At 43.9% G+C, this 72,089-nt stretch overlaps 1 long non-coding RNA gene across 2 annotated transcripts; it reads right to left on the minus strand.

Moving 5' to 3' along the window:
• Positions 1-15,396: 15,396 nt before the first annotated feature.
• On the minus strand, positions 15,397-50,195 carry LOC128327945 (uncharacterized). 2 transcript variants are annotated; one of them, XR_008308915.1, is made up of 4 exons: positions 50,023-50,195; positions 31,170-31,223; positions 19,972-20,854; positions 15,397-15,916 (listed from the first exon to the last, which is right to left on the minus strand). It is a non-coding gene; the product is annotated as an uncharacterized LOC128327945 (long non-coding RNA). The 2 variants fall into 2 exon arrangements; XR_008308914.1 differs by lacking the exon at positions 31,170-31,223.
• Positions 50,196-72,089: the final 21,894 nt, after the last annotated feature.

The raw sequence follows: 72,089 nt of genomic DNA on the forward strand, positions 1-72,089 counted from the left end.
AACAGACTCTTGTACCAGTAGAAGTGCCCATAGATAATAATGGTCTGTGGTACTAAAAGATGAAAAAAATGGACTGCTGACTTTAGGTAGAAAGTCATCATTATATCGTTTGTAATAATCAGCATGATTTCATCTGCCTACACTGTATGCAGAAAATACCTTTGAGGTGGTTCCTACTGTGCATTGTAAAAGGCAAGGAGGCTAGATTTTTCAGTGCTCATAGAGTGGGCAAGCGGGGGTCTACATCTGAGTTGTGCTTGCTACATTTACAGAGACATGGAACTGGTGGGTACCTTCCCTGTTTGAAAAATCTTAGTGCTATATTTTGCATATAGAATGGAACAGCTAAAATGTAAAATAAGTTAGTGGATTCCAACAGGGTTGTCATCACCACCAAAAGGTATACAAGTAATTGTTTGTTTGTTTATTTGTTTGTTTGTTTGTTTGTTTGTTTGTTTTAAAGCAATCTAACATAAAGCAGGACAGGTTCTTTAATCTTCAATGTTGTCTGATGGTCAATTATTGTAATAAGGTACAGGAGCTAGCTTAATAATTCACACTATGTAGCTAACACAGCTAACTGTTGCAAATCACGGCTTTTAAAAAAAGCGGTGTCCTTTAGGGAATTAAGAACACTGGCCATGTGTAATTTGGCTATTGCCAAGTTTCCCTCCAGAATGATGATCTTGGCATTTAGTTTGCAGCCCACCTCTAAGCATTTACAAGGAAAAATAGTACATTCTCCATAATGTATAAATTGTTCTTGAATGAAGCACAGGATCCTGGAGTCCAGTGAATAACTCAAGTAGCTGTGCTGCAAGCACTGATGAGCTCTTCCAGGTGCCTAAGGTGATTTATCATCTGCATGGGTTCTGAACAATTTCTCTGGTGCTGGCAGACTTAATGCTGCACTCGGCCACATAGCACATGCGCTGCTCCATACAGAGGACTAGGAATAAATATAGATTTGTAACTGTTGGAATCCTCCTTCTAAAAGAGTGCAATGACTGCTGCAAACCAATATGCATATGTCAAAGTAGTTGGACTGGGCACTCAGGTGAGTCCAACAGAGTGGACTTGGTCAGATATTGTTGGAGGAAGTCCCACAAAGACAGTAGGAGCCTCTGATAGTTGGAACTTTGAATGACATCCCTGTTGTCATTATGGAGTGCTAGAGTTCCAACTTCTCAGTTGGACCCCTCTGCATCCCGCTCTACTCTGCCCTTTCTTCCACCTTTACTTGGTGGGGTTAGGGAACAGGCTGCCTCCATTTTTCCTCATTCCAGAGGAAGCACTGAACTAGCTGCTTGCTTTTCTTCTAGGATCCCCTGAGTGATCATGAGGGTCCTGCTCACGGCCACTTGGATTCCTAGAAGAATAGCTGTCTGATGTGGTACCTGAGGAGCCCTGATGCTTCTGGGATTACCTAGACCACTCAGGCATCTATTACGGCAGCTTAAAACAATCACTTATTGAACTTTAGCCTTTCCTAGCAATGCAAGCAGCTAATTCAGTACTCCCTCTGGGATGAAGAGAGAGTGAGGCTGGTTCCAGGTAAAGGAAGGCAGAAGGGGAAAGAAAAGGAAGGATGGGGGAAGGCAAGGGCAGGCAGGGTAACCACAAACATGTCAGAATTCCAACAAGCTCAAATCCAATAGAAATGACACAACAGTTGCTATGAGCCAACATGTTTTTTTTCCTAAGAGTCTCACTGTCAGATTGGGTCAGATTGCAACCTGACATGTTGGTTTGTAAACAGGCCTACAAAGCAGTGTCTTTTGCCTTTATGGCACTCAATTTCTTTGTGATTTGGAACTATACTAATTCATCATTATTTGTAATTCCTTGCACTCTGGAAGGGGAAAATTTGATCTACAGAGTTTTTGCAATTGATCAAGGCTCCATAAAGATTAATGTCTAGAATTGTTTATGAAAATGTGCCTAAAGCACAATTCGAATCAACTTCAGGACTAGCATTTTGATAAGGCTAACAAAATCCCTCGGGGTAAGTCTGTGGATTCCAAGGCTGTCATTGGATTTCACTCCTAAAGGCCAAATTCAAAATTAATTTGAAAACTTTTCCTCAGGCAAAACTTCTAAGGGATTTCAAGTGAAGAACTGTGGTTTGAATACTGTGGTGGTGTCTGCACAGCCCTATTGTTTAAACAAATGCTAACATATATGCTTCCCTTCCCAGTGGAAGAAAAGACGACTAGTTTCTCATACAGGGTGGTCAATTTTATTATTGTTTTGTCATGAATTCTCCATAGAACTGCATTTCCCAAACTAGTAGCGCTTACAGAAAACTTCATGGCCACCAGTCTGACAAACCTCCAAGTTCTGGTTTCCAGAAGAACATTAAATTTCTTTTAAGCTCTGTTCAGTCATGAAATTCACTGAGTGATTCAGTGCTAGTCACTTATCTCTCATCCTAACCCACCTCACAGAGTTGTTGTGAGGATAAATATAACCATGCACACTTCTCTGGGCCCCTTAGAGGAAGAGTGGAATATAAATGTTAAAAATGCTAAATAAATAAATATGTTGGGTGAAAGGGCCACAGATTTATTAAGACATTAATGTTAAGACAAGTTAAAACATAGATTAAGAAGAAGAAAAATCTACCCTTATGCAGTGCAAGCCTAACTTAGGCTGGAGATCGGGCGCCTATTCTCTCCTCCACCTTCACATGTATCCCCAGAAAGGATGGAGAGAGAGCTGGTTTTCTTCTGTCCCCTTTGCACCAGGAATCTCTAGGGAGGAGTTGGGGGGGGGGTACAGCTTGCCAGCCTGGTCTACTGGATTCTTTGCTGTGGTGAAAAGCTAAATGGGAATGGGAGTGGGAATGAGAGAAAAGATCCCAGTGGTACCAGAGAACACTTTGCCTTTGCGCACACTGGAAACTTCAAACTTAACTGGTGGGAGGGAAAAGAAGAGGAAAAGTAGTAGAGAGAATGCCAGAAAGGGGTAGGCAGCCTGGAGAGCTGCTGCTGCTGGAATCCCAGCTATGAGAGAGCTGAGAGAGAGAAAAGGACCCCACCCAGGCAGGCAGCGTCCTGCGCCTGACATGATTTGAGGCAAGTAGGGCCACTAGGAGTTCTCACTGCTGCCGCCGCCGCCGCCGCCACCACACAGCGGCAGTTCAGAGTTCACAGCAATTAAGGTCATACACTGTTCTACTTATATGAATGGAGAGAGACTCCTAATGCATTGCAATGAAGGGGGGAATCTTTTTTTAATTTAAAAAACAAACAAACAAATCCTACAAACTTGGGGCTGCCTGCGGGGAGTTGAGGCCAGACCTGCTGTGCCCCAAGACCCACTTTGGGGTGCCCTGACACTGCCAAAGGGGAAAATGGGGCTTCCTCAAATCCTCATTATTCCCTATGGGAGGAATACAAAAATTGGGAAAATCTCCAGAAATTCATCAATAATCACAGGTGTCCAATTGCTTTGGGGTTTGGTAGGTGGTTGGCAACCCTAGTGGAACCAAACCAGGTGGGGGAGCAAAACCAAAACCAAACCTACCCACCTTGGTTTGAAGCTGGTTCAAATTCAAACCAAACAGGCCAAGCCGGTTTTGTGCACATCGCTACCAAGCATGCAGCTACAGCAAGAGGTTGATCAAGTCTCTGATTGTAACCATGAATGGCTGGTGGCCTGTGTTCAGGTGGGTGGGCCATAAGTTTTGCAGGTTCTTTTAGATGGTATGACAGAAGTGGGGAATTACAAGTGTAATTTATTTGTACTTCTGGAAACCCTGTATGTATGTATGTATGCAAATTTTGTATCACCTAGCCCAGATGGCTCTAGGCAGTTCATATAAATAAAAACAAAATAATTCATTAAAACAATTAAAAATCAAAACAGTTTAAAAATCAATTTCAATCTCAGTCTGTAACTTGTTAAGAAATAGTCCAGATATCCATTATATGCCTCACTAGTATATTGGTATATTGTAGGCTTGACCACAATGTGCTTTATGTGGGGCTGCCTTTGTATGTTGTTTGGAAACTTCAGTTACTAGAAAATCCAGCAGCCAGACTGGTCTCCAGGATTTCTTAGATGGACCATATTATGCCTGTTTAAGACCAGGCATAAAATGATGTGGTTTTACAGCTATTTTAAAGACTAGTACAGATTTTAAATCATAAATAAATAGATAGATAAAGAAATAAATACACACACACACACACACACACTGCACTCAATGGCCCAGGAGTAGGGATGTGCATGGTTCTGCGGGCTGCCGAGCCAGCAGTGGGGAGTACCTTAAAGGTTTAGGCAGGGTGCCCTCCCCCCACCCCAGCTTTGTTCCCCCCACTGGTCCTGTGCTCAAAATGGTCCCACGGGGTGGCAGCATACCTCCTTACTGTCCCAGTGAACGTCAGAGTGGCCAGTGCACAGCACACACACACACACACACATGCACATCACACACAGTGACACATCACACACGTGCACCAGCCACTTCCAGTCTGATGCGCACCAGGGTGGCAAGGAAGTACGCTGCCACCCCATGGGACCGATTTTAAGCACAGCGCCAGTGGGGGGAATGTGGCTGGGGGAGAGAGCACCTTCCCCGGACGTAAAGATAAATCCATCTCACTGCCAGTTTGATCAAACCGCTGAATTGGTTTGTGCACATCCCTACCCAGGAGCAGCTACAGAGAGCTGACAGCATCCAGAGCTGGACCTCTCTTGATGACCTTAATGTGTGGTGGGGATCATGCTGAAGAATCTGGTCCTAACCCATTTAGGGCTTTAAAGGCAATTACCAGCACTTTGTGTTTCGCCTGGAAACATATTGGCAGCCAGTGCACCTGTTTTAAATAGGCATAATATGGTCTCTCTAAGAAATCCAGGAGACCAGTCTGGCTGCTGGATTTTCTAGTAACTGAAGTTTCCGAACTACATACAAAGTCAGCCCCACATAAAGCACATTGTAGTGGTCCAGCCTAGAAGTCTCCAGTGAGGCATATAATGAATATCTGAAATATCTCTAACAAGTTACAGACTGAGACTATTAATACATTATGTTCAGTGCATGTAGAATCTGTGTACAGTGTACACACATACAGATCTGTACATGGGTACAATTATTCACTGTATTTGCACATGCACACACACAAAACTTTCAAGAGCTTCCTTTGTCTCTAGATTCTTCCCCATATTCATTAAAATAACCCACCCTAAATCAGGAGGTAAAAGTAATTGCACACCTTCTTGATATCCCAACTGTGAGAACAGCAGAGAACTGAAGCCAGTTAAGAAGAATTCTGTTGAGTTGATTTTAGCAAAATCTCTCATTGCTGGCACTCCAAAATTCATAGAGCCATATCTGCTAATTTGGGTTCACTTTCATATTTATGCTTGACAGGAGTTTTCTACATCTTGAAATATGCCTCAAATATATGTGCTGCTATATGAAACTAGGATTTACCAATTGCACTTTTAAAACTTACAGATAGCACTGAAAGTCTACCTACATCCAGGCCGCTTGTTAGGTACTGAAATACATTGAGTTTAAATGGAGAGGGGTCCCCCCTCCTTTTCATTCAAGTTTTTCCTTAGTAGCTGCCACAAATGACAACATATATGTTATAACTTATGTATAGAGAGAGATGAATTGAATCCCTCCTTCTGGGCAAGATGTGATTTTATTTAAGCATATCCATTGTCCCCACACCCCAGACCCAAGGGGCACACAGACACAATAAGCTTGGGTAGAAGGGACCAAATTTTATTGTCATGGTGCAATCAGTGAACTGTGTGAAGCTAACCCCACCCCCTTGCAGTATGGGCCTAACCAGGACATTTGGACATTGCTGTCCTCGCCCATGCCCCAAAATGGACAACACACCCTGGCTCAGGATAGAAGTAGAATATGCCCGCTTCATCCCCCTCATTGTCAACCCATCTGGGTCAGGGCAACTCCTATTATTATTTATTTGATTTGTATACTGCCCTTCCAAAATGGATCAGTGCGGTTTAAAATTAAAACGAACCACTAAAACAGTAAAGAGCTAAAACGAATTAATTAAACAATTAATGTTAATTGTTATATTGTTTAACAATTTAAAAACATTTTAAAACAATTAAACAATTACAGTGATTAAAAACTCCAAAATCGGGTTTTGAATTTTAAAATAGACCAAATATTAAACCCCCCAAAATTTAGGAAGCTGAGAAAGCTTGAGTGAAAAGATGGGTTTTCAGGTGTTTTTTGAAAATTGCCAAAGATGGGGAGGATCGTATCTCAGCAGGGAGCGCATTCCACAATCTCGGGGAAGTGACCGAGAAGACCCGTCTCTGTGTAGCCACCAAACGGGTCAGTGGTAACTGGAGACGGACCTCCTCAGATGACCTCAATGGGCGGTGGGGCTCATAATGAAGAAGACGCTCTCTTAGATACCCAGGGCCTAAGCCAATTAGGGCTTTGTAAGTTATAACTAGCACTTTGTATTTTGTCCAAAAACCTACTGGCAGCCAGTGTAACTCCATCAGTAAAGGATTAACATGGTCTCTCCGAGATGATCCAGAGACGAACCTGGCTGCCGCGTTCTAAACCAAGTGAAGTTTCCAGACTATGTACAAAGGCAGCCCCATGAAGAGTGCATTACAAAAGTCAAGTCTGGATGTTACCAGCAGATGTACCACAGTTCTGAGGTCATTGATCTCAAGAAAGGGGCGCAGCTGGCGTATCAGCTGGAGCTGATAGAAAGCACCCATGGCCACCTCCTCAACCTGAGAAACCAGGGAGAGGTGTGAATCCAGAAGTACTCCCAGACTGCAAACCTGTTCCTTTGGGGGAAGTGTGACCCCATCTAGAACAGGAAGATCAAAATCGTCTCTAGAGTTCTGACCCCGCACAAGAAGTACCTCCGTCTTATCTGGATTCAGCTTCAATTTATTCTCCCTCATTTATTTTATTTATTCGATTTTTATACCACCCTTCCGAGCTGGCTCATCCAGCCCATTACTGCTTCCAGGCAGGCATTTAGGGAGGATATGTCAGCTCCTGAAAAAGTTGACATGGAGAAGTAGATCTGGGTGTCATCAGCATACTGGAAACACCCAGCTCCAAATCCCCTGATGATCTCTCCCAGCGGTTTCATGTAGATGTTAAAAAGCATTGGAGAAAGTATGGAGCCTTGAGGGACACTATACTTAAGCTCAGATTTTGAAGAGCAACAATCTCCAATGGACACCATCTGGAATCTGTCTGAGAGGTAGGAGCAGAACCACTGTAAAACAGTGCCTCCCACCCTCAGCCCCCTCAGATGTTCCAGAAGGATACTATGGTCGAAAGTATCGAAAGCTGCCGAAAGATCCAAAAGGACCAACAGAGTCACACTTCTTCTGTCAATTACCAATTCGAGATCATCCATCAGGCCAACCAAAGGAGTCTCCACCCCACAGCCCACCCGAAAACCAGTTTGAAATGGTTCTAGATAATCAGTTTCCTCCAAGACTGCCTGGAGCTGAGAGGCCATGACCCTTTCAATTACCTTGCCCAGCCATGGGAGGTTGGAAACAGGCCTATAATTGCTCAACTCTGATGGATCTAATGCAGGCTTCTTTAGAAGAGGTCTAATGATTGCCTCCTTAAGACAAGGAGCATCCTGCCCTCCCTCAGAGAAGCATTTATGATTTCCACCAAGTTGCTTACAACAACCTCCCTGATAGATCGAACAAGACATGTTGGACAAGGGTCAAGAGGACAAGTGGTAGGCCTCACCAATCCAAGCAGCTTGTCCACATCCTCAGGAGTCACAAACTGAAACCGATCCAGTCAAATCACATAAAAGGATCCGTTGGGCACCTCCAGCTCAGACATCAAATTAATTGTGGAGTCTCTATCTAGGTTGGCTTGAATCTGAGAGATTTTATCTGCAAAAAACTCTTTAAACACATCACAGCGGGTAACTGATGACTCCAAATTCTGGTTCAAGGGAGGGGGGGCAGATACTAATCCCCTCACAACCCTGATCAACTCCGCTGGACGTGAACTTGCAGAGGCAATACAGGCAGAAAAGAACCGCCTCTTTGCTGCATGTATTGCCTGTCAGATTCTAGTCACGTCTTCCTCCACTTGCGCTCCAGTCACCTACCTTGCCGCTTCAGCCCCCGTAGATCTTCCGTATACCAAGGGGCAAAATTTGAAGCGGGTCGGAGGGAACGCTTGGGAGCAATCGTGTCTACTGCCCTGGTAAGCAAGTTGTTCCAATTCTCCACCAGGGCATCAACAGGATCACCAGCAAAGCCAACATTAAATCCTTCCAAGGCTTCTTGGAATCCTACTGGATCCAATAACATCTTTGGGCGGACCATTCAAATGTGCCCCTCACCCCTGCAGAGATGGTAAGTGGTTGTAAGTCCAACCTTAACCAGATGGTGGTCCGTCCATGACAATGGGGAAGTCACAGGAGTCCCCACCCACGGAACACCACTCTGATCAGAGAAAAACACCAAATCAAGCATGTGACCTGCAATATCCGTCGGTCCAGAGACCACTTGGGATAGGCCCATAGTTGTCACAGCCACTATGAACTCCCAAGCTACCCCAGTCAGATTGGTCCCAAAGTGAACATTGAAGTCCCACAGCACCAAGAGTCTGGGAGACTCCAACACAAGTTCTGCAACCAAGTCAGTGAGCTCGGTTAGGGATTCCGCTGGGTAACGGGGTGATTGGTACACCAACAGAAGTCCCAATCTATCCCTGGTCCCCAAACTCAAGTATACACATTCAATATGGTCCGATACCCTGTCAGGGACCCTGGTAAAGGAGATGTTATCCCTATAGACCACAGCCACCCCACCTCCCCACCCACATCCCCTTACCTGCTCCTCTACAGAATATCCTGGAAGGAGAAGCTGGGACCAAACTGGACCACTAGCCTCTCCCAACCAAGTCTTGGCAATACATACCAGGTCAGCCTCTTCATCCATGATCAAATCATGGATGAGTTCAGATTTATTTTGGACTAACTTGGCATTACAGAGGAGCAGGGAAAAGCTATGTGGGTTTTTGGCAGTGCTCCCCGAGGTCAAAGAGCTGGCAGGACAGCCGGAAGAGGAGACAGCTATTAAATTTCTGACCACCCTTCCCCTGGAACGGCCTGATGACTTGCGAACACTACTTCTTCTGTTCCCCACCACCACCAGGATAGCTTTCCAATAGTCAACGAAGGTGCCCCCTGTTCCCCCATCTCCAGACGAACCCAAACACGTTACAACTTCAACCCAAGTCTAAAACAGCTTAAAACTAATTAAACAGAAATCCTCTAGCCCCACCCTTGTTCTCCCCCAAAGGGGCAACCCCCTTTGGTGTTGCCCCTTCGGTGGCGACCCTCACGCCACAAGAAGCCTTCCTATAAAGCCCAAAACTGATCAAGTGACCCAAGGAACAGCTGAGTCACTCAGGGGATGGTTCCAGTCCTCCCCACACTTCCCACAGATGTTGACCTGAGGCTGTAGTCCCACAGGGGAAGCAAAAGCAGGCAGGCAACAGCAGAAGGAACCCCAGCACCCACCTGGTCTCCCACTCCAGGCAGCACTGGGTGGGAGATAGATGGACTCTCCCTTTTACCCTCTGCTGGGCTTCTAACACCCTGAGTCACAAGGAGCCTTCCTATAAAGTCCAAAACTGAGCAGGTGACCCAAGGAACAGCTGCGTCACTCAGGGACTGGTCCCAGTCCTGCCCACACTTCCCACAGATGTTGACCTGAGGCTGCAGCCCCACAGGGGAAGCAAAAGCAGGCAGGCAACAGCAGAAGGAACCCCAGCACCCACCTCGTCTCTCACTCCAGGCAGCGGAGTGACCCCCAGGGCTTCACCCCCCCCCAGCCACGCAGCCTTTGAGGTGTATGAAGCCCCGAAGTAGATTTTCTGGTGAATTCCTGAACCGCCAAGCCTCTAGGGACCGATTGTCCAATCCACCATTTCCAAACTGCCCAAGGGTGCTAAGCATTCTCAAACCCATGTGCATCTCCACCTGGCCCGCACTGCACTTGCCACAAAGGGAGGTCAGCCTAGGTTGGCCTTCCTCCACACCCCCCTCCAAGATTGCAGCAAGCCCCCTCCACAGGTTAGCCAGGTACAAATCACAACCCGCCAAGGACAAATGAACCCTGTCAGGATAAAAATGTTGAGGCAACGAGTGTACGATACCAGGCTGTGGGATGTAAGTGCCCCCCTGAGCGATGGCAGACCTGCTCATGGCTGCATTCAACTTCCTTTGTGCCCTTTCAATGCATGCAGGGCTCAAGGCTGACCTCCAAACTCTACATTGAAGGCAGTCCGCCCATACAATGCATGTCTTGGGGGGCCACTGGTGAAAGGTGGTGAAGTCAGAAGTGGCCTGCTGAATCAACGAGAGTTGAGTTCGCTTCCCCAGGTCATTCTCCCCTAAATATACCACTAAACCTTCTGGAGGTGGCCCGCTAGCTAGCTCTTCCCACAGCCTCGGAAGCAGCTGGCCCCACAGCATTCCTCACCTCCCAAGCCAACGCATGGTGGCATGCTTCCCCAAACCAAGTTGGGTGCCAATCGGCGAGGTGCTAGCTCGCTTGTGGGCCCAGAAGACCAGAGAGTAGCCACAGATTAAGACACTAATGGGAGCTGCTGCTCCAGACCAGTGCAAGAACAGCTGTACCCCAGGTCCCTGAAAGGACAAATCTGAAAATTGCAAACATTGGTCCCTCAGGGCACAACTGCTATGTGGGAGGACCTCACTTGGCTGAAAGGCCCCAAAGAAGGTTGTAGTGACAGCAGTCTGATAGAGCATCACTTCCCAAGGGGAGCTACAAAGGGATTGGAAGCTCTCGAGAAGGGCTGCAATGAGCTCTATAGTTATAGGCTGCCTCTGGTCCAGAACCCTTAAGCCCTCCCAAGTCCAGCCCTCCAACATGCACCTCACTCTAACGTCACTTGTGGTGTCCTGCAGCCCCACCACTTGTGCCTCAAATGACAGCAAGGCCAGGTGACCTGCCAAGGTGGTTACTGCCCACCCCAAGGTTTGTAGATGTACCAGGTATTGCATGAGGTGATTGGATGGGATCAGCCAGTTTTCCAGCAAGCCCTCATACTGCTGGAATGCATGGAAGGTGGCTACCTTACAGGAGTAGCTAGACCTCATGCTGGAGGCCAGAGACACGTCAATGGCCCACCGGGCTTCTAGTCTCCAAGCCTCCAAAGAGCCTCCGGCATCACCTCCGGTTCCAAATTGGCTTCTGGAGCTAACTCTCTGAACCTGGCAACCTGGAAACGAGATAGGGCATCAGAAATGTCATTCATAAGCCCCGGCACATGCCGCGCCAGGAATAGGATGCTGTACTGTAGGCACCTTAGAACAAAGGCACGCAGAAGCTCCATCACCCTGGGTGAGTGGGAGGTCTGGGAGTTCACCACTTGGACCACTGCCTGATTGTCACACCAGAAACACATGGTGGAGTCACAAAACTCCTCCACCCATAGGTGGATAACCATGACAATAGGGAATAACTCCAAGAACAGGAGATCCCTTATGACCCCACCTGTAACCCACTGCAAAGGCCACTGGGCGGCGCACCATTTACCCCTGTAGTAGACCCCGAAGCCAAAACCACCCGTGGTGTCTGAATGTACTTGGAGTTCAGCTTCCAAGAGCTGCTCCGTGCACCAGAATGACACCCCATTGAACTCTCTCAAGAATACAGCCCACACTTCCAGGAAAGGATGCATACCTTCTGTGATGCGCACCCTATGATGTGGCTGCTTAACTCTGGCAATGGTATCGCACAGGCACCTCAAAAAGACGCTCCCAGGAGCAATGACCCTGCACGCCAAGTTAAGGTGGCCAATCACCACCTGCAGTTCCCTAAGGGTTGCCTTTCTTGCTGAAAGCAATGAAGTGAGCAAACCCCTCAGTGCCTCCAGTTTATCCTCCGGGAGGCAACTGAACTCAGCCACCATATCTAGCTTAATGCCTAGGAAAGACAGTCTTGTGGTTAGGCCGAGACCTGTGACAGTCTAGGTCTAACCCTTGGCCAGGGGCACACCTAAGTCCTTACACAGCCTGGTGAAAGTGTCCAGTAAATGGTGAAAAACTAAAGTAGTCCCCGACCCGGAAAAAAAGGAAATCATCTACATAATTCACTATGGACATAAAGCCTGCCCTCCACCTCAGTGCCCACTCCAAAAAGGTGCTGAAAGCCTCAAAAGCAATCACACAAGATAGAGCAGCCCATAGGGAGTGCCCTGTCAAAGTAAAAAAGTAAAAAGTAAAACTTACCTGCAAATGCAAAGCCCAGCAGTCTAAACGATGAACAGGCAGGAGGAGGAAGGCAGACTCAATGTCGCACTTTGCCAGCAAGGCCTCAGGGCCACAGCCCCTGACCATCCTGATCACCTCATCAAAAGAGGTTTACAGTACTGAACACAGGTGCTCTGGGATTCCATCATTAACTGATGACTCCTTAGTATAGGACAGGTGGTGAATCAAGTGAAACTCGCTGGGTGTCTTTTTGGGGACCACCTTCAAAGGAGAGACCCGCAAATTAGGAAAAGGAGGGCTGTCAAAAGGGCCCAATACCCTACCCGCTGCTACTTCCTTTCCAGTTTTATGTAGCACCACCTCCTCCATGCCCTTCACCAAATGTAAATTGTTGGTCACTGATGTCTCCTACCTAGAGGACAAGGAGATCCTCAAACCATCGTGAAACTCCCCACCAAGTAACCAGCTGCCTGGTGGCCCAGGTAACCCGTCAAAAGCTGAGTCAAGACTTCTAACCTAATTGGGCTGGGCCCATTTACCCTCAGCTGGTCTGGAGGGGTTGCCTCTCTTCTGACTGAAGAGCTCCAGCCCTAACCTCCAGCCCCTCGCCATATTACAGGAATTGCTGGGATGTTTGACTCCGCATAAACCGCAGGCGTGGCGGAATTTACATTGGGATCTAGAGCAGCGCACCCTGCTGTTGTACTCCCAACATACCAGGTGGGGTTGAACCTACTGCCGGCCAGTACCTGGGGTATGCGTTGAGGTGGATGCTTTGGACAGCAGGTGACTGCTGTCAGCCCTCTCCCCATCGACAGGGCACAAGGGGGACATAATGAGCAGCCACAATTTTTGGAGCAGAGAGTCCCACAGGAGGGTGTGGTCTAGGATGGCACACATCCTAAAATTCTCATCATACCGAGCCTATGCGGACACAGTGAAATCCATGATGGCCCAGCGGATAATATCCATGTATTTTACCAAGGCTGGGCCCCTAGCAGGCTGTGCCCTCAGTATGATGCCCATGTAGATGCTGAACCCAGACAGCCAGTTGTTCCAGGTACGCTCAACCGGCTTTCACTTAGGTACCTCCTGTCCCTTCCCTGCCTCCCCATCCTTCTGTTTCACCTCTGAATTTCACCCTGAGGATTTTCTCCCTTGTGGCTGGCAAAAGGTGATCCCCCAGAGGAAGACCCATGGCCCCATAGGGAGAGTGCTGAGGAGAGGGGATCAACCCCATGGGGTAGCAAGCCCCCCACCCCAGAAGCCCCCCCGGCATTCCCCAGTGGTGCTGCCCCCCCCCCGGGAGCTGCCTTTGGTCCCTCTGTAGCACCCAGCCCCAGCGCATTGGCCCACGGGTGTGTGTGCGTGGCCCAATATGTGTTGTAACCCCATCCATCAGGGGAGCAATGGCCAGGGGTACATGGGCCAGTGTCCATTGCCCTCCCTCACAATCTCTGAGTCATCTGCAATGGGTGCTGGCTGTCCCACCGGTGCAGATTCTGCTGGAACTGGTAGTACTGGTGATGGGCTGTGGACCTTGACAGGTGATGATCCAGCAGAAGCTGGACATCCAGGCCACTAGATGGCAAAGGGACCAGTGCCAACGCAGCCTCCCTCTTCTCCAGTGAAGCCAAACTGTCCAATAAAGATTTCAATAATTCTGCTTGCACAGCCCTCTGGTTCTCTTCCCATGTTTAGGGGGCAGAGCTGACGGGCTCATGCGTCTCTGTGGTGGGGCCTTCTTAGCGAGCTCCAGAGCTTCCATCCTTTGCAGCAGGGCCTGAATTTGCCCCGTATCACCCACACCTGCTGATGAGGAAGACTGTGGACCTACCAGACACCCCCCTTGCTTTTCTTGTGCCTTCCTGGAGGGCATGGTGATGCGAGGGCCCCTAGGCCTTGCAAAGAGTGTAAAATGTGTACTGGGGCAGACCCTGCTCAGCAAAGGAGACAACTCCCTTGTAAGAGAGCAAACGAGACCAGGGCAAACCTTGGTTACCCAATGACACAAATCCCCCAGGCCTTGCCAGGAAATGAACATAAACCAGGGCAGACCCATGAGACAATACCCTTAGAGCTTGTAACAAGAGTAAACGAGACCAGGGTGGACCCTGATCAATAAAAGAGACAAATCCCCGCGGCCTTGCCAGGAAATAAACAGAAACCAGGGCGCACCCTGTGTAGCAAAGGAGATAATCCACCAGGCCTTTCAAGGGGAGCAAATGAGACCAAGGTAGACTATGCTTAGCAAGGGAACAATCCCCCAGGCCTTACAAGGGGAGAGGGCCAGCCCAGCCCAGATGAGGGGGGGTGGCTCAATGGCAATATTGGAGGGGGGGACAAACACAGAGAAATACTGTCCCAAAGGGGATATGTCCACAAGAAAAAAGAGATGGGGTTATCCAAATAGTATAAGTTGTGGACTGCAGCCCTGCCCATAGTGCCAGTCAATTACCTTGGCCCCTAATAAAGAGACAGCCTAGCCCCAACCAAGCAACTGCCACCCCAACCATGCCTGAAAGGACCCCCAGCACTGTAAAAAATCCCCCCAGTGCCCCCAAACCATATCAGGCTCGATGGCTCCAGAAGCTGCCCCCCTCATGTTGCCTGCTTTGCTGGCTGCTTTCTGGCTCATGGTGCCATGGCTGCTCCTTCATCCACCCGCTCCTTCATCCACCCGGCCTTCCGGGGGCCTTAATAGGCTCCCCGGGCTGCTGCCCGCCACCACACCGGCTCCCGGAAGTACCGGCACAGCTTCCTAAAGTTCCTCTGGGGGCCTTAATAGGCTCCCTGGCTGTGGCCCGCCACCGTGTGGCCTCCTCACGTTCCTATGGGGGCCTCAATGGGCAGTTCCCGGAGGGACTGGCCTGCTCCCCTGTCATGGTTCAGCCATATGGCTTGGACGGAGCAAGTGACAGAGAGCTCCTTTCTCCAAGACAGCCAGGCAGAAAGAGGTGAACAGCACATGGTCCCTGCCTAGCACCAACCAATCGGGGCTCTCCTAGAGACTGCGCTGGGTGGTGGGACAAAATCCCTAAAAGTCACAATGTACTTCATCCACAATGGGATCCACAATGTGCTTCATCCACAACTCACTCTCTATATCTATATGCAAGCATTCGCTATAAACTTGTCTGTTGGCAAGATGACATTGCCTGTTGTTTATGTTCAGATTTTTCAACCCCCCGGTGGCTGATGAGCCAGAATGCTATGTGGAATAGGATCCAATGTCAATTTCCTCAGACGGCATTTCAGAAGCCTCTCTCCAGCAGTGTCAACTGTCCACTTGCCCTTCTCAATGCAAGTTATGGGCTGTCAACCTTCATTCAGGTGGCCACACGAATACATTCAAATGACTGATTCTGAAATTAGAGTCTTGGGTTGCCACTTGTGTTACTCTTAAACATATTGCAGCATTATAAATAGCAGAAGAATAATCCACCCTCATAGAAAGTTGGACACTCCCTGAAGGAAGTCAGCCACTGTCAGGGGCACAGTTTCAAAAACTCTGGAACTTCAGCACTATCTTGGGACCAAAGGCCTTGGAACCTCCACTGTATTTTTGGAGTTGATGGTTCTGTGGAAAGTAGATCAAGGCTTTGCTTCAGAATCTCTGTGCTCAGGGTTCTGTGTATTCTGTAACAAACAAATTAACACTGCAACATGTGCAGTTTCATTAGTTATACCATATGGTTTACTTTAAGGAATATGATTCAGACATTTATAGTCTACCTATTGACATTGGCTCAAGCTGGCTAAAAGAACTGCAACCCCCCCCCCAAAAAAAACCCCAGCACTAAAAATGTAGTAAAAGAAGCAAAACCAAACCAACTACAGAGAAGTCTTTTGAGACTTCATCTACATACATATGTATACTATAACATATATGTTGCCATTTGTGGCAACTACTAAAAAGACTTATCAGGATTTTGACTATCATATTTTATGCATGGTCTTAGATTAACTCATGCAAGTTCATACAAGCAATGGGAGGCATCAGAAATCATGTGCACAAGATCATAATCTGCTCTATGTTAAAATTTGCCCCATGCCTGATTCTGAAGTTAGAGTCTTGGGCTGGCTCAAGGATTCAAAAAGGGTTTAAAAAAAAATAAAAAATTAATAACTCACCGCCAGGCCTGGGGCAATTTTGCCACCTCTGGGTGGTGCTGCCGTGGCCATGGGGGAGTCTCTGAAGCTTCCCCCTGCCCCTGCTGAGAGAGCCCTGGTGGGGTGTGGGGCCCAGGGCAAATCAGCCAGTGTGGGGCCCCCTTCCAGTTAATTCTAATGGGGGTTAAAAGAGCGGGACCCAGGGTGGTCGCCCTGCTTGCCATGCCCTAAGGACAGCCCTGGCTGGCCTTCCCCCCCCCAGTCTTTTCCAGGCAGTTCGGCCCATTTCCAGGCCTTTCCAGTCCTCTCCAGGCTCACGACAGCCATTTTGAAGGCTGCTGTGCATGCACAAGGACTATTTGTGTATGGGCTATGTGAGATGATGGAATCCCTCAATTCACGCTCAAAGAACCTCTGGAACAATGGGTTCTGGCCGCATATCATTCTGCGCTTCTCTGTGGAGTGCTGCTTGTCTGGGCACGTGGGAGGCATGCCGAAGACCCAGGGCTTGGTTGTCTGGGGGGAAGGTGAGTTAAAAGCAGCCTTTCCCCACACCCTCCCTGCCCACTCTCTGCGATCATGAAAATCACCTCAATGTATCCCGTTCCCACCACGGCCAGGTAACCTGGAAAGCCAGCTAAGCACTCTGCATGCGCTCCAGCAAACTGAACACAAAGTTCTCTAAAGGTAAACTTCAGACAGAGAGTATGTTGACGCTTTGTTTCACAGAGAGGAAAGAAATTGAACTGTGACACAGACAGGGAAATATTTGTAAACTATTCTGCAAAATAACCTGCCTAAGCCTTAGGCAAGCTGCAAATTTACAGAAACCAGACCAGAAGAACTTCAGCCTCTTCAGGTCAGGTCAGGTTTCTAGTTGCAGCATTCAGCTAGAGAGACAAAGAGACTTTAAAGCAAATGGGCTGTGATGTTCTCTTGCATCCAAAATCCAGGTGTGGAAGTTGCTCCCTCTTGCCTTTCCCCATGGACTCCCATGATCCTCACCTCTTATTTCCTATTTTACTCACAGGTACAGTCTATCTCTTTTCTCCCTTTGATTTTCACACTTGGTTGGCTGACCTGTCAGCAGCAGAGTAAAACTATTCAAACTTCAGTTGGCAAAGAGGGAGTTACAGAGCACACAAACAAGGATGCTTGGAAGCCAATGGAGTGCCTGCTTGCAATTAAAAGGCAGCTCCTGAAGCATGAAAGCAAAGCAGTGATTGACTGAGATGTATTTTGGTTTCAGCAATACATTTTAAAAATACAAAATACCTGAGCGAATCTATTTTAGATACAAAATACAAAAAGTATTGAAACTATGTATTTTAAATACTTCTTTTTAGATACGGCCCATCAATGCTCATAGGTAAGCACAGGCTTCCCTTGGTGTAATCTGAGAAACAGCACTAAAACCGGGGGTGGGGGGACAAATACATCTTATTATAGAAATGGGAAGTAGGGGTGTGCAGGGAACCGTCTGGCCCTCCGTACAAGCGAGTAGCCGCCATTTGGGCGGCTGCTGTGCATGCATCAATGCCCTCAGCAAGGCTCACAGAGGGCATTGGCGCATGCACAGCAGCTGCCATTTTGGCGGCCGCTCACTCGTTCGGAGGTCCAAAAGGGCCAAAAACGCCTTACATAATGGCCGCAGCGGTGATGAGGATGGCCAGCGGGGGGAGAGGGAACCCGCATGGGACACACACACCCACTGCGGCTTCAGCAAGCCCCCAGAAGGGGCTAAAGGTGCTTCTCATTTACTTTAATTTTTTTAAAAGAAAAATTGCGGACCTGCCGGACTGGACCCGGCGGTCTGGTTCCGGTCCAATGGAACTGGGGGGTGGTTCGGTTCAACCACGAACCCCCATACCCCGGGACTGGACCGCCGGACTGGTCCACACATCCCTAATGGGAAGGGAAACATAAAGTTTGTTCATACAATCATATGGGGTGGGGACTGGAGGGAGGTATGCTCCAACCCCATGATTCCCAGGTGATTCAAGTCCCATGCTGAGTTTACTTACCCAGCCCCAACATGATCGGACTGCTGCACACTCTGGGAGTGGGGGGGAATGATGTGGGTCCTCAAGTATTCCACAATGCATTGTCGGAGCAGTGGAGAGGTAGTCCTCAGTACTGCAGCAGCTCCACTCTCCCTGGCCCAGCCATGCACAGGATTTTATGGTCTTGACAGCCACCGGCAGCTGGAGCTGCTTCTTAAACCAATTGTGCATTCATATGACCAAACACTGAGGTAGGAAAGGAGCTGTTTCCCTCCTGCATCAGTTTGGACTTGGGTAACAAAGTCCAAATACTCAATCCAAACAGGACGTGTGTGCAGGTGCCCTGTGGTCCTGAATGACCTTGAAAAGCTGGGTTTCCTCTCTACAACCCAGCTTTTCTGTTTGTGAGAACAGCCCAATACAAAGGTAATGCATCCTAAAGCTGTTCTTGTTTTAGATACCTCTTTCAACTAAAATCCATGGTTCATCCCCCAGAAAAGAGTCATGTTCATGTTTTCCCCATGAACAATTCTCAAGCTGAGTGTAAACTCAGTATCACTTTGTTTTACATCAATATTTAAAAATACAGAAATACTCTTCTCCCCAGATTTATTTATTCTTTGTTTTAGCAGCCTGCACTGCCAATTCTCTTTTCTCGTTTATATTTCTTTTTACTTCCCATATTGTATATAATGTTAGACATCTCTGAATGGAATCACATTAGGAATATTTTATCTTATATTAAGATAATTATTTTGGAGATCGAAATATGTAATATGAGGAGAATTTATATATCCTATTTTCTCTTTAAACAATAAAATTAGTTCCCAAGGCTGCAGAATAATCCTGTGTTCTAGGCTGCGCTAGTTTTATATAGGAAGCTTGAAAACTTTGTGCAATGGGAAAATGCAATTAAAGTCAAACGGGACTGAAAGAGGGAATAAGTCAAATTCCTATATTTCTATTTCAGTTTCAGGTTCATAAATAATTGCTTGACTGGTTTCAGACTCAGAGAAAACAAATGTATTTATATAATTGATACTACATTGGCAGGTTTCAAACTACTCTTTCATCCCAACTCTACCTGGGGAATGGTAATGAGCTCACAAGTGCTTCTAAGGAAGCCTGGGGGGCTTGTTTGCCATTCTTCACTCAGCTGAACAGCAGCTGTGCCTCCCAATGGCCTCTATCTTTTACTAAAATCTCTGCTATGTCCTGACGGATTTATATGCCCATGCATGGATCATTTGTGCTTTCATTTCTTCCTTGGAGTAAAGCATGTACTTTCTTCACTATGCAAGAACTAGCTATGAATTTTCAGTTCACTTCCTCAGTAAATATTTTATAATAACAAATAAATAACAAGCATGTTGCTGTTTTGTGCTTTGAACCCCCCTAATCTCTGTAAAATGGCCCTAAACACTTAGGGTCAATCCAGATGTTGATGGTGGGAGATTGAGCAAAGCCTCATGGATAGGCACCCTGCTACTACGCATATATTTATTTTATCACAAGAACAAGAGAGAGTGCATTGGAATGTTCCATCTCCACATTTTTTATCCTACTCAAAGAAAGAAAATAAAAGCAGAAATACCTACATGCTGGAGTCTCTCATGACTCACCATATGAAGTACCAGTCTGATGTGTACCAAAGACCCCACTGGATGTAGGTTGCTTCCCAAGTTACCATGATCCAAACCAGCCCTAAGAATTAGAAACACAATTCCAGCTCCACAGAACCCACTTAGATTTATGTATAAACTTCTTGCTTTGGATAAGCTTTTCCCCACAGCAGCAGATTCTTGTGCTACAATGATGAATTTTCATAAAACCGTCCCAAGTTTCAGCCATACCTTCTTCATCTTGTAAAGGAGGCTATTGCTATGAGGTCTCAGAAGTCACATTGGGAGCATAGAAAATGAAGATAGGTGTGTGGTCCTTTTGGATTCCAGTCATTCTATGACATAGGTTGATGGAGTTCCTAAACAGAAGTTCCTTTTCTTTCTCGTTCAGTTTGTGACAGAAACAGCAGGCAAGGCTTCCTGGAGAAATGTCCATTCTTTTTTTCTTTTTTTTTGCTCTTTATTGGATCAATATTGGGTGAATCTATCTTCTACTGTTTTTCTTTGATATGGATAATCTTGTTGTATAAGCAGTCTAATGTCTTGCATAATCAGTCTAACATTTTAGTCCAGAACGCCCAAGGCGAGATTCAGCTAAAACTAGGCATCCAGCTGATTTTAGTGGAAGATATACATTTACTTTTCCTATTGAAATCCACAGGACTTCAAAGCTTTGGCTGGATTGTGTCAATGAATTGCACCCACAGCAATAGTCCTGAACAATGAATCATTTTAGAGCTTCCATGATAGAACATTGCTGCTGCTGAAATCTGAGTTCCAGAATCATAGTTCTCACTGTGCAGTGCTTTGAGGACTAGACAATTCTCAGAAGATGGGAAATGGTGAAGGAAGCATCCACCTGATTGGAGAAAAGGGGGAAATTCACTTAGTTACTCATGTTACTTGCTTCTGCTTATGAAACTGTGCACAGAGACAAATATTCAGTTAGGAAGATGCTTATGAGATTTGGAGGAGGCCCATTTCATTTTATCACTTGAATGAATGTTGCACATGAAAATGCAGAGATGTAAGCCCTTGCTAAGGGTATGATTTCTCCTAAATGGCAGATCATGCAAATATTTTTGTGCAGAGACATTTAAATTTGAGATTTCTTTCCTATTTAAAAACCTTCTGAATCACTGAATCCAATAGAGATAGAAGAAAATCAATCTAAATCAGCCTTGCTCATTCAGTTCTGATCTAATTCCAAAATTTTGCACATTCTTACTAACTTCACTCACTTACTTTATTCAGATTTATTTATTTCAATTATTATACCTCACATTTCAATAATAAAATTTCAAGGAATTTATTTTTCTCAGACAACAATCTCATACACACTTTCCTCAGCCCCAGTGAATACAGTGGCTGATATGAAGAAAATTACTCCGAGTAGTCTCATAGACATTAAAAGGACAAGTTAGGTATTAGGGATGTGTACAAAACCAGCCAGACCAGTTCAGTTCGAATCAAGGCCAGATGCAAACTGACCCAGCTGAGCTCGGTTTTGGCACAGGTAGAACTTGACCCAGTCTGCTTCGACTGCTGAACTGATTCGAATCGACTTGGAGCTCTACTGGTAAAGGGGAATTCAGTGAAGATTCCCCATTAACAGTAAAGGGTCAGGGATGGGACTTCCTTAAACCTAGAGGGGGTTAGAGGGGAGGAATTAGTACTTACAAGTCCCAGCTGTGGTGGCCATGCGGGGGGGCGGGGTAGGTGGGGGGTGGCAAGGGTGGCAGCAGCTCCCCCACTAGCCTCCCCAGAGTAGCCCTTGGTGGCAGCAGCCCATTTGAGACCTTTGGCCTGGTTCAGACCCCTGGGCACCTATCAGGGGCCATTTTAGTGACCTCTGCACACGTGGTCATGAAAATGGCCTTTGCACATGTGTGGAGATCACCAAAATGCCCTGCACTTGCACAGAGGCTTGAACTGGGCCAAAGAAAGCTTGAACCAGACCACTACCAGTCCAGGCTACTCTGAGGGAGGCCGGTGGGGAGGCTGCCACCACCCCCGCTGCTCTTCCCCCGTGGCTGCTTCTGCCACTGGGACTCATAAGTACTAACTCACTCCCCTCCTGCCCCCTCTAGGTTTAGGGAAGGCCCCCCCCCGCCCTTTTATTGGTAAAGGGGAAACCTCACCAGATTCCCCTTTACCTGAAGAGCTCCGAGCCGGTTTGGTTCAAACCGGGCCCAGTTTGGTTCAAACTCAGACCAGCTGAGGCCTGTCCAGTTCCACCCTGAACCTGTTGTTCCAGGAAGGTTCAGCACTGAGCCCAAGCTGGGTCACACACCCCAATAGGTATTTTCTTAACATGTGAGCCAATAAGGTTTACTTTTGAGTTAATTTGCACTGGATTGTATGAACATCTCTTTCTACGTTCAATTTACTTATTCATTCATTTATTAGATTTTTATACTGTCTCGCCCAGATGGCTCTAGGCGGTTCACAAATAGAAAAACAGAAGATAAATAAATAAAAAATGCATTAAAACCAGTTTAAAATCATTTCAGCACCCACTAAAGGCCAGGCTAAAAAAAAAAGTTTTTTTTAAAAAGGCTGCTGGAACTCTTAAGCTTCTAATATCCATAGAGAGTGCATCCCAGAGCCCAGCAGCAGCTACAGAGAAGGCCCAATCTTGAGTCTCCGCTAGGCGACCTGTCAGCAGCTGGAAATGGGCACCACCTGAGGAACTTAAAGTGTGCGATGGGGATCATACTGAAGAAGATGCACTTTCAGGTAACCTGGTCACAAGCCGTTTAGGGCTTTAAAGGTAATTACCAGCACTTTGTATTTTGCCTGGAAACATATTGGCAGCCAGTGCAACTGTCTTAAAACAGACATAATATTGTCTCTTCAAGAAACCCCGGAGACCAATCTAGCTGCTGCATTTAGATGACAGCCAGCACAGCATAGTGGTTAGAGTGTTGGACTAGGACAAGGAAGACCCAAGTTCGAATCCCCATTCAACCATGAAACTCACTGGGTGACTCTGGGCCAGTCATATAGCTCTCAGCCTAACCTACCTCAAAGGGTTGTTGTGGGGATAAAAATTACCATGTACATTGCTCTGAGCTCCTTGGAGGAAGCGGGGGATATAAGTTTAAAATACATACATACATACACACATACATACAAACACAGCCCCATTTACAGCACATTGCAGTAGTCAAGCTGAGAAGTTTGCAGTGAGTACTCCACAGTTTTGTTGTATCAACCAAAGTTGATAGAAAGGGCTCCTGGACATTGCCTTCACCCAAGACACCAGGGTGAGACCTGGGACCTGAAGCACTCCCAAGCTATGTGCCTGTTCCTTTAGGGAGAGTACAACCACGTCCAGAACAGGAAGTTCTATCACATCCCCCAAATTATGACCCCTCACCATAATACCTCCATCTTGGTTGGATAAATTTAAGATTCAACTTATTATCCCTCATCCAATGGCACAGCTGGGAAGCAACCTGCCTAGAGAGCTGGAGGCTGTTGGTTCGAATCCCTGCTGGTGTGTTTCTCAGAACTGGGAAACTCCTATATCAGGCAACAGCAATACAGAAACAGAGATTCCTATACAGCAGCGATATCTTACACAGTGGTTTTGTGTAGATGTTAAAAAGCATCTAAAATAACTTACTTTGTTATTTCTCAGTCACTTCACGCATTAAAGCCTATTCACTCATTTTACTCAGTTTGCTTACTTATTCACCGAGGAACATTACTACTTACAAATTCATTCATTTACTTTATGTACAGTGTAATGTATACATATATGCTCAGAATTAAGTCCCATTGAGTGTAATGAGACTTACTGCCTAGGAAATTAGCATAAGACTGGTTAACATATTTGCTCTATCCCTTCTGGACATGTTATCAGGGTAGTTGTTGGTGGGGGTGTGGTGCTAAAGAGGATGCAGAAGGATGATGCAGGATTTAATGGGGTGGGAATAGAGAAGAAGAAGAAGAATATCTGCATAAGAAGGGGGAAAGAGACATTGAGAAAGGATAAGAGAGAAAATTTCACGTGTATATAATATTTTGGAATGTTCAGGCATTACACATACATTGAGGCTATTCACACATGCGTACAGAACCGGGTGAAGGGAGCCCAGCCCAGTTTTGCATGCCTGTGTGAACCACCAGGATTGGGCCGATCCTGGCGGCACCACAGCAGCAAACCTACCTATGAAGCCTCCCTTCAAAAGGAGGTTAAGAGAGCGAGCACTCTCTTAACCTTGTTTTGGGGATTGTCTGTCAGCTGCAGCTGCAAGCTGCCATGGCTACTAGACTCAGGGAGTGGGGAGGGGATTCCTATAATGCATAATACACTTGCACAGTGTATTATTGGAGCTCTGGGGGCAGGGCAACACATCTTGATACCCCAAACCTCGGAGCAACTGGCAGCATCTGATGAATGTCTAAGCAGGCGATCTGCCCACCCAGTGGCAAAGACCTGCTCATCTGCAGGAGAGGTAAGCTTTCCAGGGCTTCCTCCCCTTGCCCCATTGGAGACCTTTCTTTACTTTTGATGAAGGGCTCATTGTCTTACATCCAAAGTTCCCATTCCCATAGACTCTTCCTTTCCCAGAAGAGTAGTTTATAATCTAGTGGCAGACTGTTGAATGAGAGAAGTGACTGTTAATCCAGAGCAGTTCTGCTTGAGCATGCATTTGTGCAAAGCTTTGCATGTTTTCTTTTCAAGACCTTTTAGTGGCCAAGTTTATATGTTCTATCTATCTTATTCACCATATTTGTCATACTGCAATACATGGCATTGTGGCACAACCCTGTGGGAGTTTTTCGGTAGCACCTGCAAAAGTGTTCATGGACAACACTGATACATGTTCTCCTTCTACTCATGGCTGAAGCTATTATTCGGGCCGACTTGGAATCCACTATTTTTGCAGGGTCCTGTGAGGGCAATCCAGCAATCCCTCTTGCAGTGTTAGGTTGGATCAGTTTCAATCTATGATTCCTGATGACGTGGACAAGCTGCTTGGAGCGGTATGGCCTACCACTTGTTCTCTGGATCTTTGCCTCACCTGGCTGCTTTGATCTAGCAGAGAGACTGTTGGAGATGGCCTAGTTAATATAAATGCATCACTGAGGGAGGGTAGGGTGCCTCCTTGTTTGAAGGAGGCAATAGTTAGACCTCTTCTTAAGAAGCCTTCCCTGGATCCCTCAGTGATGGATAGTTATAGGCCAATACCCAATCTCCCCTGGCTGGGCAAGGTAATCGAGAGGGTAGTGTCAATTTTGGAGGAAACTGATTATCTAGACTCTTTTCAAACTGGCTTTAGAGTGGGCTATGGGGTTGAGACAGCCTTGGTTGGCCTGTTGGATGACCTTTACCGGGGAATCGACAGAGGGAGTGCGACTCTTTTGGTCCTCTTGGATCTCTCAGCTGCGTTCGATACCATCGACCATGGTATCCTTCTGGGTCATGTGTGGGAGTTGGGAATAGGAGGCACTGCTTTGCAGTGGTTCCGTTCCTATCTGTCAGGTAGATTACAGATGGTGGAGCTTGGTGACAGTTGCTCCTCAAAGCAGGAGCTGTTATATGGCGTCCCCCAGGGCTCCACTCTGTCACCAATGCTTTTTAATATCTACATGAAACCGCTGGGTGAGGTCATCAGGAGATTTTGTGCTGGGTGTTATCAGTATGCTGATGACACCCATGTCTACTTCTCCCTTTCTTCTTCAGGAAATGGCACTCATTATCTAAATCCTGCCTACAGGCAGTAATGGGCTGGATGAGGGAGAACAAATTGAAGCTGAATCCAAGCAAGACGGAGGTGCTCATTGTGGGGGCTCAGAATCTGAGGGGTGAGTTAGATCTTCCTGTGCTGAATGGGGGTTACACTCCAGCAGAAGAAGCAGAAGTGCAACTTGGGAGTACTCCTGGACCAAGACTTCACCCTGGTATCTCAGGTAGAGGCCATGGCCAGGAGTGTTTTATATCAGCTTCGGCTGATTTGGCAGCTGCACCCATTCCTTGAAGAGGATGACCTCAAAACAGTGGTGCACCAGCTGGTAACCTCCCGGATTGACTATTGCAATGCGGTCTACGTGGGGCTGCCTTTGTACGTAGTTCGGAAACTTCAATTAGTTCAGAATGCGGCAGCCAGATTGGTCTCTGGGGTAACCCGGAGAGACCATATGATGCCTGTTTTGAAACCATTGCACTGGCTGCCAATATGTTTCCAGGCAAAATACAAAGTGCTGGTTATTTCCTTTAAAGCCCTGAATGGCTTAGGCCCAAGTTACCTCAGAAAGTGCTTTCCTCTGCGTGATCCCCACTGCACATTAAGGTCATCTGAGGAGGTTCATCTCCAGCTGCCACCAGCTCGTCTGGTGGTGACTCAGAGGCAGGCCTTCTCTATAGCTCCTCTGGGGCTGTGGACTGCGCTCCCTGTGGAAATCCATAATTTGAAACGTATCTGTTTGCCCTGGCTTTCCAGGGTTTGTAAATCGGTTTTATAATTACTGCAATTGTTTATTTGTTGTTTTACAATGTTTTAAAATTGTTAATTGTTGTTATATTGTTTTTTAATTTTTGTTTTAGCTTTTTACTGTTTAATAGTTTGTTTTAATTGTAAACTGCCCTGAGCCATTTTGGAAGGGTGGTATAAAAATCAAATAAATAAATAAATAAAATAAAATAATCTCAATCTATTATCTCAGTAATCATACAATAGTCCTGTAGGGAAGGCCAATATTATGACTCACATATTGCTCAATATTGGGACTCTCATATTGCAGATGAGAACTGAAGCTGAAAGAAATAAGGCTTCCCTGATGCCATCTAGTGAGTCCATGGATAAAGTGAGATTTGGATTGGGAATTTACCAGCTCACATTGTTAGCCACTAGAGTATGCCAGCTATTTATGGGATAGAGCCAGGGTGAGAGGATGGAGAAACAAAAGGGGCATGGCAAGAAGAAAGGGCCTTTGTTTCCCACGATGTCCCAGTTAATAAAATAATATGTAGTTTTTGATAGCCTAGCTTTTTAAAAAAAAAAGTCTCCCCATGTAAGAATAGGAACAATTATTCAATGATGCTGAATTCTAGTCTTTAAATGAGAAGTTTAGATGAAATTGTAGTCAGTGCTCTTTGGGCTGCAAATTGGCTTTTCGTTATGAGTGAACAGCATCCAACACAAAAGATACAACAACATATGTATCCCATGTGAACATTTACTGCTTCAGAGAGACTGGACAAAATTACAAGGACTTTGCTACTATCTAAAATATGCGTTGAAATGCTAGCTAAACCATCTGCCTCCTTGGAAGAACCAGATACCAAGTGCTTTTAAATCAATAGTGGTTTTCTTTCCATTAACACTTATAGATTGTTCATCTGCAGGTCTGTGCATGTCATCTTGGCATTCCAAACTATTACAAGAAAATCAAAAATAGATAAATTAATTGGTATGCATATGTTTATCATCAAAATTTGTTCCTTTTACATATGAAGTTTAACCAAATTAATGACACACAACTTCTGTGTGTTCCAGTATTAGCAGGCCCCAAAGGCAACCATGTCATAATGTTTGTTCTAGTAAGAACTAATCAGCCTACTTTCCTTTCTCTGTGTCTACAACTGGACTAAAATTGGTTCAAATTGAGGTCCACAAGCTAGATCTATTGCACCTCAAATGTTCACGCACCTGCCATCTTGGATCGGCGAGGATAACATCTTTACAAACTACACCACTAAGGTGTCCCTGTGCGTCACTCACTACAACTCTACCCCATTTGGTCCAAATCAGTTATACAGTCCTCAAGTTAGTGCATTTGCACCTAAAATATTTACATGTCTGCCATCTTGGATCGGGGTGGTTGAGATAATCACAAACAATGCCATTGTTTCCCCATGTGCCCCTACAGCTGTAGCAAATTTGGTTCAAATCGGTTAAGCAGTTCATACGTCAGTCCACTTGTGCCTCAAACATTTACACATCAGCCATCTTGAATCAGGCCCATTATTTCCTATGTAGAGCACCTAGGGGTACAAAACTGGGGGTGGGTGGTTGGCACCCAGGGGTGCCAACCACCCACCGAACCCCAAAGCAACTGGATTTTTAATGATTTTTTTGAGGATTCTTCCAATGTTTGCATTTCTCCCATAGGGAATAATGGTGATTTGAGGCAGTCACATTCCCCCCTTTGGGACTGCCTGGGTACCCCAAGGTGGGTTTGGGAGAACAGCAGGTTACATGCTTACAAATCTACATTTTTACAAATATACACAGTGCCACACTGGCACAACTGCCTAGTATCTGTGTGTGCACCCATGGCCTTACCCCCCACAAGTCAGGTGGAACTAGGGGCTAGTTCAGCATCGGGTTATGCCAGTGGGTGGGTGTGTCCAGTTGTCATATCACAGAACTAGCGGGCACACTGCAACATGGAACGGCTGAAGAAGGAAGGGGGAGGAGAGGGGTGAGCAGAAGCTGTTGCCGGGCAGCTAACCAGCACCATGGGTCAACCATGGGCCAATCACTCACCCAGCTCAACCTCCAGCTCGGGGTAGCCCAGCACAGGGAGGTTGATCTTGAGGAAGACCAATTGCTTGAGCAAACCAGAGTCCAACTAGGATCGAGCGGGTGTTACCATGTTGCTAGCATGTAAAAACACCGGCTTGCACTGAACACTAATGTGTGGGCAGGAGAGGAGGCACACAGCAATGGGTTGCCCAGAACTGCACACAGTCCATCCTGGGGTCTTCCTCCACAGGCTCCTGCAAGTACTGGGCAATGCATTGCACATCACTAGTGGGCCTAGTAGGCTGAGCCTCCTGTAAACCAGGCAAGGCACATCCACTTAAACCACTGGGCTGATTTAGTGGGAGGAATTGCCTGTTGCATTGATGCTACTGCCTGGGATGCCACGCCAATGGACTGGGAAGAAGAAGGGGTGGAGTTGAAGGGCCGCCCACACTGCTGCTGCTGAGTGTGGGTCACAAACACTGGGGAAATGCGCTACCACCACCCTCCTGGTCTCTGCCAGTCCTAATGAACCCCTCCTCCCTAAGTCTAGCTACCACGAGGTCCCTCCACCTGGGCAAGTCATCTATGCAAATCACATTGCCCTTGATGGTCAGGTCACAGAGACAAGCCAGGACATACTCCTCCCTATCACCCAATTCATCGACCAGCCTGTCAACAAACTTGGTCCCCAGTCTTCCAGCCTGAGCACACCCTTCTGGCATGGTGAGCAAGGTCCACAGTTCACCCATCGGCTTCTCCAGGAGGAGAGACTTGGGCAGGGCCTGACTCAGAGGAGTGGTGTTGCCAGACAAGCTCTTCATGGCAAACAGGAAAAGCTTGAGTGCCAACACCATCTTGGACATCAGCTTCCACTCCGCATTGGATAGGTCACGCACACCCAATGATTCATTCCTCGCCAGGTCGTCAAGGACCACCTCCTGCTCCAGCAGGTGCTGGAACAAAAGGAAGGTGGAGTTCAACTGGGTATCTACATCCATAGAGAGGAGATGGTGAAGAAGCCCATTGACACACTGCTGCTCACAAAGGAGACACCTGGATTTCCCAGTGGAAGTGAGCTGCAATCTTGTGGGACTTCTCCACAAGCACAGCCATGGCAGCAACAGTACCTACCATGGGTTGGCCCTGTTCCCTGGATGCCTTTGCCTCCTTGAGGCCAAGGGTGTCCCTGATAGCCAGGTGGAGCATGTGTGCCATGCAGCAGTTGTTCACACACTGCAGCACTGACTCTACTGCTGCTGTGATGTTGGAGCCATTGTCTGTCACAATGAACCCCATTCTGAGGTGTGTCATCCCACCTATCCATTCCTCAATTTTTCAGCCACGTATGGCTGCTACCTCCTCCTTGGTGTGCTTGACATCCAAGTTCTCTATGTGCAAGACAGACTACCTCTGCTGAAATGCTCTGCGGGATGCACTGGAGGCAGAGCCAGCACCAGAGGTCCCCTCTCTATCCGGAACCCACCAGTGAGCTGTCCAGGCCAGGAAAACAGCATGCATCCCACTCACACTGTTACACAGATTAGTGGAATGCATGCAGGTGCCAGATGGTGCTGCATGCAGCATGACTGACACGAGCTCCCCGCATTGCCTGTACAGGGAAGGGACCCTGTTCTGGCTGAACATGATCCTTGAGGGGATAGTGTAGTCAGACGCTAGTATCTGGAAGAGCCAGCGGAAACTGGTGTTCCCAACCAACTGAAATGGTTGGTCATCAGTGGCCACCATCTCTCCTATAAGGAGGGTGAGGAGATACGGGTCCACATTACCGGGGTGCTTCTTGCCCCTAGACTGTGTCCACCACTTGACTGGCAGCGTGCCCTGCTTCATGGAAACCTTTACACGGCACAGGCATACTAGGTGCACTAGCCCTGCCAGCTGAGTCAAGGAGATCTGGGTGATGCTGTCGTATGTGTCACCACATGGAGGTTGTCCCCAGATGCTTAGCATCCTTGCCAGGACTGACTTGTGCCTTCAGTGAAAAAGCAAACAGCTGTTGGGGCATCTTGAGGCATATAAAAATGCTCTGGGTGGCCTCCAGTGTCCTGGATGCCATCTTGGGCCTTTGGGGTGACAGCGGACCTAGGGGGCTGCTGATGCTCGCCCACCACTGCCACCCACCCCCCGCCACCCTGTGTGAAAGAAGAAGGGTCTGGCTTCATTGGAGGAGGGTGTGCCTCCTCCACCTCAGCAGCAGTCCCTTCCCCCTCTGAGCCAGACAGGGAGGACTCAGAACTGGACTCCACCAGGACCTGGGAATCATCCACCAGGACCTGGGAATCACCACCACCACTGAGTGGCAAAAGGAGTGTTGGAGGGGTCTCAAGAGGGAGGGAAAATCTGGCTGCACTGTGAGCCCTCAAGCCCCTGCCCTCCACCCCCCATGATGGAAGCAGCTTCCCTGGCAATAGAGAGCCTCCCCACACCGCCAGACTCTGCACAGAACAGCAGCACTGGTTGCGCAACCACTGGTCCAAAACCTGGCTCAGCATCAGCAGGCTACTCCAGATAGGAGAGCCTTCATGCCGCCACCTCACCTAGGCCAAAGAATTCACCAATGGGGTCCTGTGGGAGCCCATGCTGTCTTCTCTGCCCCCCACCCCAGGCTCCTGGACCCGCTTGGGGACCCCTTCCGCCTCTGCCTGCCACCCTGCTGTGAGCTTTGCTTACCAAACAGCGCTCAGATATTTCCAAAGACCTCAGGGCCTTTTTTAAAAAAAACACCTGTGAAAACAAGAGACAACCTGTAAAGAAAAAACACAGAAAGTATACCTCCCCACTCCCAAACAAGAAATTAGGTCCTCTTAACAGAAAACTAATGGGGACAAAGGATTCCAGACACAGTGGGCAGGCACGCACAACTGGGGTGGGTGTGTGTGTGCAGAATGAACAGCTTTGCAGCTGCTCACCCACCCAAACAAATTAAAATAAACACTGAATAAATAAATAAAAAGTTGGTTGGGGGAAAAGGGCTGTGGGCATGAAGAAGAGATGAGGGGGAAAGAAAAGGAAGGAAAGAGAAGGACAGGGGAGGTGCTGCTGGAGTACTCTGGAGCAGTCAGTGTGCTAAGCACAGCAAGAAAAGGGTTAACAAAGAAAAGCACCTGCTCCAGAGAAAACAAGGAACACCCCCCTCCCACGAAAAACTCAGAATAAAATAATAACAACTGGTGGCAGCTGCTGACCTGAGGACTCTTTATCTCAACTCAGCCAACAGATTTATAAGCAGCAGCCACCACAGAAGCAAAAAAGGTGGTGGTGGGGGGGGACAGTGGGGACTGGGGGTTAGGGGAATGGGCCAGAGAGAGGCTTCCAGCCAAAGGGCCTGGGTCTCGTGGATCAGAGCAGGAGAGGGGAGAGAGAGACACTCACGGGGGGGGGGGGGCAGCAGCAGAACAAACACACACATAGGCACACCAGGAGGGAAATGGTTTAAAGCGGGGGGGGATGGGGGGAGCAGAAAAACAGCAGAAGCGAACAAACACACACATGTGTTAGGCGTAAAAAGTAGCCCTTAATCAGTCCCTAGAAGCTTTGAAGCTCAGGAAGTGCTAGCTGGTGTTTTTTCCTAGGTTGCAAGGGCATCATCACCCATAAAGGCTTGCATGGGGTGATGCATATTCCTTGACCCCTTTTGGTTGGCTGGGAAGAGCAGCAGTTGTCTCTAGGTTATGAAGCTGCTCTGAGCTAGGATCCTGAGAAGCTCTGAGCTGCGGTGTGATTGCCAGAAACATTTTAGTTAGGAACTAAACTAACTGGACAGAAAATGGTTAATTCCCACACTGTAAGAGGGGTGGAGGGCCAATCCCTTTACTGCTTGATCTGATTGGATTAAATACAACTGTGGCCCTTTTATCTCCAGCTAAGCCTTATGTCTTCCTTTGTGTGGGCACATAAAGGAAGACTATAGAAACCTTACAGTACATGATACAGAAAGCTAAGGGACATCATCCATTCTGAACATTTAGGGACATGATCTTGGCTGACATTTAATTGAATGAGACCCTTGTTTTTGTGGATGAGTGCAGGCTAAAAATGTATCTCAAGTAATTACTATATTTCCCATATTTGAGCACAAACATTTATTTTTAAAATGTTGTTCAAGCATCTAAATAACAGTAATGATCCTAACAATAATCTTGTAAAGTATAGCAGTATTATTATTCCTGATTGCAGGATACAGGCTTGATACAGAGAGAGAATTGTTTGCCTAAGGCCATCTAGAGAGTTCATGGCAGAGATGAGATTCAGTCCATGGCAATTTGAATATAGATTGTATGATCTGATTTAAAATTAACTTGAAAGAGGAAGATGAGATCACCAACTTCATTATGATTTGAATTAGTGGGCAATTTTGAATTTTTAAGATCCCCCCCCCGCCCCCTGGAAGTGATGTCCTGCACCAATAATCGATTTGTTTTGAGTGTTTCCTAATTCTAGATAAGATGCCACTTCTACCCTAGCAAGTAGAAGCATGAACAGAGAGGGTTATTATTTACGGGCCTCAGCTCAATGTGCCATGTAATTAAATCTTTTGTGAAAGCATCCTGCCACGTAATCAGATCTTGTGAATTGTTAAAGGCATTTTTAAAAAATAAATATGTATATTCATTTAAAGCCTCTATATGCTTGTCATGGCATGGGGTATGTACATTTTGTTGATTTCATTTTTAACGGTTTGAGACCTTTATATATGCAGTGATTATATTTCCCCCCTTACTCATACAATTTCTTCCTTCTTCACAGCTACAGAACTTCCATTGTACAGAACCTAATATGGCTTCTGATGTTTTATAGTTTACCTATTTGTTTAGGATGATGGTGATTATTTCCAGAGAGTTCAAAAATCATTTGTAACCATGGAATAATAAGCATTTTTGTCACACCACACTAGTTAATTAGGAAAACCTTGCAAATCCACAAGCAGAAGCACCCACAAATGAATTGACTCCACTTCTCTGTTCTCTGTGCTTTGGGCTGCAACTTCATGTTCTGAACCTCACAGGCTGTTGAACACCTTCAGAATTTTTATTTACTACAAGAAATGACTGGAAGTCCCCCCCACCCCCACCGCAAGGTTCATTGTATTGATTAGAATGACTAAGTCCAAAATCGATCCTTAGCCTCCCTGAAGAGTGTGGTTGATTCTCCACTAATAGAAAAAAATGGCACTGCACAAACGTTCTTAGCTAGCAAAAAACCTGCATGTTCTCCAAGGAACTGAAGTAGAAGACAAGTCAAATTGCTAGAAAATGTAGACATTGCCCACAGAAAATATAGGGGGAGAGTTTTAAGAACATTGTTTAACTCTGTACTGTATACTTCAGTTTTTGTGAACCTGTATTCTCAGTTTAAAGCACAATAACTCTATAGATGCTGCTCTTCTTTGTGTCTTTGTAATCCATTAAAACAAAATATGTGGATTTTTATTATAAATAAGAATAATTTGTAATGTATGTATCATATATGCACAGATTAGAACATGTGTATAAAATGAATATAAAATGAATGTAAGTGACTATTTTTCCCAATTAGTGTATACTATCAGTATACTCTACCAATGATATAGCAAATAGTTAATATTTGTCATAAGCAGTTTTAAATTATATGTTTTAAAGGAAGGACACTCACACTCACAAAAAGATCTCAAATGTGCTCATGGGTGTATTCACACATTATGGGAAACCGTGGGTTCCTTTGCCTCTGGTTCCCAAACCTGAACATTTGAACTGGGAACTGGAGTTACAAAAAAATAAAAAATGGACCTTCCCTAACTCCAGTTGTTACCTTTGGTTTGTAATGTGTTCTGCCACCAATAACTCCATTTTGGCTGTGCCTTAGTTATGTCTGATCTGGGAGTGCATTTTGCCTTTGCTTCCAACTGGAGTTGAGAAAGGAAGCTCCTCCATTGATCCAGCTCCTATTAGCTGAATGGGCTGTCCTTCAGTAAAGAAGAAAGCCCTCACAGCCAACTCTCTTGCCTCTCTGCAGTCTTGCTGATTGCAAGTCAGTGAGACTGCAGAGGGGTGAAAAAATGCCGAGGGGTGAACAGGGGGAGTGGAGGGGGAGTGGAGCACGGAACCTTGGGTCCACTGGACCCGCATTTCCATATTCCCTCTGAATTGGTACACAGCCATGTGCGTACATGCAACATATAAGTATAAACTAAGAAAAATTCTGTTTGCTGAACAGGGGATCTAAGAAAAAATAGATATTTTTTTCACAGAACAAGGATATGACATGTCTGCTCTTGAGGGCCCCAGAATCCAAAAATCCAGGTTGCAATTATAGTGAAAAGATCAATAGGGGAAGGGGGCCACTAACAAAAAGGGGCCTTTTGGGCTCCCAAATTTCTAAAAAGGGGGCATAGGTGCTGTATGGGTGGGATAATACTAGATGATATGGACTAAAGACAAACAGGTTCTTAAGATTCCAATTAATCAGTTACTGAGGGTTGATTTTGATTGTATTTGGGTATGGGTTGAATAAGCCAATATGGAACTCTGTCTGGATCTGCATACTTCCATGCCTATCCAATCCAGTATGATTAGAAATTCTGAGGATAGACACAGTTCCTGTCATCCTGGCACTTCAGGCCATTAGCATCCTGGCACTTCACTTCAGGCCATTAGCATCTTGACTGCATGATGGTCACACTGTTATGGGGTGTGAAAAGAAACATTAAAATCCTCACACAGCAAAGTATGCTCTGGTTAGGAGAGCTAGTCTTGTGGTTGCAAGCATGAATTGCCTTTGCTAAGCAGGATTCACCCTGCTTTGCATTTGAAAGGGAGACTACATGTGAATGCTGTAAGATATTCCCCTTAGGGCAGGGATCCTCAACATTGGGCCCCCAGATGTTCTTGGACTTCAACTCCCATAATCCCCAGCCAAAGGCCACTGGACCTGGGGATTATGGGAGTTGAAGTCTGAGAACATCTGGGGGCCCAGCGTTGAGGATCCCTGCCTTAGGGGATGGGGACACTCTGGGAAGAGCATCTGCCTGCTTGCATGAAGAAGGTTCTTTGTTCTCTCCCTGGCATCTCCACATAGGTCTGAGAGACACACTTGCCTGAAACCTTGGAGAAGCCACCCCCAGGAATCTATGGGGGTTTGGTGGAAAAGTTAGAAATTTGTTAAAAATCACTTGCTTGCTCATTTCTTTTGTGGGTGGGGTGGTAGATAACTCCCATCATGCCCTACCATCCAACCCACTTTGGTGTCCTTAGGAGTTATCCATAGGGAACAATGGGGTGTTCTGTGTTTCCCCATTGTTCCCTATGAACACCCCATTGTTCCTTATGGCTGAAGCACGCGAAATATTTCGAGTTTTGTTCGATCGAAATAACCAATTTGACTGCTGTTTTAATGAAACGTTTCGGCCATCTGCATTTTGTTTCGAAACAAAATGCAAAATCTGTTTCATGCACATCACTAAGAACTATTAACATAAATCATGCCTCTAGGTCCCAACGAGGCTACTGCAGTGCTAAGAGTCAATACTGTAGAAGTCTCACTTCTAACAAAAACATACACAAAATGGAGACTTTGAACCAAAGTGGGAGTCCTTTTGCAGCAATTTGCAGATGAATGTATGAACTGGCTCCAGAGAAATTCATTGTGTTTGAGCTTAAGGGAGGTGATGGGAACCCTTTATCTGTGGTGCTTCATCTTAAAAGATGGTTTGTAGTTGGAGGTCATTTCTTGATGCTTCAGTAAAGAAGTGACGGGCATGCATGTTTGACTAGTACTGACGAGTTCTGGTGTTGACCTAGCACTTCTGACTAGTGATGGTGATACAACCAACCAACCAAACAACCGGAGATACAATGCTATCTTGTCATTTTAGGGAACTTTTATGGAGGTATTTGGCTGACTACTTTCAGAGCCCAAATGCTATACCAGATGATCTATAGGTCTAATGGAACATGGGAACATCTACCCATGCTTATTGATAAGCTTTGTCTTCCATGCCATTTCCTAGCTTGATGTTATATTAGGCAGTACATAAATTCAAATAATAATAATAATAATAATAATAATAATAATAATAATAGTAGTAGTAGTATTAATAGTAGTGCCCCCAGTGAGGCACTACCTTGGCGTGGTTGTGTGGCTTGTGTGCTCTGAGGAAGGTGAGAGCTATGCCAGAGGTCCAGCCATATTGGACAGGTCTCACCAGAGGAGCCAGACAAAGAGTGCCTCTCCCATCAACAATATGGTGAAAGGTAACTTTAATAAATCTATACCGGATCGGTCATTGCCCGGGTCAACAAGGACCGTGCCTGGTGCTGGAGTTCCTGGACATCTGGTGGCAAGTGGGCAACAGGACTCAGGATCTTGAGCTGAGCAACCAGGGCTGGAGACTGCAGGTTTAATGGAAGAAACGTCGCTTAACCAAAAAAAATATACAAAAAATGCCAACAAGGAAATAATGATCTGCTATTACAAGTCTAGTCCAACCACCAGGATTCGACTTCCAGATCTAAAACAGTTGCCAAAAAACAACTTGCTCAGGCATTAAAAGATGTCAATGCTGCCCTTGCAGAAATAACAACCAATAATTTGCAAGAAACAAACCAACTAATGTACAGTAATGTACAGCAACAATAAGAACACAAGAGCTCGGATATAAGATCAGTGGACCTGTAAAAAAAGAAAGCAGTACATCACCTGAGTGGAAGATTAGATTAGAAAATAAAATCTCCAGGCTTAGATCAGATGCTAGTAAATTGAAAGATATGAAAGACAAGAAGCTGAAGAATGAAAACACCAAACAGTATCTGATCCAAAAATACCACCTAGATTCAAGGAAAATTAGAGAAGTCCTGGAAATAATAAAGCAGCAAATAACAGCAGTGTCAAAGAAGATTAGCAGATACTAAGCCAGAATTACACAACACAGGCAGAATCTCCAAATCCAGTCGAATCAGAGACGTTTCTACCAAAGCATAGAAGGAAAAACTGCAAGAAACGTAGAAACACCAAATAAAGAAGAAACAGTGCAATTCTGGGGGAAATTATGGGACAATCCAATAGATTATAATAAAAAAGCAGGCTGGATGAAAGAGGACAAAAAATGTAACCAACAAATGCAAGATCTAATAATAATACCAGAATTAATAAGTGAAAGAGCAAAGAAAATTAAAAATTGGACTGCGCCAGGCGACAATGAACTGCATGGCTTTTGGCTTAAACACCTAACAAGCCTTCATAAACAACTATCAAAACAGTTCAATCACATTTTGCAAGGAGGTGATATTGAACAATGGCTAACAACTGGGAAAACTCATCTCATCATGAAAGACCCAGCAAAAGGTGCAGTTCCAAGTAATTATAGACCGATAACCTGCCTGCCAACCATGTTCAAATTATTAACTGGAATAATAGCAGATGAAGTCATGCAACACTTATTAACTAACAAACAGCTTCCAGTTGAACAGAAAGGAAATTGCCCAAACACCAGAGGCACAAAAGACCAGTTGCTGATTGACAAAATGATTTTAGAAAATTGCATGAGAAGAAAAACAAATCTAAGCGTTGCATGGATTGACTACAAGAAAGCCTTCGATTCATTGCCTCACACATGGATACTAAAATGTTTAGAAACAACTGGTGTCAGCAAAAACATTCAGATATTTATTTTAAAAGCAATGAGCATGTGGAATACACAGTTAACAATCAATGGTGAGACACTTGGACAGGTTAGCATTAGAAGAGGCATTTTCCAAGGGGACTCGCTATCCCCTCTGTTGTTTGCAATCGCCATGACCCCACTTTTACAAATACTAAACAAAACAGGCCTCGGATACCAAACATCTAAAACATCAAGTCAAATCAACCATCTGCTGTACATGGACGATCTGAAGTTGTATGGAAAGCCCAAGTCAGAAATCGAATCACTGCTAAACACTGTCCGTATATTCAGTAGCGATACAGCAATAGAGTTTGGACTAGACAAGTGTAGTCATGTGCACGGACCGGTTCGGAGGCCATTCTAAAGGCCTCCAGACCGGTCGGGGCACGGGGTGGTTTTGGTTCGGGTGGGGGGGTTCTATTCAAAACAGGGGGGGCTCTACTCACCCCTTCCAGTAAAATCCCGTATTTCTTGAAGATATCGGGCGGCAGGGTGCCGCCCGCTTCAATCTCCTCTGGCGCGGGCTCCTCGGCTCGTATCCATCGGGGCGGCGTGCGCGAAAGGCTTCCTAGAAGCCATTTGCAGCCCAGCCGGCAAGGTGAGCGGACGGCAGGGAGCTCTCCCGCCGCCCGCTCGCTAAGGTGCTTACTTTAGCGCACACGCGCGAAAGGCTTCCTAGAAGCCATTTGCAGCCCAGCCAGCAAGGGGGAAGGGGACGGCAGGGAGTTCTCCTGCCGTCCTCTGGTAATGGGGGTAGTTCTGGAAAGAAGGGGGCGGCGGGGGGCCTCTGTGGAGCTTCAGGGGGCGGCCGCCAGCCGAGGGGGACTTAACTTGGAGGGGGCGGCAGGGACTGGGAGCGATCCTGCCGCCCCGATTGATACGAGCCGAGGAGCCCGCGCCAGAGGAGATTGAAGCGGGCGGCACCCTGCCGCCCGATATCTTCAAGAAATACGGGATTTTACTGGAAGGGGTGAGTAGAGCCCCCCCCTGTTTTGAATAGAACCCCCCACCCCAGTGCCGGATCGGTTCCGTGCACACCCCTAGACAAGTGTGCTGCATTAATAATGAACAGAGGGAAAATAAGAAAAACAGAAGGAATAGAACTGTCCAATGGAAGCAACATCAAGAACCTGGAACAGAAAGAACATTACAAATACTTGGGCATTCTCCAGGCTGATAACATCACACACACAGAAGTTAAAAGAAAAATTGGAAGTGAATACATCACGAGAGTTCGAAAAATCCTCAAGTCCAAACTCAATGGCAGGAAAACCATTCAAGCCATAAACACCTGGCTATACCTGTTATCAGATACACTGCAGGAATAACAGACTGGACCCAGGCAGAGCTAGAGACTCTAGATCATAAGACCAGGAAAATAATGACCATCAATCATGCTCTGCACCCCCACAGTGATGTAGATAGGCTACACCTCCCTCGCAGCTCAGGTGGAAGAGGAATGCTGCAAGTCCATCAAACAGTAGAGGAGGAGAAAAGAGGCCTTGAAGAATATATAAAAGACAGTGAAGAAGATGCACTTAAAATAGTCAATCTTGCGAAACTATTCAACACCAATGAAACAAAGCAGGCCTACAAGAAAGAACAAGTCAAGAACCGAGCAGAAAAATGGAGAAATAAGCCCCTGCATGGTCAATATTTGCAAAATATAAGCGGAAAATCAGACATCACCAAGACCTGGCAATGGCTTAAGAATGGCAACTTGAAGAAAGAAAGAAACAGAGGGTTTAATACTGGCTGCACAAAAACAGGCACTAAGACCAAATGCAATAAGAGCAAAAGTCAAAAAGTCAACAACAAACAGCAAGTGCCGCCTTTGTAAAGAAGCAGATGATGCAGTGGACCACCTAATCAGCTGTTGTCAAAAGATCGCATAGATTGAGTACAAAGGAAGGCATGACAAGGTAGCAGGGATGACACACTGGAACATCTGCAACAAATACAAGCTACCTGTAGCCAAAAATTGGTGGGACTATAAAATTGAAAAAGTGGTAGAAAATGAAGATGCAAAAATATTATGGGACTTCCGACTACAAACAGACAAACATCTGCCACACAATACACCAGTTAGAACTGTAGTCGAGAAGAAAGAAAAACAAGTCAAAATAATCGACATAGCAATACCAGGGGATTGCAGAATAGAAGAAAAAGAGATAGAAAAAAAATCACCAAATACAAAAACCTACAAATTGAAATTGAAAGGCTGTGGCAGAAAAAGACCAAAATAATCCCAGTGGTAATTGGTGCCCTGGGTGCAGTTCCAAAAGACCTTGAAGAGCTCCTCAACACCATAGAGGCCACAGAAATCACCATCAGCCAATTACAAAAAGCAGCTTTACTGGGAACAGCCTATATTCTGCGACGATATCTATAACAACAGCAACAACATTGACAATAAATTTCAGCCATCCTAGGTCCTTCGGAAGGACTTGATGTCTGGATAATACAAACCAGTCAATAACACCTGTCTGACTGTGTAAACAATAAATAATAAATAGCTGTCTTGTTTGCCTTTAGAAAGGGAGGATATAAATATTTAAAATAAAAATCTTGCTTTTAATTTTATTTCTTTCCCTCCTTTCAAGGATAGAGTGAGCTTTAAAAAAAACACAAAAACAACCCCCAATACAACCACAAATTAAAGTTTCAGACATTTAAATAATGCTATGCTTCATAGATGGTATCCCATGGTCTAAATAATCCCACCCCCCAAGCACACACAAATAGATGGACAGTAAATAAATTCTTACAACAGATCTGGAAGGGAGCACTTGCATAAAATACTCATGGGGAGGAAGCACTCTGTTGCATGAATATTGTCATCTTCTCTATTGGGTCAAAACTTATGAGTAGAATTATGTGTTAAAATAAGTTGATCGATACAAATTGGCAAACTTGGCTGAGTAATCAAATCACGTTTGACCAGCTCTTATTGTCAATGACTTTATAAACTCACGTCATCCATCCTCATGGCATGCCATGGCTGATAAATTGTTAGTCTTGTGTATTGACCTTTTGGGAATCAATACATGTAGAGACCTAGAAAATAAGTGCTAGGTGGTTTCACCTTTACTGAGTAGGTCTGCCAGAATGTTATAAATATGTGCTTATCTCCACCTCAGGAAAGAGGTGAAATGAAAGTAGGGGGAGAGGGAAGTTTATAGGAATACATCATGATTTCAAGCACCTCTTAGCTGCAAATGAGTTTTCTCATTTTTCTTTTTGAGGAGTATAAAATAGATTTTGAAATAATATCCATGTCCATACATGTACGATACTCTTTTATTATCTTCTGTATTATTAGATTGCTGAAGCCATGTTATAACTATTGTTATATGTGAGGAAACACATTTAATGGAAATTTTCACCTGCAAAATATTGTCTCCATTTTGGCAATTTTTCAGGGGACCCTGCCAAATTATGTGAAAACGTTTGCACATTAAGAGTGGGAACAGGATGCATTCCCCTCATTCTGATTTTGCTTTGTTTATAGCTACTGGCTAACATGTGCTGTATTGTTACTTTAACTGAGTAGAGCACATAGCCATTCTTTTGTTCTCCTGTATTCGGGCCAACTTGGATTCCACTTTTTATTCAGGGTCTATGGAGGAGGTATCCCACAATCCTTCTTGCAGTGTTTGGTTGGATCAGTTCCAATCTGTGATTCCAGAGGATGTGGACAAGTTGCTTGCAGCGGTGCGGTCCAGCACATGTATCTGGACCCTTGCCAGACTTGGTTGCTTTGATCTAGCAGGGAGATCATTTGAGATGGCCTGGTGAATATCATAAATGCATCGCTAAGGGAGGGTAAGGTGCCTCAATGCTTGATGGAGGCAATAATTAGTCCTTTTCTTAAGAAGCCTTCTCTGGATTCCTCAGCGATGGATAGTTATAGGCCAATCTCTAATCTCCCCTGGTTGGGCAAGGTGATCAAGAGGGTGGTGGCTGACCAGCTCCAGCTGGTCTTGGAGGAAACTGATTATCTAGACCCATTTCAAACTGGCTTTAGAGTGGGCTATGGGGTTGAGTCAGCCTTGGTCGGCCTGATGGATAACCTATACCGGGGAATTGACAATGGGGGTGTGACTCTGTTGTATCTCTTGGATCTCTAAGCGGCGTTTGATACCATCGACCATGGTATCCTTCTGGGTCACCAGGGGGAGTTGGGGATAGGAGGCACTGCTTTGCAATGGTTCCACTCCTGTCTCTCAGGAAAATTCCAGATGGTGGAGCTTGGTGACAGTCAGTCCTCAAAGCAGGGGCTGTTATATGGAGTCCCCTGGGGCTCCATTCTGTCACCAATGCTTTTCAATATCTACATGAAACTGCTGGGTGAGCTCATCAGGAGATTTGGTGCTGGGTGTTCAGTATTATTTAGTCATTCACTTATTATTTATTTATTCAATTTTTATACTGCCCTATATTGCCCTTCTGAAAAGGCTTAGGGCGGTTTACAATTAAAACAGAAACCATTAAAACCAGCAACAATTAAAACAGAAATATAAATATAAACACCAATTAACAATTTAATCCCTGCTAACTTGACAAAGAGGCACCTTTGAACATGGTGATTCTCTTTATATAGCAGGGGGAGAGTAACTGGCCCTCTCCACCCCCAGCACAGTACGTCCAGTGACTGTTGATGGTGTCTGTCTTGTGTTTCTTTTTAGATTGTGAGCCCTTTGGGGACAACGATCCATCTTATTTATTTATTATTTCTCTTTGTAAACCGCCCTGAGGCATTTTTGGAAGGGCAGTATAGAAATCAAATAAATGAGAATAATAAATAAACATCTTAAAAAACAATTAAACGATAAGAACAATTAAAACCCTGAAATCCAGGTTAGAGCATTAAAACAATTAATATTTATTAAAACTCTGGAAGGCCAGGCCAAACAGATAGGTCTTAAGGGCTCTCCTGAAGGTCAATAAAGAATTAAGATTGCTGATTTCTGCTCGGAGTGCATTCCACAACCCAGGAGCAGCTACAGAGAAGGCCCGCCTCTGAGTTGCATCCAAGCAAACCAATAGTAACTGGAAACGGATCTCCTCAGATGACCTTAACTTGCAGTGGGGATCATGTAGAAGAAGGCGCTCTCTAAGATAACTTGGATCCAAGCCGTTCAGGACTTTAAAAGTAATAACCAGCACTTTGTATTTTGCCTGGAAACATATTGGCAGCCAGTGTAACTGTTTCAAAACAGGAAAAATATGGCCTCTCTGGGTTGCCCCAGAGACCAGTCTGGCTGCCTCATTCTGAACTAACTGAAGTTTCTGGACTATGTACAAAGACAGCCCCATGTAGAGCACATTGCAATAGTCAAGCCTGGAGGTTACCAGCTGATGCACTACTGTTTTGAGGTCTCTTCAATGAATGCGCACAACTGTCAAATCAGCTGAAGCTGATAGAAAACACTCCTGGCCATGGCCTCCACCTGAGATACCAGGGTGAGGCCTGTGTCCAGGAGTACTCCCAAGCTGCGCACCTGCTCCTTCTGGGAGAGTGTAACCCCATCCAGCACAGGAAGATCTAACACACCCCTCAGATTCTGAGCCGCCGCAATGAGCACCTCCGTCTTGCTTGGATTCAGCTTCAATTTGTTCTCCCTCATCCAGCCAATTACTGCCTGTAGGCAGGCATTTAAAGAATGAGTGCCATTTCCTGAATACGAAAAGGAGAAGTGGATTTGGGTGTCATCAGTATGCTGATGACACCCAAATCTACTTCTCTCTTTCATCTGCATCATCAGGAGATGGTGTTCATTCCCTAAATGCCTGCCTACAGATTTATTGCAGATTTTAACGTTTAATAGCTGTTTCATATTTAATAACAGATATAGAATTATAGCATGGGAAATATGATGTTGTTTGATATTTGGCAACTGATTGTTGACCATATCTGATATTTGACAGTTAACTATATTATGTATTTGACTTTCAGTATTAAATAACAGCTTTGCATTTAATGAAGTAACAATTTATTTCACCACACCACACAAGCATTTCATTACATGTTGCACACTACATTGATAAAATAAGAGTTTACTGAAACAATGAGCCTTTTCTCATGATCCATGAGAAAGGGTTTGAAGGGTCAGGGAAGGAAGTCTCTCAAAAAGCTTACCTCCCTCACAGATGATCCTCTCTGTTGGTTTGGGCATGGAGATTGTGCACACAGATGTGCAGCTGCCTTCTTTGGCAGTGTGGAAGGTCAGGGTGCCAGGAGGCATTGCCCTGCCCCCCCCCCAGAAATCCCATAATGCACAGCATAAGTGCATGGTGCATAATGGTGATTTCCCCAGTGCCTGCTGGAAGCCCTGTAAGTCTCCCAGCCAGAGACTGTGGGGCTTGCAGTCGATCTGCAAGCAGCCAGGGTTGGAGAAGATCAGGGTTAAGCGAGTGGCTGGCTTGGTAGGTTTGCTGCTGAGGCACCACTGGGATTGGCTGCAATCCCACCAGTTCTCACACAAAGGCTAGACCAGGATTGGCTTCACTAGCCCAGTATTGCCTGCATGCAAGAATGGCTTTGTTCACTGGCTGAGATGGTACAGTCCTTTCATGAAGTGGTACTGTATCCTTGTGTGGTGGGTATCATATCCAAATACAGACCTATCTCATACATCTGTGATGGCATTTTCTGTAGGGACACTTTTCAGTAGTATATAGGCTGATACATATTACTTCAGCCAGTGAATATTTCAATTAGTACTAAATCCACTTTCTCAACACATAATTGGTCATGTGAATTGACATTTGGGTTCATAATGAACCAAAACATGCCATTTATTTCTTCCGCACAACTCCTATTGTTTTAGACAAATAACATTATTGGAACATACAGTACATATATTGGAACAATGTTTTAGGCTAAATGCTCATGTTGCACAGCATACTTGTCATAATGACCTTCTTTGGATATCTATTCAAACACAGAGAATTTACATTTATTTTCAAGGCTTTTATTTCCATGTGTGCACGTATAATTCAATCAAGGACAAAAAAGGTAAATTTAAGAAATTGTGTTTGTCCTTCTGCCAAATTTACAGTTATACTTCTCCAAATTTTCTGATGCTGTTCAAATTATTATTTTGTTTATTTAGGATAACATAGTGGGACATGTTTCATTTATAAAAGCATTTGGAGGGACGGTGATGGCAACCTGCATGTTGGCTTAAAGACTTCTTTGCACCAGTTTCCAAGTAAAGAATGTAGTTTTAGCTACTGTGGTGCAAATACTGTAGTAAGTATCATTACTTTAGAATCAACAGTCATTTTCTTTTCAATCGTTGCCAAATTTAGTCTAAGAAGACTCCATAATAAGCATTAATTATATTCATTCTGAATGCAGTGCACAATATCAGCTGTATGTATCATTGTGTATATAGTGAATACAGTGAGCAAAACTGCCCATACAAACAAAGCAGGTGAGTTCACAAGAGTGATTGCACATATTAAAAGTCATTGGTTAAGTGTAAGAGTGGTAGGTTGACTTTGCTGAAAAACTGTTTCACTGTTGTTATAAACAGGGTTGCAATCATCTGTAAATTCACAGTCCATGAAAATGATCTAAAATTGGGCATGTCCATAAAGTCTGCAGAAACATTTAGGTGTTTGTAAAAATACTGTCTGTAAACACAGTTCTACAAGCTGATGTGAATTAGCAAACAATCTGGCATTGCTGGCGGTGGTGAGGGGGAGCAGGGCTGAACTAGCTGCCAGTGTGGCTGGGTCTTCACACAGTCTGAGGAATACCTTGGGTAACAAAGCAGGGGAGACAAGGTCAGGAGAGTGCTGTGGGATGGTCTCATGAGGGGCCAAGTCTAGGAATGACGAGGAGCTGACTTCTTGCAAAAACTGTATCAGGTGTTGGGGCATATATGAAGCCCTGACCAATGATATGCAGGGCTAGCAAAGGGCTGAAAGAGTCAAAGAAGCAGAGGTCTCTCATCCGCAAGAGCTGACTGACAAGGAGACCAGGAGGAAAGGCTGACTGAAGCTCCCTCATCCCTTACTCCAGTGTGGAGTTCTGAGGATAATAGGAGGGAAGGGAACATCTGAGCCTCATGGCCCACTGGATCCACCCCAGGGGCCCACAGCTATAAACTAAATACATGAATGTTAAAAAGTCTGGCTGTCTGTAAATTTTTTCCATACTGTCTATAAATATTTTTTTCCAGAGGTTGGCAACCCTGGTTAGAAGTAAAAAGATGCCATGCTAAAATGTTTGTGTAACAACAGGACTATAAATAGCCTAGGTTTTTCTCACAATACACCTTTTAATTGCCTTTGGGGTCATGAAATGAATTAAGAACTATCTCGTGGCATTCCATCACTTAAAATAAAATATTGATTTAGCTAATTGAATGGCGCATACTGTGTGAAAACATTATCAGCTTTCGTGTTTTTTTAAATTTGGAAGTTGTGCTTGCTTGATATATTTTTTCTGAGTATCTTTTTTACCAATTCTTACCCTTTACCCCTTCTGAGATTATCAGCAGTAGAGCAATGTGGAAAGTTAGAGTGCATTCCCCACCCCCTTCAGTGCAGAAGTCTGTTGCCTATATTAACCTTTACAGGAAGATTTGCAAATGCTTTAGGAAATTAACCATTCCTTTTCCTTCATGACTCTGGTAATTGTTTATATTAAACAAGGTTCTCGTCTACTTTCTTGATGTACTTTTTGATGTCCTATAATGCAGATTTAATACTAATGCAAAATAACATGTTTAACGTCAGATAATTGTTATAAATGGGGGTCATACATATTAGCTCTGTGGCAGATATAAGCTTAGCTGTTCATTTGACAAAATTGTGTCAGTTGCATCTTTATCAGTACTTATGCTTTGTACCTTTTGTGCTTGTATGCTATGTTGTATATCATGTAAACCAGACCTGCTCAACAAAGCCCACCCCCAGCTGATTTTGAACTACAGTAGCCAGGGATTATGGGAATTGTAAGCCAACAACTCCAGGAGGGCCGAAGTTGAGCAACCCTGGTGTAATGTATACCATCCAGGACTGTGTTGGAACTAGGAGTATGCATGCCTTTGGATACTCTGTGTCAAGGGACATAAATTGGGAAGCCTGGAGAAGAAAATAATTCTCTGCAATGAATGCTTAAGAATAGTACTTGTTTACCTACCATCTTGTAGACTGACAGCCTTCATTCTCTATATGTTTACAGGCAAATAACAGACTGTGACTGGGTGATTGCAAATGACACACACACACCCCGCTCTCCTTCTTTTGGCCATTTTCTCACTCCAGTTAGGCAACACTGATCATGTTTAGCGTGAAGTAAGGTCCCTTGCTCAGTAAAACTGACTTCTGAGTAAATGGCCCACATCATCCACAGGGCTACGGGGGTGGAAAGGGGCAACACAAAGCAACAAGTATATCTGCGTTGAAGGTTTCTTCAACAGCTCAGCATAGGTGAAGGTGGGGAGGTGATTTCTGCTTTTCCCGGGAAAGGCCCTTTTTGCTCCCAGGAATATGACCCTAAGGGTCATGCAGCCTGTGCAGGGCCATAGCTTAGTGGTAGCCTCTTCGTTGCATGCAGAAGGTTCCAGGTTCAATCCCTGGCACCTCAAGGTAGGGATGGGGAAGAGTGGAAAGACTCCTGTTCGAAATGTTAGAGAGGCTGATGCCAGTCAGTATAGACAGTACTGAACAAGATGGACCAATGATCTAACTCAGTATAAGGCAGTTTCCCATGCTCCAATGTAATGGATACATAGAGAATTTCCCAAGCCCTCCTGTAAAAAGAAGAAGGCTTAAGGGGAGGACTAGGCCTCACTAGAGCAACTGCTGGGAGGGTGGGCCTTCCCTCATAAGGTAAAAAGCCTCAGAAGTTCAGATCGAAGAGATCAATCCAGAGGACTAGGCACGATTTTCTGGCTCAGCCACCTACTGGAGATGAAAGAGCTTTGCTTGGCTGGTTGAGTCTGTCCCAGGAGGGCCCCAAGGAAACAGCAGGCTTGCTGCTGGAGATGTGCACAACGTGTGCATGTGCACTGGCCACGTCTGGTCTGACGCTGACTGGGGCAGCAGGAGGGTATGCTACCGCCTCATGCCAGTGATTTTTGGCACAGCCCCGGGGGGGGGGAAATGCAGGGGGGATAAGGGGGGTAAGAGCACCCTCCCTTCTTCTTAAAGGTAAACCCCACCCCACCCCCGCTGCTGGACGAGTTCGGAGGTCTGGAAAAGGGCCTCCTAACTGGTTTGTGCACCTCCCTAGCATGAACATCATGGGTCATCAAATCTTGTTGTTTTTTGGAGCTCTTTTTGGCACTCCTTTGAAATTGCCACAACCATAATTATCTTATGAACCGAAGAGTGGTGTTTTTGTTTTTTTTGCTTAAATTGAATATAATGTGATTTTGTTTTCTCTAGATCATGTTGTTGTCTTCCTGCCTCTTATTGCAATCAAAATGTTGATTTGGCAGCCTGATATTTCCTATTGGCAAAGGAATGAACCCATTGTTTCAAATGGATAAGAAATTTGACTAACGTGGTGTCCCCTAACCTGCACATCCCTCTTGCTGTTAATTGGAATCTACCCTTCTTTCTGTGCATTTTGCGCAATTCTGTGTTTTAGCACAGGGAACGACAACCATCATGTCTCATTTAGCACTAACATAGTACCAAGGATGTTAAAAAGAAGACAGCTGGGGAGACCCCCTCCCATGTCTGTTCAACACAGCACTTGTGTGTACAGGTTATGAATATGACTTAAAAGAATCGGCCATTAGGGCAGCATAGTTAATAGGCAATAATCTCCGTCCTGGAGAGATAACTATATACCAGATACAGCTGTGTGCCTCGGCACCCCAGGGGCAGTTATCATGATAATAACACCTGCTGAGTAATCCTCACTGCCACCATAAAGTATCCTGTATTTCTTTTCAGTGCTGACATAACACAACATTTAAGTTTACTATTTTGGCCACAGGAAATTGCCAATTAATGCTACAGTGGTTAAGTAATTCATGCTGTGAGGCGACTGCAAAAGTCCATTAACATGTAGAGCAGGCAGTAATATTCTTAGATGTAGCCTCAATAAATGTGAGTTGACATTCTCAAGTGGGAAAGTCTTTGTAGCACATACTTAACATCTTGAATAGCAGCAAAGCAAGACTGTGATTTCCATTTATGGTCAACATGTACTAAAATAGAGCATTGGGACCCTATTCCTTCTCATTATTAAAGAATAGTTTAAAAGGATATCAAGAGTACAGTGTAAAATATCATTGTTGGATTTAGTCACAAATATAATTTTTGCATGGCCTTCTTGCCAAATTTGAAAACCAATAGAGTTTGTAATGGTGACAAATTGCTTGTAAAGATGAGAAAAGGACTGATGAACACATGATTGGAACAATGAAAGAAATTTGTGAGTCCCTGGAATATTAATTTTCAACATCAAAGTCTCTAAGATGTTCAAACATTATGGAAAGAATTTTGTGGGGAAATTATAACAACCATAGTGCAATAGCCACCTAATGGTGCAGCAAGGAAATGACCTGATTAGCAAGCCTGAGGTTGCCGGTTTGAATCCCCGCTGGTACAGTATGTTTCCCAGACTATAGGAAACACCTATATCAGGCAGCAGTGATATAGAAAGATGCTGAAAGGCATCATCTCATACTGTGCGGGAGAAGGCAATGGTAAACCCCTCCTGAATTCTACCAAAGACAACCACAGGACTCTGTGGTCACCAGGAGTCAACGCCAACTCAACTGCACACTTTACCTTTACCATAGTGCAGCAAAGACCAATAGCTTCTCACAGGCAAAGAACAGAACAAACAGCAAGGTCTTTAGTTGCTTTTTAAAGGCAGCCAAAGGAAACCAGAGAATAAATACCCACCAGGAGAGTGTTGTTATTGATCTAATTTTGGAGAAGGCCCTTTGGAGGAGGCTTTTTTCCTAGCCCTCAGACATACCCACTCCTAAAGAGAAAAAGCTGCTGAGGAAAGTTGCTTTACCATCACAATTGGCTCCTTCCAAAGAGCACTGAATGAAAAGGCTTTTATCAGCAAAGTTTCTGTTCTGCTGCTTTCAGGCATCGCTGTTGATAATCACATCATTCTCTCCTCTTCATTTGAGGAGAATGATGTGATGATCAACAGCTTATGCCTGCCTTGCAGGTGTGATCCTTTTCACGTGGTGCTGAATAGAAAGATGAATAAAGCAAGGTACTGTTCTGCTTCCTTGCTAAAGAAGCATATTGTCTAGTGGCTTACAATCCAGGGAAAGTGGATAGAGTGAGGCAAAACAAAAAATAATAATAGAGTTGGAGTGTATTTGTCTTCAGGACTGATGGAGTGTATTTGTCAGCCTAGGACTCTGGTTACTATCTGTGCTTTGCAACAGGGATGGGCAAGCTTTTGTAAGTGGTGGTAGAGAAGGATCTGGGCTAGTCCCCTCCCACAGGCAGGTACATTGCAGGAATTGGGGAGCATGCAATGATTAATGGTGATGTGTTAGGCATGTAGCGAGGTTGTTGTCATTCCTTAGGGACTCAGTGGCCTGCGGACTCCCTATTAGAATCTCTCTAACATGGTGGCATTGCCAAACTTATAGGCTGAATGGCTTGGGGAAGTGATTCTTCTCAGAGACTTATCAGCCCAATTGGACTAACTCATGCAGTGGGGATCAGCTTTTGGCTTAGATCCCACACAGAGAGGGAGTGAAGTGATCCAATAGTTTAGAAGCAATTATAGAGCTGTGTTAGCTCCCACACTCTCAAGGAGTAGAGAGCCCAGTCTCATTATTTGTTTAATTGGGGTGTTTGGATCATAAATTTGGCCCTTTCCTTCCAGATATTTGCCTTGTGTCTTCATTGGTGTGGGTGCAATAACAAAGCATTTCAAACATTTTGAATTTATATTAACAATGATGAACATTTCTATGAGCTTGTCTATAATATATATAATGAACAATATATATTAGATACCAGGGGCGTAGCGAGGTTCCCGACGGCTGGGGGACAAAGTTTAGCCAGGCGGCTTCCATCGCATGCACAAAGCACATGGGTGGGACCCCAGAGGCCCAAGCCACGCCCCCTAAATCTGATGTCAAATGCAAGGGGGTGAGACAACCTAACCTGTCCCCAAGCCTTCCCTCCCCTCCCCATTTCTTGAACTCATAGTTTGGGAGGATGGTCACCACCATGGCCAGTAACAGCGCTGGCTTGATGGCATGGAGCCGGGCAAGGTGTGGGGCCACCAGGGATCATCATCCTCTTCCGCCAGGGGCAGTGGTGGATCAGGGCCAGGCAGCCCCTCCTCTGGCAGCTCCTGCATGGTGGCCAGGGGGTGGAGCAGTGATGAGGGGCAGTCTGCTGGGAGTAAGATGCATAGGGGGAGGAGAAAGGAAGCCCTAGTGGGCTTCTTGACATCACGCAGGCACAAAACGCCACATGCCCCAGCTGCAGGGCACTAGCACTTGATGCAGAAAGGGTGGGGGGGGCAGGACACATCTGAACTTTGCCCTGACCCTCTGGGCCTGGGGACATTTGTCTCCCCTTGTCCTGTGGACACTATGCCCATCTTAGATACATAATCTGTAAATAACAGTCCATGTGCTCAGAAGAGATATTCATTCTGAGAGTTGTTTTGAGCCTTTATAAGACAAGTCTGCACAAAATATCTTTGCCAGAAATCCAAAGTGTTGTATTTGATACAGAGAAAGCTCTACAGGCTTTCTTCCAAGCATTCACTTCACATATCATTTGAAACCCAGCTGAGATAAAAGTGATATTGAGGGACAGACTGTGATGAAATAAGATGCAGGTGGGAACATAATTCTGCACTTCTCCCTTCCCCTGCAAGCCCCTTTTATTCTTTAAATGTCCTTTAATCCCTGTTATTCCATGATTGTGGCAGATCTGAATGTAAACACGTAGATCTGCCATAATCACATCTAGTTTGGTCCTTATTTCCAAGTAATTCACTGACAATCATGTAAGTTTAACTGAGTAGGAGTTAAATACGTTCTCAGAATTGTACCTATTCTACTGATTTTAAACCTCATAGAGCCAACTTTCAAGTTGAATATCAGAATGTAAAGAAGATTTGAACCCTGTTCAAGTTTATACCAAGCATAGATGTTATACTCAGGTCTAATGTCTGTGTAAGCATAGTGTACTCATGGCGAATGTGGGCTATGACTACAGAGCCATGACTGTGGAGTTGGGGCTTGCCAGCACATGCTTTATAGGCCAGAAGGCCCCCAATAAATTAATCAGAAATAATAATTAAATTATTATTATTTACATGTTATATCCGACTCTTCCTCCAAGGAGCCCAGAGCGGTGTACTACACACTTAAGTTTCTCCTCACAACAACCCTGTGAAGTAGGTTAGGCTGAGAGAGAAGTGACTGGCCCAGAGTCACCCAGCTAGATTTATGGCTGAATGGGGATTTGAACTCGGGTCTCCCCGGTCCTAGTCCAGCACTCTAACCACTATACCACGTTAGCCTTTATTGTGAAACTACACCAGAAGAAGCTCTAGCACTGGCTGGTATTTCAGGCAGGGTACTTAAGGCAAGTTTGGCTTCGTGTGCCCCTTTACTGGGCAATCTGTTCTCAATGATTAACAGCTCCAGGGAAGTCTATTAACTGGAACAAAGCTATTATAATACCTTTTAATTAAAAGACTAGATTCTGATCCCAAAAACTACTGACCCTTCAGTCTGAAATCTGTTATTGGGAAAATGTACACTATGTACATCTTCAGAAAGAAAGTTGAAAGAACAGATAAAGGATGGTAAGGTTATAGGGGAGCAGCAGAGCAGTTTTGAGGCAGGTTGCTCCATCTTGGATCATTGCCTTACTCTTGCCTGTTTCTCCCAACAATATTAACAGCCCAAAGAAAGTAAACTCTTAATTAAATTGAATTCAGCATTTCTAGCAGATCTCCACAGGTAGTGGCTATATTGTGAATGCTTACAAGTGAACAGGGCTAAGAAGTTTATGCACAAATTATGTAGTTAGTGGAAGATGGTTTAGTGTTTGTTTGGAGGGGAAAGTATAAAAAAATAAATTTTAACAGTTTAATTCTGAACATTCTATTACTGCTGTTTTAGCACACCAGGAAACAAAAGGAGCAATTAAAAAGGACCATATGTAACCTCACAGAGTAGGAACAATGAGGTAGGAGTTCTTTGCCAACTCTTTCTGGCCTCTGCATGGACAGTTGCCATAAGCAGTGACAGCAGTTGTGCTGTGGTGACATCTAGATAGCCTGTGCTTGGTCAAATTGGAACCATTATATGCTATAAACCCCTAGGATAGCTGGAATGCAGATGCAACTGTAGATACATCCTGTCAATGTAAGCATATAGGGCATGATACAACAAACGTTAGCTGTAACAAAATCTTAATAAGATAAGATTTAGCTCTTTACTGTTTTAGTGGTTTGTTTTAATTGTAAACTGCCCTGAGACATTTTGGAAGGGTGGTATACAAATAAAATAAAATAAAATAAAATAAAATAAAATAAAATAAATGAGATCATTCACACAATCAAAAACTGTGTTCTACCCAGGTTTGGGAGCTGTGTGTGCTCCCAATTTTTGGTTGTGTGGAAGCAAGTTAAGAGGAAAATTGTGTAGACGCAGGGTAGAAGGAACACCTGAGTAGCATTTCCTCCTACATTGCTTCCACACAATCACTCCTACCTAGGATTTACTCCTACCTTGCTTCCACACAGCTGAAAATTGGGAGCACACACACCTCCCAAACCGAGATAAAACACAGTTCTTGATTGTGTGAATGACCTCAGTCCTAACCAACTTTTGCTGATATTAAATTAGTTGCTTTCAGACTTGCAAAGTTAACTGAAGCAGTGCTAGAAAATGCTTAGGTCTGAATCCATACTGTGTACATCTGAATATTAGATTTAAAATTCTCTACTAATTTTGATTTATAAAGCACTGTTACCTCTCACTCTTAATGTTCCCTCCCATCATTCAAATAATCTCAAAGTGGATTGAAGAGAGAATTCAGTAGGGTAATTTCTGTAACATGCAAGTAAGCCAAGATACTTTGTAATTAACAGCTCTTGCCTATTTTAGCTTATGCAGATGTAAGTTATTTAATTGCCACTTTACAAGCTCTGCTAAGATTGGATGCCTTCTAATGGCATCTGTACATTTTGTGCTTCACTAACATAGGACCCATCACTGTGATCTATATAGGAAAGTATATTGCTTGAGTATGTGATGGGAGAAAATTACAAGCTAAATACTTAATAGAAGTGTCTTTTTTTCTATTTAGAATCAGAATTCAAGCTAACTAATGCTTTGCAAGGATCTGATTCTTTCTTGCTCTGTAAATATCAAGTTAAGTGACCCCAATCAATATGACTTTGGTGCATCACAAATAGGAAGGTTTGAACCATGAGTAGAAATTTAGAATTGATTAGAATTTGTAAGTCAGCAAGAATTTATTTAGTTGATTAAATTACTTTAATAAGTATTGAATCCTTGTGACACACTGGTAAGAAAATCTCGGGATAATTCAAAGAAACAAAGAAAATCTATTTGTTTTCTCCACTTTTCCTCGATTAGAAGTCCCATGAGCTGCAAAATTAGAGATTTGTAGTACAATCATAAGTCAGAGGTGTCCTCATGTTACACACAAATTATTTAACTGGATCCCAATGACTCTATTTTGCTTCAAGCACAACTTTGGCAGAGCAAATATGGGAGCAGAAAGAAAGTGGTGGAAGAGAAAAGTAACTTTTTCCATCTTTCTTACTCCAAAATGACCCCTTCATGGGTCTAACATGTATGTTTGCTCCCAAGGTACCTTAAAGACAAACAGATTTGTAGCATAAACTTCAGTGGATTAGAAATGATGCACAGTGTATTAGTCACAGTTGGTGGATACATAGAAAAAGTCTGAAAACCGTGGAGCTCTTCAAAAGAAATTTTGCTGAAGTTCCCTTATCCAACATTACATGGCTTGTGCAAGTAGAGTACTTGCATTAACAAACATTGTATGCATGTTAAGAATTTATGAATTGGCTCAAAGAATTAACTCATGGTTTTCATAAGACAAGTCTTCAGAAAAGAATGAGAAAATAAAGTGCAATATTTGGTGAATTAGAAAGCCATGGGAAAAGTACAGATACTAACAATGAAACTGTAGCAGATTTAAGCCCAGCCTTTGTCTCAAAGCAAGCCTACTGGGGAAAAGAAAAATGCTGCACCATTCCCTCCATGTTTGCTCAACAAAGGCTATTCCTTTAAACTTAAACTGCTTCCTCAGTTGCTGATTCGCTGCCACCACACCCTAATTATTATAGAGTTTGCTCCCTCCAGATTTGGGTAAATGTCCAGAGAGACCCTCCTTCCCTTTTCTAAGGGAAAAGTCCAAAAATCCTTCCACATACAGCCTGCACATGATGAGCACATTTGGTAGAGTGAGTTGCTTAGCAATCAAACTTAAGATGTGTTTGCACCAAAGCAACCGCCGCCCCCTTTTTCCTGAGATTAAAAAAAAATCCACTCAGAGACAGGTAAAATACAAGAATAAAAAGAGAAAACTTTATTCAAAATTCTACAGCCTGCTTCAGTCTGAGGATTTCTCAGCTTTTAGTTACAGGAAAAGGGAACATTCAGTCACTACAAGAATATGTCAAAAAGCACCTTCAGATTATATTGGGGCAGCACACTTTAAAAATTATGGTTCCCTAGTTGCAAAGAACCCACATGTAAAAAAATATAAGAAGCACCTTTGAGAGTCTACAGAGACTTTTGCAATGCCCTAGTTGAAAAGCGAGGCTGGTACATTTTCCTTGGCTTAGTTACATTACAGATAAAACACAATATACCAGTTGTAAGGATTTGCAAAGCACATGAAAAATAAAGCAATCTAACGGGCTCTAACTACAAATTGTTCCCTGACTAAGCCTTTCTGAAGCCAAAACCCTGGCTTCCTTCCTTGAACTCACCAAAACCATGGCAGAGGATTCAAGTTTCCTGGCTTTCCCTGGAACTGCAGAGAGATTTCCATGCAGCCAGCCCACTCATGGCTGCATCCCTCTTGCTCTCCAGCCAGCTTCCAATGGAGAAAAAAGAAAGCCTTTTTTTCCTGCTGCAAGTCCATCAGGTTCTCACCCACCGTGTGCTGAGTGGCTGGTCCCTAGCCTGTCAGTCAGGACAGGGTTCAGTTTCGGTTCACTCTTTAGGGTAAGGGAGGGCCGATGCTGGGACAGAGGCAAGTGCATCTTCAGACATTAACAAGTTGTTCTAGTAAGAACCTACTTTCCTTTCACTTTCTCTATAACTGGACTAAATTTGGTTCTAATTGAGGTCCACAAGGTAGAGCTCTTGTGCATCAAATGATCACATCTCTGCCATCTTGGATCAGGGTGGATGGCAGCATTACAAATGACACCATTGAGGTGTCCCTGTGTGTCACTCACTACAACTGCACATCATTTGGTTCGAATCAGTTAGACAGTCCACAAGTTAGCCCATTTGCAGCTCAAACATTCACATGTCTGTCATCTTGGATTGGGGTAGATGACATCATCACAAACTATGCCATTGAGGTTTCTCCATGTGCCCGTACAGATGCAGGAAATTTGGTTCAAATCAGTTAGGCGGTTCACAAGTTAGGCCACTTGCATCTCAAACATTTACACATCTGCCATCTTGGATTGGTCTAGATGACATCATCACAAACTATGACACTGAGAGTTCCCCATGTGCCCCTATAGCTGTAGCAAATTTGGTTCAAATCTGTTAGGTAGTTCACATGTTAGCCCACTTGCGCCTCAAAAGTGTACACATCTGCCATCTTGAATTGGGGTGGAAGACATCATCACAAATTATGCCATTGATGTGTCTATGTGTCACTCACTACAAATATTCCTAATTTGATTCAAATTGGTTAGACAGTCCATAAGTTAGCCTACTTGCACCTCAAACGTTCATGCGTCTGCCATCTTGGATGGAGTTAGATGACATCATCACAAACTACACAGTTGAGGTATCTCTATGTGTCCCTACAGCTGTGCCTCATTTGGTTCAAATCAGTTAGACAGTCCACAAGTTAGCCCTCTTGTTCCTCAAATGTTCTCACATCTGCCATCTTGGATTCAGGTAGATGACACCATCACAAACTATGACACTGAGAGTTCCCCATGTGCCCCTACAGCTGTAGAAAATTTGGTTCAAATTGGTTAAGCGGTTCACAAGTTAGCCCATTTGTGCCTCAAAAGTTTACGCATCCGCCATCTTGGACCGGGGTTGATGACATCATCCCAAACTATGCCCTTCAAGTGTCCCTATGTGTCCCTACAACTGTACCCAATTTGGTTAATATTAGTCCAGGCATTGCGAAGTTGATAGGGTGGGGGACAAACACATGTACACAAGGAATGTTGGATGATCTCCTAAGCCTACTGGAAAGTAGGCTAAAAAGGGGCACTGAATTTGTGTATAGCAGCATCTCAAGACACACCTGCAATCCTTGCTCCAGTGCTGACACACCCAGAGTTGACAGTCACTCCTGGGCTGTCTACACTTATAGATATTGTAGCTGCAGGGATTCTCTGCATGTCCCCTTCAAATTACAGAAAAGAATCTCTTTACACTTACAGTGTTTGTCTTCGCAAACAAATGCTCTAAAACCGAAAAGCACAGGGTTGAAGTGCCTGAGCATATTAGCGCTGGTGTGAGGCTTGCTGAGATGCTTTTGGGATACAGTATTTTTAAAAAAATTTCTGAAAAGGGCTAAAGAAAAGAGGAAAAGAAGCAGAAACAAGAACCCTGTAAAGTATCCCGGATTAAAAGCCACTCAAAGGTAGATGTAGATTTTAGTTTCTTTTTACAGGTCAGTTTGTTTTGGATGAGAAAGCACTGGATACCTGCCGTGTCTTTGGTAATGAACTGTTTATGAATACACAGGGGCTGGTTAAGACGAACATGGCACTCTACACAGGCATCCTCTATAAGAGGATGACCTCAAAACAGTGGTGCATCAGCTTGTAACCTCCAGGCTTGGCTATTGCAATGCGCTCTACGTGGGGCTGCCTTTGTACGTAGTTCGAAAATTTCAGTTAGTTCAAAATGCGGCAGCCAGACTGATCTCTGGGGCAACCCAGAGAGAACTTATTATGCTTGTTCTGAAACAGTTACACTGGCTGCTGATATGTTTCCAGGCAAAATACAAAGTGTTGCTTTAAAGTCATCTCTTTAAAGCCCTGAATGGCTAAGGTCCAAGTTATCTTAGAGAGCACCTTCTTCTGCACGATCCCCACCACACATTATGGTCATCTGAGGAGGTCTGTCTTCAGTTACCACCAGCACATCTGGTGGCGACTCAGAGGCGAGACTTCTCTGTAGCCATTCCTGGGCTGTGGAATGCACTCCTGGCAGAAATCCATAATCTGAGTTCATTATTGGCCTTCAACCCTGGCCTTTCAGGGTTTTAAAACTGTTTTTAAAGTGTAAATGTTTTGCCTGGTTTTCCAGGGTTTTTAAAAACTGTTTTACAGTAAATGTTTTAATTGCTAATGGTTTTATGTTGTTTTTATAGTTTCTGATTTTAACTGTTAATTGATTTTAGTTATTTTTATTTTAATGTAAACTGCCCTAATCCACTTTTGGAAGTGGGGTATAGAAATCCGATAGATAGATCGATAGATCGATAGATAAACTTCGGGGCCATGACAAGAATGTGCACACTCTGACATTGCTAAAGGGCATGCCAACATGTTCTTGGCACATCCTTTAATATTGTGTGAGGGTGTTCTTTAGAATTGCCTCTCTGCACGCACTGCAAATCCCAGGGTTTTGCAGCAAGTGTACAGGGGTGAATCTGATTAACACCCCTCACACACAATTAAAGAACATGCCATGAACACATCAGCATGTCACTTAGTGATATCAGGGCTGGCCATTTTTGCAATGGCCCTGACATCATCTTGTGTAGATGGACATGTCCATCTGATCTGGCCCAAGTTGAGTAGAGGGCAAGCATTCATACATACAGGATCAGTAGTCCCAAACATCATTGGCATTGTACTGCAAGTTTCTTAAAATATGTCCTTGACCAGTAAGAATCCACTTAGCAATTGTTGTATTCTAGTGTCAGAATCTACTGTTTTATCTTTATTCACATTTAAAACTGCACAAGCAGTGCCTTTTAGCACACACAATGGAAAATAGATGTGACACCATTCAGGAGCATGAAGTAACCAATTGTTCATCAAGGCATATTGATCAGCCCACTATCATTTATTATCAACTGCAAAGCAGAGAGAGAGAGAGAACCCTTTTATAAAAGAATATGAGACTTGAAACAGTCAAATGTGCCAGTCAATACTCTCACATCTAGAAAAAAACCTGCATGTAACCTGTCATATGTGACAAGCACACGATATCTATATTGCCCTGAACACATAGCAAGATAGGCATGTGAGTGATCATCCTACTTAAGTAGTGTACACATAACTTGGTACATGGAAAGTATACCAAGTACACAAAAGTGTACAAGCAGAGTATGCCCGGGAAAGTTACCATACCTAGAAGCACCAAAGAAATGATATGTGACGTTACTCCTTCAAACTCTTTCCATACTTCTGAGTAATATCTGAAGTGGTGGTCTTTATTATTATCTTGTTTACACAGTCAGACAGGTGTTATTGACTGGTTTGTTTTATCCAGACATCGAGTCCTCCCCAAGGGCCTGAGATGCCAGAATTTTATTGTCAATTGTTATAGATATCATCGCAGAATATAGGCTGTTCCCCGTAAAGCTGCTTTTTGTAATTGGCTGATGGTGATTTCTGTGCCCCCTATGGTGTTCTTCAAGGAGGTGCTCTTCAAGGAGGTGCTCTTCAAGGTCTTTTGGAACTGCACCCAGGGCACCAATTACCATTGGGATTATTTTGGTATTTTCTGCCACAGCCTTTCAATTTCAATTTGTAGACCTTTGTATTTGGTGATTTTTTCTATCTCTTTTTCTTCTATTCTGCTATCCCCTGGTATTGCTATGTCGATTATTTTGACGTGTTTTTCTTTCTTCTCGACTACAGTTATATCTGGTGTATTGTGTGGTAGATGTTTGTCTGTTTGTAGTCGGAAGTCCCATAATATTTTTACATCTTCATTTTCTTCAACTTTTTCAATTTTATGGTCCCACCAATGTTTGGCTACACGTAGCTTGTATTTTTTGCAGATGTTCCAGTGTATCATCCCTGCTACTTTGTCATGCCTTTGTTTGTAGTCAGTCTTTGCGATCTTTTTACAACAACTGATTAGGTGGTCCACGGTTTCATCTGCTTCTTTACAAAGGTGGCACTTGCTGTTTGTAGTTGATTTTTTGACTTTTGCTCTTATTGCATTTGTTCTTAGTACCTGTTCTTGTGCAGCCAGTATTAAACCCTCTGTTTCTTTCTTCATGTTGCCATTCTTAAGCCATTGCCAGGTCTTGGTGATGTCTGATTTTCCACTTATATTGTGCAAATATTGACCATGCAGGGGCTTATTTTTCCATTTTTCTGCTCGGTTCTTGACTTGCAGTGGGCCTTTCTCATAGGCCTGCTTTGTTTCATTGGTGTTGAATAGTTTCTCATTCTTGACCATTTTAAGTGCATCTTCTTCACTGTCTTTTATATATTCTTCAAGGCCTCTTTTCTCCTCCTCTACTGTTTGATGGACTTGCAGCATTCCTCTTCCACCTGAGGTGCATGGGAGTTATAGCCTATCTACATCACTGCGGGGTGCAGAGCATGATTGATGGTCATGATTTTCCTGGTCTTACGATCTAGCGTCTCTAGCTCTGCCTAGGTCCAGTCTATTATTCCTGCAGTGTATCTGATAACAGGTATAGCCAGGTGTTTATGGCTTGTATGGTGTTCCCGCCATTGAGTTTGGACTTCAGGATTTGTCTAACTCTCCTGATGTATTCACTTCCAATTTTTCTTTTAACTTCAGTGTGTGTGATGTTATTAGCCTGGAAAATGCCCAATTATTTGTAAGGTTCTTTCTCTTCCAAGTTCTTGATTTTGCTCCCATGGGGCAGTTCTATTCCTTCTGTTTTTCTTATTTTCCCTCTGCTCATTATTAATGCAGCACACTTGTCTAGTCCAAACTCCATTGCTATATCGCTACTGAATATATGGACAGGGTTTAGCAGTGATTCGATTTCTGACTTGGACTTTCCATACAACTTCAGATCGTCCATGTACAGCAGATGGTTGATTTTACTGGATGTTTTAGATGTTTGGTATCCGAGGCCTGTTTTGTTTAGTATTTGTGAAAGTGGGGTCATGGCGATTACAAACAACAGAGGGGATAGCTAGTCCCCTTGGAAAATGCCTCTTCTAATGCTAACCTGTCCAAGTGTCTCGCCATTGATTGTTAACTGTGTACTCCACATGCTCATTGCTTTTTTTATAAATATCTGAATGTTTATGCTGACACCAGTTGTTTCTAAACATTTTAGTATCCACGTGTGAGGCAATGAATCGAAGGCTTTCTTATAGTCAATCCATGCAACACTTAGATTGGTTTTTCTTCTCTTGCAATTTTCTAAAATCATTTTGTCAATCAGCAACTGGTCTTTTGTGCCTTTGGTGTTTGGGCAATTTCCTTTCTGTTCAACTGGAAGCTGTTTGTTAGTTAATAAGTGTTGCATCACTTCATCTGCTATTATTCCAGTTAATAATTTGAACATGGTTGGCAGGCAGGTTATCGGTCTATAATTACTTGGAACTGCACCTTTTGCTGGGTCTTTCATTATGAGATGAGTTTTCCCAGTTGTTAGCCATTGTTCAATATCACCTCCTTGCAAAATGTGATTGAACTGTTTTGATAGTTGTTTATGAAGGCTTGTTAGGTGTTTAAGCCAAAAGCCAGGCAGTTCATTGTCACCTGGCGCAGTCCAATTGTTAATTTTCTTTGCTCTTTCACTTATTAATTCTGGTGTTATTATTAGATCTTGCCTTTGTTGGTTACATTTTTCGACCTCTTTCATCCAGCCTGCTTTTTTATTATAATCTATTGGATTGTCCCATAATTTCCCCCAGAATTGCACTGTTTCTTCTTTATTTGGTGTTTCGATGTTTCTTGCAGTTTTTCCTTCTATGCTTTGGTAGAAACGTCTCTGATTCGACTGGAATTGGAGAATCTGCCTGTGTTGTGTAGTTCTGGCTTCATATCTGCTAATCTTCTTTGACACTGCTGTTATTTGCTGCTTTATTATTTCCAGGACTTCTCTAATTTTCCTTGAATCTAGGTGGTATTTTTGGATCAGATACTGTTTGTTGTTTTCATTCTTCAGCTTCTTGTCTTTCATATCTTTCAATTTACTAGCATCTGATCTAAGCCTGGAGATTTTATTTTCTAATTTAATCTTCCATTTAGGTGATGTACTACTTTCTTTTTTTACAGGTCCATTGATCTTATATCCGAGCTCTTGTGTTGTTATTGTTGCTGCACTGTACATTAGTTGGTTTGTTTCTTGCAAATTATTGATTGTCATTTCTGCAAGTGCAGCATTGATATCTTTTAATACCTGAGCAAGTTGTTTTTTGGCAACTGTTTTTAGAGCTGGAAGTCGAACCCTGGTGTTTGTTTGGTTCATGTGCTCAGTTATTTTTTGCTTTAGTTCTTGTCGCTTTTCTGTTAAATGGCATTTGGGCTTTTGAGGTGAAGGCAAAGGGGAGGTTGCCTGGTTTTGATTTTGAAACAGTTCATCAACAGTGGCATCCTCTATTTCCAACACCTTCTCCACCTGCGCCTGAGCAACTGATTCAGTTGGTGGTAATTCTTCTTCCATATCTTGAGCCTGTGTTGCTCTTTGCAGTTCTTCCAGCTCAACTCCTGTGAATACTTTATTTCTTATTATGAATCTTCTCTGGTCTTCTAGCCTTTGTTCTGTTATTTCTGTATCTGGATGCTTCTCTTTCCAAATTTGGTACATTCTTTTTAAATAACCTCTTCTAGTTGGACTAGACTTGTAATAGCAGATCATTATTTCCTTGTTGGCATTTTTCGTATATTTTTTTTGGTTAAGCGACGTTTCTTCCAGTAACTTTGCTGTCTTCAGCCCTGCTTGCTCAACTGAAGTTCCTGAGTCCTGTTGCCCACTTGCCACCAGATGTCCAGGGACTCCAGCACCTGGCACGATCCTTGTTGACCCGGGCGATGACCAATCCGGTATAGATTTATTAAAGTTACGTTTCACCATATTGTTGATGGGAGAGGCACTCTTTGTCTGGCTACTCTGGTGAGACCTGTCCATTATGGTTGGACCTCTAGCATAGCTCTCACCTTCCTCAGAGCACGCAAGCCCCATAACCACACCAAGGTAGTGCCTCACTGGGGGTTGTTGTTGTTTCATTAATATCCCGCTCTTCCCCCAAGGAGCCCAGAGCGGTGTACTACATACTTGAGTTTCTCCTCACAACAACCTTGTGAAGTAGGTTGGGCTGAGAGAGAAGTGACTGTCCCAGAGTCACCCAGCTAGTATCATGGCTGAATGGGGATTTGAACTTGGTTCTCCCCGGTCCTAGTCCAGCACTACACCACGCTGGCTTTCTATATGTTTCCTCTGTGGGGATTTACTTATATATCCTTTTTTAAAATGCCAAATAATGTCCAAAAGTGCTGTTAATTATACTGAATTCAATTCTGTTTAGACAACCAAACACATCATACATTCCTAGACTCCTTATGCTTGGAAGGTGCTTGGGAGCATGGAGTCTTAACTTATTCTTCAACTAAATCTGCTTTTCCATGTTCCCTAATTTACAATGTTACAGATAAACAATAAATCTAACTTTTAGATTCCAACTTCTATTCTTTCAAGTCCTTCCTTTTTAATTTTTGTTATACTAAAACTCTCTTATCTACCACCAGAGTTTCATTTGGATAAGTATACACACTATATTAACAGTTTCATTCAGGGACAAAAAAAAATAATTTGAGCTACTAGATTATAATTAAGGAATAATGTTCATGGGCATGGAGAACATGAAGAAGCAAGCCTCTTTTATGGATGATTAAATGCTGAAATGAAGCTGAAGTATTTGATGGTTGCAGAAATAGTTTTATTGAATATATTCTTCATTGCTATGAACCATAGCCTTTTCTAGGCTAAAAATCTGCAGCAAACAACATTGTAAGTTACTTTTCTTCACATAGTAACTATGAATTTATGAGAAAAGTATTGCTTGAATTTTCATATGACACTGCTAGATTCATCTTATAGCAGAGACATCTCCAGGATCTTTATACTTCTCTTTTGTGTGGCCAGAGCTGATAATTTAGTTATATGAAGCTACCTTATATAGGGAAAGAAGTCAAGATGGATAGGAATTCCTAAAGCGGCAATCAAAAACTAAACAAATAATGAAGAGAAATGAGAAACATCTGAAAAAACCAACATGGTTGTACACAGAGCTTCCAAATGAAAATATTTGTTTTATCATATTAAAAAATGGAAGGAATAACAGATAACTAAGGACCAATATAGATAAGTAGCTCTTGTATGGATGGTATGAAGAAAACAAAAGCTGAGGGATGCTAAGAGTGACAAAAAGGGGCTATCTCAGGTATGTTTGAAGTAGGAAGGAAAAGGTAGGCCTGATATTAAGGGTAGTTATAGGTTAACAAGTGACATAAAGAAGGCAGAAATTCTCAACTTCTGTTTTGCCACTGTATTCTTCCAAATGTGGAATTGCATGATAGACATTAGGAAGTAAGAATGGATAGGAGTTCCTACTCAGGCATCGGCTTTAGAACGTAATATAAGGACAGACTTGCTAGTTCAGGGCCAAGGCCTATCTAGTCCAGCATCCTATTTCACACAGTGGCCCACCAGATGCCTCTGAGCTGGATGAGGGCATACCCTCTTTCTTGCTGTTGCTCCCCTGCAACAGGTATTTAGAGGCATCTTGCTTCTGAGGCTGGAGGTCCGGACTAGTAGCCATTGATAGACTTGTCATCCATTAATTTGTCTAAGCCCCTTTTAAAGCCATCCAAGCTAGTGGCCATCATCACATCCCATGACAGAGAATTCCATAGATTAATTATGTGCTGTGTGATAAAATACTTCTTTTTGTGGGTTCTAAATTTCCTGACCTTCAGTTTCATGGGATGACCCCATGTTCTAGTGTTGTGAGAAAGGGAGGAAAATCTCTGTCTGTCCGCTCTCTCTACTCCATGTGTAATTCTCTACACCTCTATAATGTCTCCCCGTAGTCTATCATGTCTCCCCATAGTCTTCCAAACTAAAAAGTCTCAGATATTGTAGCCTTGGCCCCTAAGGAAGGTGCTCCAGTCTCCTGATCATTTTGGTTGCCCTCTTCTGTACCTTTTCCAGCATAGTGTAGCGGTTGGACTAGGACCAGGAAAACTTGAGTTCAAATCCCCATTCAACCATGAAACTCGCTGGATGACTCTGGGCCAGTCATATATCTCTCAGTCTAACCTACCTCACAGAGTTTTTGTGAAGATAAAAATAACCATATACACTGCTCTAAAGTACTCAGAGGAAGAGCGGGATATGTGTAAAAACATAGCAATAGCAATAGCAATAGCACTTACATTTATATACCGCTTTATAGCCGGAGCTCTCTAAGCGGTTTACAATGATTTAGCATATTGCCCCCAACATTCTGGGTACTCAGAATTAATTAATAAGATATGGTGACCAGAACTGTATGCAGAACTCCAAAGGTGGCTGTACCATAGATTTATATAAGGACATTGTAATATTGCAATTTTTTGTAATATATTTGTATTAATATTTTAATATTTGTAATATGAATTGTAATATTACATTGCAATATTTTTATTTTCAATCCCTTTCCTAATGATCCCTAGCATGGAATTGCCTAGCACTGAGTTAACATTTTCAATGAACTGTCCACCACGACCCCAAGATCTCTCTCCCGGTCAGTAACCAACAGCTCAGACCCAATCAGTATATATATGAAGTGGGGTTTTTTTGCCCTAATATGCATCACTTTCCACTTGCTTACACTGAACTGGATTAGCCATTTTGCTGCCCTCACCCAATTTGAAGAGATCCTTTTAGAGCACTTCACAATCTGTGGTGGATTTCATTACCCTAAATAGTTTAGTGTCATCTGCAAATTTGGCCACTTTGCTGCTTACCCCAACTTCTAGATCATTTATGAACAAGTTAAAGAGCCCTGGTCCCCGTACAGATCCCTGAGGGACCCCACTTACTTCCCTCCATTGTGAAAACTGTCTATTCATTCGTAGCCTCTGTTACCTTTCCTTCAGCCAGTTATGAACCTGTCACCTTATCACCTGACTGCTAAATTTACTCAACAGCCTTTGGTAGGGAACTTGTCAAATCCTTTTTGGAATGCCAAGTATTCTATGTCAGCCAGATCACCTTTATCCACATGCCTGCTGACACTCTCAAAACCCCAACAAGTTAGTGAGGCAAGACTTGCCCTTATGGAAGCCGCGCTGGTTGTCCTTTAGCAAGGCCTGTACTTCTATGTGTTTAACCATTTTGTCCTTACGTATGCTTTCAATCAATTTATCCAGCACAGAAGTTATGCTAACTGGCCTGTAGTTTCCTGGAAACCCCCCTTGATCCCTTTCTGAAAATCTGAGTTACATTCGCACTTTCCCATCCTCTGGAACAAAGACTGACTGTAGGGACAAGTTACATATTTTTTCTAGGAGGTCAGCAATTTCACATTTGAGTTCCTTCAGAACTCTTGAGTGGATGCCAACTGGCCTTGGTGATTTGTTAATTTTTATTTTTTCAAGGCAGTTTAGAACATCCTCTCTCAGCACCTCAAATTGGCCCAGTTCTTCAGCCTCCAAGCCTGGGAAACTCAGTTCTGAAGTGGGAATATGGTCAGTAGCCTTCACCATGAAGACAGATGCAAAGTATTCATCCAGCTTCTCTGCAATCTCCTTATCCTCCTTAATAATCTCTTTCATGCCCTCATCATCTAGGGGTCCAGCTGCCTCCCTGGCAGGTTTGCTGCTTATGATATATTTAAAGAAGTTTTTGTTATTCTCCTTGACACTTCCAGCTATATGCTCCTCAAACTCTCTTTGCATCCCTTATTGTCTCCTTGCATTTCTTTTGCAAGAGTTTATGTTCCTTTCTGTTCTCTTCATTTGGGTAGAACTTTCATTTTCTGAAGGAAGTTCAGAAAATTCCCTTTTATAGCTTCCCTGACTCTATTAGTTAGCCACACTGGTGTCCTCCTGAACTTGGTGGTAGTTTTCTTCCTTTTTGGTATACATTATAACTGAGCTCCTATTATTGTAGTTTTCAATAAGTGCCATGCTTTCTGTAGTGATTTGGCTCTCCTGACTCCTTTTCAGCTTCCATTTTACCAGTCCCCTCATTTTTGCAGTTCCCTCTTCTGAAGTCCCACGCATCTGTGTGGGACTTCCTTGGCAGTGCTCCACTTGCATATAAGCTGAATTGTATCACATGGGTCACTGTTCCCAATGATTCTATAACTCTGACATCTCACACCAAGTCCTGGGCACCAATTAGGATTAAGTCCAAGGCCACTTCCTCTCTGGTTGGTTCCGTGACCAGCTGTTCTAAGGCATAGTCATTTAGCAAGTCTAGAAATTTGGCCTCTCTGTCAATATTCAACACAATGAATTTGCCCAGTCTGTGTGAAGGTAATTTAAGTCACTCATTATTACAATTCTATCTCCCTTTGATGCATCTCTGATTTGTTTCTCCGGGTGACTGTCAGCATTTTAATCCAGTGAGCAATAGCACGTCCCTAGTAAAACATTTCCTTTCAGTCCTCATATTGTGATTCTGTGGAGGACTCCAGTCCTCCTAGTTTTTCTAGCTTGTTGGATTCTATCCCTTCTTTAACATACAGTGCTACTCGACCCCCAGTCTGCCCCTCCCTGACCTTTTTGTAGAGTTTGTACCCAGGAATAACAGTGTCCCACCAATAGTGTCCCCTATCTTATCACTGTTCCACTAGGTTTCCATTTTGCCCACTATATCTATGTTTTCATTAGCAGCTAAGCACTCCAGCTCACCCATCTTGGCTTGGAGGCTTCTGCATGCAGAAAGGCCCATGTTCAGTTCCTGGTACACTATCTTCAGGTAGGGTGGGGAAAGACACCCTCCTGAAATCTTGGACAGCTGTTTCCAGTCAGTGTAGACAATACAGAGCTAGATGGACCAATGGTCTGACCCAGTATAAAGCAGCTTCCTTTGTTCCTATGTTCCTAACCCTATGCATTAAAATTGAGCTGTGGACCCTGTCAAGTATATGAAGCTGCTTTATACCATTGGTCATCTGTCCCTGTATTGTCTACTCTGACATCAGGCCTCCAAAATTTCAGGGAGAGTTATTTTCCAGCCCTGCCACCAAATATCTCTTTATTGAAGATGCTGTAAATTGAATCTACACCTACTGGGCATGCACTCTTCCAGTGAGCTGTGAGCACTCCCTTGGGAGTTACTTCATTTCTTTCTTGTTCTGCACACACGTGCCCAATCCTTGACCTACAGTTCTCTATAGCATGACAGTTCTCACTTATTACTGCTGTCTACTTGTATCATGCCTTGGCAAGATCTACTCTTGCTGGGAGAGGTCCATTTCATGTGCAAGTGAATGAGGATCAAAGTGGGCCATGACTGAGATGTGCAGACAGCAGATTTTGAATCGAGTAGATAAGCATTAAAGGGCCAGAGGCAGAAGTTATTGTCAAAGGTGTGTTGATAGAGAGGAATAGGTTATAATAATATTTCATCCACCGACCCAATATGTGATAAAAATCTGTATGCACATGTCCTTTTCCTCTTCTTCCATGCACCTCATATGCGCTCCCCTCCTTTCATGAAGCTCATATGGCGTAGTTAGCTGAACCGCTTCTATATATGTGATCCCTTACCTCAGGAAGGGGGAAAGAAATGTATGCCCATAGTGTGTGCACCTTGTCATTATGTGCAGTGAGATCAGTGGACAAAGTATTGTCTGAATCTGTCATGCTCTGCCTGCCATGAGGCCCTACACGTTGCTGCCCCTTGTGGTAGCTTGGTACATTAGAGCAGGCTCCTATGCTTCTGTAGTCCTAGACAGGTCCTGCCTTTTGGGATCATTCATTGGCCTTTTGCCCTAGCAGAAAGAAGCCTGGTCTCAGTTTCAGGGTTCCTGTGTTCTTGGAGCAGTTGTCTTGCTACTTCTACAGTCTGCTTGGTGTGACTCCTGGCTTGTTCTTAACTTCTGATTCCCCGCTCAACCCCCTGCTTCCTGATTTAGCTTGACCTTGGCTTGTTCCCATCTCCTGTGACCCTCCTCAGCATCTACCTGGCTTGACTCCTGGCATATTTCTGATTCTTCCAGTCCTGGCTTTGGACTTGCACCCTTTAGGGACTTCTGCCCATGGCTTAGCTGCCTGACAGAACCAGACCTCTGTATGACAAATTTGCTCTGTCTGAGGAGCCATCGAGTAGAACCTCTGTGAGCTACACCAGTGGAAGAGGAAGTCAGGTTCTGGCTAGTAGAAACCCTAGTTTGAGCATGTCCTATCTTCTAGTATCTTCTAGTTTGTAGTATGTTAGCATTTATTTAGGAAATATAATATAATTCAGGACATATAAGGCCCTTGGGATGTAACCTCCAGAACGTTCTTTCCTCCCCCTCCTCCAGAAGCAACATTGGTACATGATAACTCTGTGGGGATGCACAGGCTGGATAAAAAAACTTTGATAGGATAATTTTAACTTTTAGCAGAGGTCTTTGTGTTGCACATATTAAACTGACTACAAAGAATTCTTCTGATGAGAGGTGAAATTAGATTACCTTCAGGACCTTCTGGCCTTGCAACAGCGTGAGTTCAAAAATTATGAAATGGCAATTTTTCTCTCTTTCAAAATTGCCACAAGTAATGTATTGGTCCATGCAAATATCTACAGAACAATGTCTTTCAATAATGATTAATGGCAGATAAAAAATAAATGCTATATATTTTTATCTCCATTTTAAAAAGTACTTGAGTGAGCAGTATTTTGCAATGTCACAATAGTTATTTCAGGGCAATTATGAATTCACATATATTATCAAAGCTCTACTTTGGGGTCTTATTATGCAGTTCTCATTCACAGAAAAATCAAGCAAATAAATCTTTCCAGACTTGAAGTCAATGGAGCTACGTTGGCACAAATGCAATCAAGATTCCTGCTGCAGGGGACAGAGTCTAGAAGCAGAAACCGTTTGAACATGTTTGTACATCTATCTCCATGTAATGCACCTATATAAAATATGTATTTCTATATATATATTTATTTCCAGGACAATCTTCCCCACAGTTTTCTCTCATGAAAAATTTGAATATATAGAAGAAAGCATTGATATAGGAAATGTTAAATCTGTCTAAATGCCAATGAGTGCTAACATTTTTCTGATCTATGGAGCACCTAAGGCCTACATGCCATTTAGCTCCTGCTGAGTACAGGGAAAAGAAAACTGATGTTACTATGCAGAATTCTCCAATATCTTGTCTAAACAGTTTAAGCCATTATTAAAGAGAGAGGATCACATGCCTGTTTCAATGACTGGAGACTGGGAAAACCTGTGTAACTTGGATCCAGGTTCTCGTACTGAATGACTAAAAAATACAGAGATCACTATAGATCAGGAGAAGGGCTTTTTCTCACAATCAAAACAATGTGTGCTTACCAGAAATCTCAAATCACCGAACTGCATGCACTCCCATTGAATCTGTTGTGTGGGCTGAAAAAAACCCTCCTGATCCCAGATTCACACTGTGACAGACTGATCTCAGATTAATGATCCCAGTTAAATGTTGGTTGGTTGAAATGTGAATCTGAGATTGGGTTTTTTGCAGCTCACATAACACACTTAATGGGAGCGCATGAGGCTTGGCGATCTGGGATTTGCTGGTAAGAGCACATTGCTTTGATCATGAGCAGAGGCGGTCTTACCCCTGGAGTTCCGGGCAGAAGTCCAGGGCCACCACACCCCAGGGGGCACCAAAATTCTCTTTAGTCTGACCCAGGTGGTGTGGTTGCCCTGCCATGTTGCCGGCCCCTGCTGTGCCAGATGGGCAAGTGTGACCTCTGCTGCAGAGACAGAGCGGGGAGTGGGGAAAGAAATATGTGGTGTGGGAATATGTTAAGTTGCTTGTTGAAATGTCTCTGCTAATGCATACAGTATTTATATAAATATTGCTGTTTTATACTCTTACATACTTGTGAATTAACTTGCTGTTTGTGCCCTCAAGAACCCACATGGGTTAAAAATACTGCGTGTGTCATGGTGTGTGTGTGTGTGTGTGTGTGTGTGTGTGTGTGTGTAGGAGGAGGATGCTTAACATGCAGTGGGGGAGGGGGGCTCTAAAGGCTCCAAAATTACCTAGGTACACCTCTGATCATGAGAACCAGCCCTAATGATTTGAAATATATGAATACATCCTCTCCGGTGTAGACATGGAACTTTTTCTTCTTTTAATACAAGAAAGAACTCTTCGTCCCTTCAATACAAGCTTGGATACATTTATGAAGGATATTCCCTGATTTTTAGTCAGGTGCCTCAGTTCTAAATTTTAAACTGTTTAAATTGTTTCAATGTTTCATTTTTATTTTTAAAAATGCTTTTATTAGTATTACAAGTAGAAACAGAAAGTTTATATCTCTGAGACTCCAACAAGACCAAACAAGTTTACATACAAAGTCTATCCTTCAAAACCAAAATGAAGGAAAAATACAGTAGTGTTTGTTGAATCTGAAGGGTCCTAACCTAGGCATCAGACATCAATAGCAATCCGTAAAGAATCTTGAACTCCACAACGGGAAATCAGAAAAGAAAAAATCTGTCCCAATGTGATTGATCATCCCACTATCAAATGGTTTGAGAAGGAGAGAGCCAACCTGACTATGATATATAAAGTAGATATGATACA

Source organism: Hemicordylus capensis, chromosome 5, assembly GCF_027244095.1.
Source record: "Hemicordylus capensis ecotype Gifberg chromosome 5, rHemCap1.1.pri, whole genome shotgun sequence".
In the NCBI taxonomy this organism is placed as follows: Eukaryota; Metazoa; Chordata; class Lepidosauria; order Squamata; family Cordylidae; genus Hemicordylus; species Hemicordylus capensis.